At 43.8% G+C, this 72,089-nt stretch overlaps 1 non-coding gene across 1 annotated transcript; it reads left to right on the top strand.

The window, feature by feature from the left end:
- Nucleotides 1–15,055: 15,055 nt before the first annotated feature.
- LOC114815825 lies at nt 15,056–15,193 on the top strand. Its single transcript, XR_003763627.1, has one exon. It is a non-coding gene; the product is annotated as a small nucleolar RNA SNORA7 (small nucleolar RNA).
- Nucleotides 15,194–72,089: the final 56,896 nt, after the last annotated feature.

The raw sequence follows: 72,089 nt of genomic DNA on the forward strand, positions 1-72,089 counted from the left end.
CTCCTTTACCCTTTCCACTCTGTTTCCCACAAAAAGCATTTATGAAATACTTCAATCATTCAATCAAGAAATAATATTTATTGAGTGCTTTCTGGGAGCAGAACATTGTACTAAGTGGTCAGAGCTTGGATATGCTCCGCAAGGGAGTCTCAAAACATTGAACTTGGCAAAGCCAACCTAGACCAGTCAGATTGGTGTGCTCCAGGCCTAACAGTATTGAGGATGCCTTGGGGTTATAACAACAAGGAGCTTTGTCCTTACCTTCAGAGGACTCACTGTCTACCAGTATACGTCTTTGCCCTTTCTCACACTCCCTTTAGGTCTAGAATCTTCACTTCTTGTCTTGTCATATGCTGTCGGGTCATCTCCAACCCATAATGACATCATGGGCACATCTCTCCCAGAACGCCCCATCTCATCTGCAACTGTTCTGGAAGTGTATCTATAGAGTTTTCTTGGTAAAAATGAGGAAGTGGTTTACCGTTGTGTCCTTCCACAGGGTAAACTTGAGTCTCCGCCCTCGACTCTCTCCTGTACCGCTGCTGTCCAGCATAGGGGAGTCTTGACTTGTAGCAGATTGCCTTCACTCGCTAGCCACTGGCCAAGCTAGGAATGGGCATGCCTCTGCTTGACTCTCCCTCTCGTAATCGAGACTAGTAGAGTATTGAAAATTCTCCAGTTGTGACCCTGAGAGGGTTCTTCACTTCTACGAGGTCACCTTTCCCTCCTCCTGCTCTGAACTCATTTTTTATCCCAATCTTTTTGATAATAGGAATGGGAGAATTCCATTTCTGTCTCAATCAACTACTTCTCTCTGGGATCCCAAAGACAAACCAAACACACACACATACACAAACACACACACACATCCTCCAAACCAAAAACTTCAACTCGACCTGCCCTCCAGTTAAGACTTCAAACCACCACTAGAGCACAAGTATTTGGCTTGGAATATTCTGTGGTACCCAGTGAGAGCTTTACAAAGAGACAGAAAATCAAATTTGCACCAGTATATCTCTGTGAGTTAAATGGTGATGCTATTCAATGGACTGATTTAATTCTCTTAAAATAAGATGACTCCCAAGGCTCAAGTAAAGGGATTTGGGGGAGACAGAGAGGCAGTCATTTTGGGCGATTGTGGAGGTGGACGGTTTCCAAAGTGGTGTTTAGTTCCTCTTAGGAGGCTCTCTAATTTTAAGCTTTTCTGTTGATTTAACAAAACTATGGATAGGGAAGGGGAGAGGTTCCAGTTTGCTCTCAGTTCTTGTCTCCTTAATAAAAATAATGTCAGTAATTGTGGTATTTGTCAAACACTTACCATGTGCCAAACACTCTACTAAACACTGACCCACATGGGGCTCATCGTCTTAGTGCAGTGATCTGCACACATTAAGGGCTTAATAAATACGATTGATGAATGAATGAGGGAGAACAAGTATGGAACCCCCATTTCACAGATGAGGAAAATGAGGCAGAGAGACATTAAATGACTTGCCCAAGGTCACCTAGCAGCCAAGTGGAAAACCTGGGACTCCCACCCCCGTGATCTTTCCAATCAATCATGCAATCAGTGATATTTATTGAAGACTTACTATGTGCCAAGCACTGTACTAAATGCTTGGGAGAGAACAATACAACAAAATTGGTAGGCATGTTCCCTGCCCACACTGAGCTTGCAGTCTACTGAGGAGCTTTCAGTCTACAGTTTCCACCAACCATGATGCTCCTTGGGACCAGAATTGGATGTGGGTTCTAATCCCAGCTCCACCACTTACCTGCTGTGTGACTTTGGGCAAGCTGCTTAACTTCTCTGTGCCTCAGTTCCATCATCTGGAAAATGGGGATTAAGACTGTGAGCTCCATGTGGGGCAACCTGATTGCCTTGTATCTACCCCAGCGCTTAGAACAGTGCTTGGCACATAGTAAGCACTTAACACATACCATTATTATTATTATTAGACTTGACTGTTCTCCCATCATCTCTAATTTAACATGTCTAAAACAGAACTTCTCATCTTCCCACCCAAACCCTGTCCTTCCCATGAATTTCACATCACTGTAGGCGGCACCATCCTTCCTGTCTCACAAGCCTGTAACCTTGACTCCTCTCTCATTCAACCCACATATTAAATCCATCACTAAATCCTGTGGGTCTCACCTTCACAACATCGCTAAAATTCACCTTTCTCTCACCATCCAAACTGCTATATCACTTATCCCATCCCACCTTGATTACTGTCTCAGCTTCTCTGCTGACTTTCCAGCCTCCTGTCTCTCCCCAGTCCAGTCCATACTTCATTCTGCTGCCTGGATCGTTTTCTACAAAATTGTTCAGGCCGCGATTCCCCATTCCTCAAGAAACTCCTGTGGTTGTCCATCCACCTCTGCAAAAATCAGAAACTCCTCACAATTGGCTTTAAAGCACTCAATCACCTTTCCACCTCCTACCTCCCCTCACTATTCCCCTACTACAACCTAGCTTGCACACTTCATTCCTCTTCTATCTTACTGCCGACCTCCTGTCTCTGGCCTGGAATGCCCTTCCTCCTCATATCTGAAAGACAATTAATTTCCCCCTTTTAAAGTCTTATTGAAGGCACATCTCCTCCGAGTCCTTCCCTGACTAAGCGCCCTTTCCTCTTCTCCCTCTTCCTTCTGTGTTGCCCTGATTTGCTCTCTTTATTCAATCCCTCTCCCAGCCCCACAGCACTTATGTACATAACTGTAATTTATTTTTTCATATTAATGTCTGTCTCCTCCTCAAGACTGCAAGCTTGTTGTGGAGAGGGAATGTGTCTGTTTATTGTTGTATTGTGCTCTCCCAAGTGCTTAGTACTGTGTTCTGCACACAGTAAGCACTCAATAAATATGATTGATTTACTGACTCACAATTATTATTATATATAATATTATATTATTATTATTATTAATAATTGTGGTATTTGTTAAATGCTTACTACTTGCCAAGCACTGTTATAAGTCCTGGTGTAGATACAAAGTAATCAGGTTGTCCCACGTGAGGCTCACAGTCTTAATGCCCATTTTACAGATGAGATAACTGAGGCACAGAGAAGTGAAGTGACTTGCCCAAGGTCACACAGCAGACAAGTGGTGGAGCCTTCCAAACCCATGCTCTTGCCTCTAGTCAATGTTTCTTCCCTAATTGCTAATTACTAATAATAGTATTCATTAAGTGCTTACTGGTCTAAATGCTGAATTAACTACGACACATCATATTGGACACATTACTGTCCCACGTGGGGCTCGGAGTCTTAAAGGGGCAGGAAGGCAAGTATTTAATCCCCATTTTACAGGTGAGAAGACTGAGGCACAGAGCATCAAATGACTCATCCAGGGTTACAGATTAAGCAAGTAGCAGAGCCCAAATAAGAACTGAGGTATCCTGACTCCCAGTCCTACACTCTTTCCACTAGACCACACTGTTTCTCAAGTTGGAAAGATTGCCTCCACTACATCCTCACAGACCTTCAAGTTGCTGATGCTCTGCTGCCTCCTCACTCTGTGTTGTCTTTGTCATAAGCTGAACTCATTTGTTCTTTTATTTAGATTTCCTTATCCACATCATTGGATAGTGTTCTGCCTAGGTAGCAGAATTCAGTGACTTTGAGTTATGGGTTACAATAATGTTGGTATTTGTTAAGCGCTTACTATGTGCCGAGCACTGTTCTAAGCGCTGGGGTAGACACAGGAGAATCAGGTTGTCCCATGTGGGGCTCACAGTCTTAATCCCCATTTTACAGATGAGGTAACTGAGGCACCGAGAAGTTAAGTGACTTGCCCACAGTCACACAGCTGACAAGTGGCCGAGCTGGGATTTGAACCCATGACCTCTGACTCCAAAGCCCGTGCTCTTTCCACTGAGCCACGCTGGGCATTTGGCTGTTTCTCCAGACTAGGCTAACTATCGACCACAGTTTTGTGCTGCATTTGCAAGGACATTCATAATCATTTGTATAGTCTGTGTATGTGCCCCTCGGGCATAGTCACTGACATCTAGCAGTTTCTGGACCACCATCTCAGACTTTGGATGATACTCTGAATCTGTTGAGCTCAATGAGTTTCTCAATAGATCAGAAGTGTATTCTGATGCCAGCTTGTAGATCGGGGGATGCATTTTCAAATATGACAGCTTCCATGGAACAATGGCTGGGAGGGAATGAAATTGGGATGGTGGGGTGAGTCTGAAGATTTTGCAGAATCAGAAGGGCAAATGTGCTTTCTACCACCTGCTTTCTACTGGTGTGTCTGCTTCATACTCCTACCTCCTACTTCTTCCTTCTGGTTTCACTCTCTGTAAAGAATTTATGTGTAGACTGCAAGCTCATTTGGGGCAGGAATGTTTCTACCAGGTCTTTTAATAATAATAATAACAGTGATAATAATAATAATAATAGTGGTATTTGTTAAGCACTTACTATGTGCCAGGCATTATACTAAGAACTGGGTGGAAACAGGCAAATCAGGTTGGATCCAGTCTCATGTCTCATCTGGGGCTCATGGTTTTAATCCCCATTTTACAGATGAGGCATAGAGAAGTGAAGTGACTGGTTCAAGGTCCCACAGCAGGCAAGTTGTGGAGCTGGGATTAGAACCCATGTCCTCCTGACTTTCAGGCCTGTATTCTACCCACTAGAACACACTGCTTCTCTTCATTGTACTCTCCCCATTGTGCTTTGCACAGTGTAAGTGCTCAATAATTTCCATTAATTAACTGATTGATTGATTGACAGTGTAAAATAGCTAGACCAACCTGCTTTGCTCCGACAGTGATGAGGAAGAGGTCAATCAATCAATCAATCGCTCAATCGATCATATTTATTGAATTCTTCATTCATTCATTCAATAGTATTTATTGAGCGCTTACTATGTGCAGAGCACTGTACTAAGCGCTTGGGATGAACAAGTCGGCAACAGATAGAGACAGTCCCTGCCGTTTGACGGGCTTACAGTTTAATCGGGGGAGACGGACAGACAAGAACAATGGCACTAAACAGCGTCAAGGGGAAGAACATCTCGTAAAAACAATGGCAACTAAATAGAATCGAGGCGATGTACAATTCATTAACAAAATAAATAGGGTAACGAAAATATATACAGTTGAGCGGACGAGTACAGTGCTGTGGGGATGGGAAGGGAGAGGTGGAGGAGCAGAGGGAAAAGGGGAAAATGAGGCTTTAGCTGCGGAGAGGTAAAGGGGGGATGGCAGAGGGAGTAGAGGGGGAAGAGGAGCTCAGTCTGGGAACGCCTCTTGGAGGAGGTGATTTTTAAGTAAGGTTTTGAAGAGGGAAAGAGAATCAGTTTGGTGGAGGTGAGGAGGGAGGGCGTTCCGGGACCGCGGGAGGACGTGACCCAGGGGTCGACGGCGGGATAGGCGAGACCGAGGGACGGCGAGGAGGTGGGCGGCAGAGGAGCGGAGCGTGCGGGGTGGGCGGTAGAAAGAGAGAAGGGAGGAGAGGTAGGAAGGGGCAAGGTGATGGAGAGCCTTGAAGCCTAGAGTGAGGAGTTTTTGTTTGGAGGGGAGGTCGATAGGCAACCACTGGAGTTGTTTAAGAAGGGGAGTGACATGCCCAGATCGTTTCTGCAGGAAGATGAGCCGGGCAGCGGAGTGAAGAATAGACCAGAGCGGGGCGGAGGAAGGGAGGAAGGGAGGTCAGAGAGAAGGCTGACACAGTAGTCTAGCCGGGATATAACGAGATTTATAATTTATTGAGCGCTTACTGTGTGCAGAGTTCTGTACTAGGTGGTTGGGAGAGAATGGAATAGCAGAGCTGGTAGACACATTCCTTACCCACAGTGAGCTTACAGTCTGAAACAATAATATTTATAGAACATTTGCTCTGTGCAGAACACTAAACTAAGCACTTGGGAGAGTACAATACACATAGCTGATAGACGTGTTCCCCTTTCCCTAGCTACAATGAGCTTAGAGTCTAGAGGGAGCTTGCAGGCTAGAGTCCGAGGTCCCTTTCTTTTCTCCACTTACACCCACTCCCTTAGAGAACTCATTCACTCCCAAGGCTTCAACTGCTATTTCTATGCAGGTGATTCCCAAATCAACCTGACCTCTCTCTTCCCCTACAATCCCACCTTTCTTCTTGCCCTATAGAACATCTCTACCTGGATGTCCAACTGAAACCTCAAAGTAAACACGTCCAATAAAGAACTCCTCATCTTCCCACCCAAACCCTGTCTTTCCCATCACTATAGAGGTCGATAGGCAACCACTGGAGTTGTTTAAGAAGGGGAGTGACATGCCCAGATCGTTTCTGCAGGAAGATGAGCCGGGCAGCGGAGTGTAGAATAGACCGGAGCGGGGCGAGAGAGGAGGAAGGGAGGTCAGAGAGAAGGCTGACACAGTAGTCTAGCCGGGATATAACGAGAGCCCGTAACAGTAAGGTAGCCGTTTGGGTGGAGAGGAAAGGGCGGATCTTGGCGATATTGTAGAGGTGAAACCGGCAGGTCTTGGTAACGGATAGGATGTGTGGGGTGAATGAGAGGGACGAGTCAAGGACGACACCGAGATCGCGGGCCTGAGAGACGGGAAGGATGGTCGTGCCATCCACGGTGATAGAGAAGTCTGGGAGAGGACCGGGTTTGGGAGGGAAGATGAGGAGCTCAGTCTTGCTCATGTTGAGTTTTAGGTGGCGGGCCGACATCCAGGTGGAGACGTCCCGGAGGCAGGAGGAGATGCGAGCCTGAAGGGAGGGGGAGAGGACAGGGGCGGAGATGTAGATCTGCGTGTCATTGGCGTAGAGATGGTAGTCAAAGCCGTGAGAGCGAATGAGTTCACCGAGGGAGTGAGTGTAAATGGAGAACAGAAGAGGGCCGAGAACTGACCCTTGAGGAACTCCAACAGTTAAAGGATGGGAGGGGGAGGAGGCTCCAGCGAAGGAGACCGAGAATGATCGGCCAGAGAGGTAAGAGGAGAACCAGGAGAGGACAGAGTCCATGAAGGCAAGGTGAGATAAGGTATGGAGGAGGAGGGGATGGTCGACAGTGTCAAAGGCAGCAGAGAGGTCAAGGAGGATTAGAATGGAGTAGGAGCCATTGGATTTGGCAAGAAGGAGGTCATGGGTGACCTTAGAGAGAGCAGTCTCGGTAGAGTGGAGGGGACGGAAGCCAGATTGGAGGGGGTCTAGGAGAGAATGGGAGTTAAGGAATTCTAGGCATCGATTGTAGACGACTCGTTCTAGGATTTTGGAAAGGAAGGGTAGTAGGGAGATAGGACGATAACTGGAGGGGGAAGTGGGGTCAAGAGCGGGTTTTTTTAGGATGGGGGAGACGTGGGCATGTTTGAAGGCAGAGGGGAAGGAGCCCTTGGAGATTGAGTGGTTAAAAATAGAAGTTAAGGAAGGGAGGAGGGCAGGGGCGATGGTTTTAAGAAGGTGAGAGGGAATGGGGTCCGAGGCGCAGGTGGAGGGGGTGGCACTTGCGAGGAGGGAGATCTCCTCTGAGGATACTGCAGGGAAGGATGGGAAAGTAGGGGAGGGGGTTGGTGGGGGGGAGGGGAGAGGCGGAGGGGTGACTTTGGGGAGCTCAGACCTGATCGTGTTGATTTTCGTGAGGAAATAGGTGGCCAGATCATTGGGGGTGAGAGATGGGGGAGGGGGAGGAACAGAGGGCCTAAGGAGAGAGTTAAAGGTCCGGAACAATCGGCGGGGGTGACGGGCATGGGTGTCGATGAGGAAGGAGAAGAAGCTTTGCCTGGCGGAGGAGAGGGCGGAGTTAAGGCAGGAAAGGATAAATTTGAAGTGTGTGAGGTCGGCTCGGTGCTTGGACTTTCGCCAGCGGCACTCAGCAGCTCGAGCATAGGAGCGCAGGAGGCGGACGGAGGAGGTGATCCGGGGCTGTGGGTTAGTAGAGCGAGAGCGGCGGAGGGAAAGGGGGGCAAGAGAGTCGAGATGAGTAGAGAGGGTGGAGTCGAGAGCGGAGACCCGATCGTCGAGAGTGGGAAGAGAGGACAGGGCGGCAAGGTGAGGAGAGATGCTATTGGAAAGACGGATGGGATCGAGAGAGCGGAGGTCTCTGTGGGGCAGTAGCGAAGATTTGCAGGGGGAGGGAGTGTGAGAGATGAGGCAGGTGAGAAGGTTATGGTCAGAGAGAGGGATTTCAGAGTCGGTGAGGGAGGAGATAGTGCAGCGGTAGGAGATGACGAGATCGAGGGTGTGACCGAGTCGGTGAGTGGGCGCGGTATGGTGGAGGAGGAGGTCGGCAGAGTCGAGGAGGGATAGCAGGCGGGCGGCAGAGGAGTCGTTGGGTACATCCTTCTTACAGAATTCTTACAGAGTAAGTACTGTACTAAGTGCTTGGGAGAGTACAGTGCAATAGAGTTAATAATGATGGCATTTGTTAAGCGCTTACTATGTGAAAAGCACTGTTCTAAGCCCTGGGCGGATACAAGGTGATCAGGTTGTCCCACGTGGGGCTCACAGTCTTAATCCCCATTTTACAGATGAGGTAACTGAGGCCCAGAGAAGTCAAGTGACTTGTCCAAAGTCACACAGCTGACAAGTGGCAGAGCTGGGATTAGAACTCATGACCTCTGACTCCCAAGCCCAGGGTCAGCGGAAAGAGTTCTAGAGTTGGTAGAACCATCTCTGCTCCTAAGAATTTCGCAGATTAGAGGGGAGACAGACATTAAAATGAGTAAATACATTATGGATATATACATAAATACTGTGGGGCTGAGGGTGGGGTGACTATCAAGTGCATAAAGCATATAGATCCAAGTTCCTAGGTGACACAGAAGGGAGAGGGTATAGGGGAAGAGATGGCTTAACCATGAAAGGGCTCTTAGAGGAGATAAAATTTTAATAAGCCTTTTGAAATTGGGCAGAGTGGTGATATGCCATGTAAGAAGGGAGAGAGTTCCAAGCCAGAGGGAGGTTGTAAGTAAGCGGTCAGTGGGGAGATAGACGAGATCAAGATCCAGTGAGTAGGTTGGTACTGGAGGAACAAAAAGTGCAGATTGGGTCATAGTGGGAAATCAGCAAAGAAAGGGTGGAGTTCATTGACTCTCTCCCTCCAAATTCACCTTGCTGATTTCCTACTATGACCCAGGCTAGACACTTCATGGGTAGTGGGGACCAGGGTCAGTCAGTGTTACTCCAGATACAACTCAACAAACCATCCCAAAATCTTGTTACATTCCTCAGGACTGCCAAATATATTTAGGAATTTCCAGAAGCCTGGTCTGTTGATGGTATCAAATGCTTTTGTGACATTTTTCTGTGTATTTTTCAAACTTAAAGGATCATATCAATTACACCATCTTTTAGTTTAAAGTTGGGGTCCAATGCAGTGCAGTTGACTCAGTTCTTCAGTAGCCTTTTCTAAAGGATTCCATCTAGTGTCTTGCTTGTTTGGGAACATACAACAGAAGCAAGATATAAGTTCCCTACCTCCTGGAGTCTACTATCTAATAGAGAAGACAGGAGCGGCAGGAGTGATTTATGAATAATGGGAGTAAGATGACTAACAGGGAATCAATTCATTGCCCACAACGAAATAGGTGAATAACTAACTGACTGTACCAAAAATAACACTAATATATAAGTAAAGATACATACAAGCCCCTAAAAATATGGAATTTGTATCAAAAATATCAGTTGTGATATTTTCCAGTTCCATCCATCTGCCACTACAATTTATTCTGACCGAATTAATAGTTTAACTCAATTTTTCCATATACCGAAGTTCTCCAAGATCCAAATTTCCATGTTAGAGCAGAAATCTCCAAAGTCCCGACTCACCTTCCCAACTCGTAGAAACTTCTGTCCCGTTCTGTCCTGTACCACTCTGGTGGGACAGAGAAAAGCAGCTCCAGGTTGACACAGAAAATCTGCTCCTGTAGCATTTTACTGAGCTTTACTTTTGTCTTCATAATGTTCTAGTATTTCTATTTCATTTCATCTTTCCTTATGTTTCTGTCATCAGTCCCTTCTCCCTTTTTTTATTTTTACACTGGGAGCCATTCAAAGGACAGAGACCATGTCCAATTACCAACTAGTTATTAATTTACCCATTCAGTCGTATTCACTGAGCACTTACCAAGTCCAGAACGCTGTACTAAGTGCTTGGGAGAGTATGATACAACAATGAACAGACACAGTCCCTGTCCACAACAAGCTTGCAGTCTACAAAAGGGACACTCTTTCCCACAGTCCTTAATACGGTGCTCTTCACACAGTATGTGCTTAATAAATATTATTACTATTACATCATCACACTGATGCAAGCAAACACTTGTCATGACTCAACTTGACTTCTGCATAGACTTTTTCACAGACTTCTCTGTCTTCAGCCTCTCCCTCTCCAGTCCATACTGTTCACAGACTGGCTTCATATGGTCATATACCTGTAATTTATTTATTTTCATTAATATCTGTCTCCTCCTCTATGCTGTAAGCTTATTGTGGGCAGAGAAGGTGTCTGTTTATTGTTATTTTGTATTCTCCCAAGTGTTCAGTAAAGTGCTTGGTCCACAATAAGTGCTCAATAAATTTCATTCATTCATATTTATTGAACACTTACTGGGTGCAGAGCACTGTAATAAGCACTTGGGAAAGTGCAATACAACAATAAACAGACACATTCCCTGCCCACAGTGAGCTTACAGTCTAGAGAGTCTTATCCACTCTTCTCCCACTACATCCCGGCCCCCAATTTTTCTTCCTCTCTAGCCAAGCTCCTCACTGTACCTCACTCACATCTCTCATATTTTCAGCCCTTTGCTCCCCCTCTAGACTGTAAGCTCTCATGGTCAGGAAACATATCCACCAAATCTGTCAAATTGTACTGTCCCTAGTGTTTAGCACAGTGCTCTGCATGCAGTAAGTGCTCAATAAATATGATAAAATTGATTGTCACCAATTGCACTGTTTTGTATTTATCATATTAAGTACTCACCTAAATATAAACTTTCATTTTTTTCCAACGTAACTAATTCATCCTTACGGCATTTGCTAAGTGCTTACTATGATCCAAGCACTCTACTAAGCACTGGGTAGATATAAGCTAATCAGGTTGGACACAGTCGCCGTCCCATGTGGGGCTCACAGTCTAAAAATTAACCTGGTGAGTAGTGTCAGTATTTCTTGAACTCCCAGTGGGTGCAACCCACTATACTAAAAGCTTGGAAAGTACAAAAGAGAGAAGTGACATGCTTCCTCACCAAAGAGACTTTATCCTTTACTGAGGGGTAAATTATTTGTAAATTATTTTTGTACCTATGTCCCCACTAACTTTTCAAGTTCTGGAGGTTAGGTATATTGTCCTCTCCCAAGTGCTTAGTCCTTACCACTTAGGGTCACACCTGGAGAGTTTCCAGTACTCTACCAGTCTCGACTATGGAAGGGAAAATTAAGCAGAGGTATATCCATTCCATTCCTAGCTTGGACACTGACTAGCGAGTGGAGAGTCATCTGCTACAAGTCAAAACTTTCCCTTGTTAGGCAGCAGCAGCATGGGAGAGAGTCTAGGGCGGAGACTCAGGTTTACTGCACGGAAGGGCGCAGTGGTAAACCGCTTCCATGTTTTTCCCAAGAAAACTCTATGGATCCACTACCAGAACAATCGCACAAGGAGGTGGGGCATACTGGGAGAGATGTGTCCATGGCGTCGCCATGGGTCAGACACAACTCGACAGTATAAGACAACAACAATAAAATGCTTAGTCCTGTACTCTTCCCACAGTAGACAGTCAATATAAACCTTTGATTGATCAAAATGACTGTAATTAATTATTGCACTTAAATGTCATTTGATGACGATGATGATATGTAATAATAATAATACTGATATTTGTTAAGCACTTACTATGTGCCACGCACTGTTCTAAGGGCTGAGGTAGATATAAGGTAATCGGGTTGTCCCACATGGGGCTCACAGTCTTATTTGTTGAGCACATACTATGTGGGGGGCACTGTTCTAAGCACTGGGGTGAGTACAAGCAAATAGAGTTGGACACAATCTCTGTCTGACATGGGGGTCACAGTCTTAATCGCCATTTTATAGAGAGAATGGGGATTATACTTTATAGTTTATGCTTCCTTAAAATGAGAAGTGAAGTGCCTCACTGTAGGCAGGGAAGGTGTCTGTGATACGGTTGTGTTGTACTCTCCCAAGTGTTTAGTACTGCTTTCTGCACAGTAAACAATAAATATGATTGATTTATTGATTGATTCAAAACAAATCTGGGAGTCTGTTGGGTAGGGGCCTGCTGATGCATGAAGTGTGAAACTAATGAGCCCTAAACCTGACAGCCCTCTGTCCTGTCTAGGCAGGAGGAACCTGGTGAACCAGTTCCTGCTGCATTTATTTGTTTTAATATGTGTTTATTTGCATATAGCTTCCTCACCTGTAAAATGGAGATGAAATAGCTGTTCTCTCTCCCCCTTAGACTGGGAGCCCCAAGTGGAACAGGGACTCTGTGGACATAGCCCTGATTATCTTGTATTTGCCCAGCAACTTAATGTGGTGCTTGACAGAGAATAAACACAAAACACATACTATGATTAGTATTACTATTGTTATGAGCAGGAGGCTGGGAGTCAGGAAACCTGGATTCTAGTTCCAGCTCTGCCACTGTCCACTGGGTGACCTTGGACGAGTCACTTTTCCTCTCTGGCCTCAATTTCTTATTGCCTACAATGAAGATAATAGGCCTGCTTTTCCTACCTCTTAGCTTATGAACCTCTGTAGGATGGGGGCTGTGTCCGATTGTCTTTGGTCTACCCCTGTGCTTAGCCTAGAGCTTTGTACACAGTAAATGCTAGTGGATAGAACATGGGCCTGGGAGTCAGAAGATCCTGGGTTCTAATCCCAGCTCTGCAACTTGACGGCTGTGTGACTTTAGGCAAGTCATTTAACTCCTCAGTGCCTCACTTTTCTAATCTGCTAAATGGGGATGAAATAACTGTTCTCCTTCCCCAGTAGACTTTAAGGCCCTTGTAGAGCAGGACTGTGTCCCACTTGATTATCTTTTATCTTCTCCAGTGCTTAGTATGGTGTTTGGAACATAAGAAGCACAAGATATACCACAATTTATATTACTATTATTATTTAAATCCTTGGCCTTCCTTTGTGTGCCTGACCCCCTCCTCCTCTTTCCCTGCCTTTAGACTGTGAGCACTTTGTGGGCCAGGAACTATATCTAAGCATCCATGTATTTTCTCCAAAGCTTAGCACAGTGCTTCACACATTAACAGATGTCTGACTATTGGACAGAAGAACACAAATGGCAGAAACCCAAGAAGCAACATAGACAAATGGATAGAACACGATACTGGGAATCAGAAGGACTTGGGTTCTGGTCCTGGCTCTAACATTTGTCAGCTGACTGCTGTGTGACCTTGGGCAAGTCACTTACTTGGGCAAGTAACTGCTCCATGCCTCAGTTACCTCACCTGTAAAATGGGGATTAATACCGTGAGCACCATGTGGAATGTGGACTGTGTCCAACTTGATTAGCTTGTATCTATCCTGCACAAATACCACAAAAATTAAGAAATAATAGCATAAACATCCCCAACCGTGGTAAATGTTCTGTCTTCTTCTTCCCACACTTTAGGGCTCCCAAGGGCTGAATGGCCATTCCTTATCCTAATCAATCAATAAGTAGTATTTACTGTTTGCTGTTGCAGAGCACTTATACTAAGCACAATAAGTAGTATTTACTGTTTGCTGTTGCAGAGCACTTATACTAAGCACTTGGGAGCACCTTCACAGAGTAAGTAGACATGATCCTTGCCTGCAAAGAGCATACGATCTAACAAGGGAGACAGATATTAAAACAAATTACAGGTAGATGAAGCAACTGAATTTCACAATATGTAATAATAATTACGGTATTTGTTAAGCACTTACTGATTGCCAAGGACTGACATAAGTGTTCTCGAAGGGGAAGGGTGGGGTGAGTTCCTAAGTGTTTAGTGGGTGAAGTCTTAAATCCCTAGGTGATGCAACAGTTGGGAAATAGGGTGGGGAGATGAGAGATTAGCCAGGCAAAGCAACCAAGAGATACAATTTTAGTAGGACTTTGTGGATAGTGGGAATCTCCTGGATGAGAAGCACCATCCCCCAATGGATAGAGCATGGGCCTGGGAATCAGAAGGACTTGGGTTCTAATCCCAGCTCTGCCACATGTCTGGCAAGTCACTTCATTTCTCTGTGCCTCAGTTTCCTCAGTGGAGATTAAGATTGTGAGCCCCATATGGGACAGGGACTGTGTCCAACCCAATTAGCTTGCATCCACCCCAGTGCTCAGTATAGTGCCTGGCACATAGTAAGCACTTAACAAATACAGTTGTTATTATAGTTATCACATGAAGGGAAAGGGAATTTCAGGAAGGAAGAAGGGTGTGGAGAGGTTGAAGGAGAGAGGGAAGAAAGCAAGCGAGCAAGTTGGCATTAGACTAGCCAAGTATGGAGAATTGGTTGAAGTGGGAGATAGCTCATTGTGGGAAAGGAACGTCACTGTCTATTGTTATTTTGTACTTTCCTGAGTGCTTAGTACAGTGCTCTGCACACAGGAAACACTTAATAAATATGACTAAATGACTGTCAAAGGGCAGGGACTGTCTCTATCTGTTGCCGATTTGTACATTCCAAGTGCTTAGTACAGTGCTCTGCACGTAGTAAGCACTGAATAAATACTATTGAATGAATGAATGAAAGAATGAAGTAGTGGAGAGAGAGCGGAAGGAGTGCCTTAAAGCTAATAGTCCCATGGCCAACCTGCTTTTTAGGAGTGCTGAAGGGGGTTGGGTAGGTGAAGGAGAAGTGAGGGTCTGATGAGTTTGGAAATTCTGGAGGTGGACAAGTGTTCGTGATCATCAACCTCAGGCCCGCAGCATGGATGCCAGAGATGCAGGGCTCATGGCCATCAATGGGGTGGCCAAAGTAACTTGCAGTTAGTGACTGCCCAGGGAGCATAAAAGAGAGTCAGACAATACCCTCTCAGTTGACTTGGGCTGGCAGAGGTGAGTTGGGATTCGGTGCTTTTTATTTATTTATTTAGGTATATTACTGTCTACCCCTCTCAAGGTCACACCTGGGGAGTTTCCAGTACTCTACCAGTCTCAGCTGTGGGAGGGAGAATCAAGCAGAGGCCTACCCATTCCATTCCTAGTTTGGCCAGTGGCTAGCGAGTGGAAGGCCATCGGCTACAAGTCAAAACTCACCCATGATGGGCAGCAGTGACGGGGAGAGAGTCGAGGGTGGGAACTTGAGGTTACTGCGCAGAAGGTGACATTGGTAAACTGCTCTGTATTTTTACCAAGAAAACTCTATGGATCCACTATGAGAACAATTGCAGATGGAGGCGGGGCGTTCTGGGAGAGATGAGTCCGTGGTGTCGCTATGGGTTGGAAACAACTCGATGGCCTGAGGCAAGACAATATCTGATTCCCCCTTTAGACTGTGAGCTCTGCAGGGAATGTGTCTGTTGTTGTAGTATATGCTTCCAAGTGTTTAGTACAGTGCTCTGCACACAGTAAGTGCTCAATAAATATGACTGAATGAACGAATGAATGAATGTTCAAACTCTAGGGGGAAAGTGCCTACAATGTGTAAAAAGAGGCCTCAGGGGGAGGAAAGATTCAGTTGTGGGTCCCCTTCTTTTCTCCATCTACACCCACTCCCTTGAAGAACTCATTCCCTCCCGTGGTTTCAACTACAACCCATATGCAGATGATACCTAAATCTACTTCTGCAGCCCTGATCCCTCTCCCTCTCTGTAGTCTCACATTTCCCCTTGCCTTCAAGACATCTCTACTTGGATGACCTCCCGTCACCTGAAGCTTAACATGTCCAAAATAGAACTCCTGATCTTCCCACCCAAACCCTGTCCTCCCCATGACTTTCCCATCACTGTAGACGGCACCACCATCCTTCCTGTATCACAAGCCTGTAATCTCGACGTTTTTCTTGACACCTCTCATTCAACCCAAATATTCAATCCATCACTAAATCCTGGGGGTTCCACTTTCAGAACATCACTAAACTCTGCCCTTTCCTCTCCATGCAACTGCTACCACGTTAATTCAGTCATTTATCCTATCCCCCCGGATTACTGCATCACCCTCCTTGCTGACCTCCCAGCCTCCTGTCTCTCCCTATTCCAATCCTTCACTCTGCTGTCTGGGTCATTTTTCTACAAAAAACATTCAGGTCATGATTCCCCACTTGTCAAGAAACTCCACTGGCTGCCCATCTAACTCCACATCAAACAAAAACTCCTCACCATTGGCTCTGAAGCACTCAACAACCTTGCCTCCCTCCTCCCTAATAATAATAGTGGCTTTTATTAAGTGCTATGTGCCAGGCACTGTACAAAGTGCAGGGGTGGATTCAAGCAAGCCAATTGGGTTGAACACAGTCCCTGTCCCATATGGGGCTCACAGTCTCAATCCCCATTTTAGAGATGAGGTAACTGAGGCCCAGAGGTGAAGTGATTTGCCCAGGGATACACAGCAGATAAGTAGCGGAGCCGAGACTGGAACCCATGACCTCCTGACTCCAAGGACCCTGCTCAATTCACTTTGCAATGCTGCTACTTTCCTCCTACAACCCAGCCCACACAGTTCATTACTCTAATGCCAAACTTCTCACTACACCTCGATCTCATTTATCTTGCCACTGATCCCTTGCCCACATCCTAACTCTGTTCTGGAATGCCTTCACTCCACATATCTGACAGGCAATTACTCTTCTCCCCCTTCAAAGCCCTGACTAAGCCCTCATTTCTTCTTCTCCCACACCCTTCTGTGTCACCCTTACTTGCTCCCTTTATTCATTCCCTGTCCCAGTCCCCAGCATATGCACATAGCTGTAATTTATTAATTTACATTAGTGTCTGTCTCCTCCTCAAGACTGTGAGCTTGCTGTGGGCAGGGAACGTCTCCATTTACTTTTACTGTCCCAAGCGCTTAGCACAATGCTCTGCACTCGCTCAGTAAATGCAACTGAATGAATGAATGAAAGGAAAAGGGAAATGAAGTGGCCCAGACTTCCTACTCTAATCTCATCCTCCCCTTTCATCCACACCAGAGATGATGAGCCACATCTGAGTGGCATGAGCAGACCCAGGTAAGGGAGACTTGGAAATGAAATGAAATTTATTCTTTAAAAATATAATGAAATAATCTATTGACTTTAGGGAAAAAAATGTCATATTTCCTGATCACCATTCATTGAAGTGGTGATTTTTTTTCCCCTGGGTGGCGTTTTCTTCTTAATTAACCAGGACAGTAAATAGAGCAGCTGCCTGGCTAACACCCAGGTATCTTCTGATCAGTGGGTCAGGGAGCCCCTATTTAATGTTCACGCAGTCACTCCCTCAGGCCTCTGAGAACCAACCCCTTCTGAACCCGAAGGAATCCAGATGTAAAACTCATTCTGGAGTCTTTTTCTGGCAATCCCCTGGATGGCTTGGGGAATTCTCTTATCCACCTGCCTGGAAGAATTTAAAATGAACCGGAACTCCTTAATTCTCACAAGCAGGACCTCTTTCCAGGAGGAAGGCAGGGAAGACCAGGCTGGTAGCCCTGGTACTGGGGCAGGGGATAGACACACAGGGAGACCTTATGTACAGTCCAGAACAGAGGGAGGGGCTCAGAAGGGCAGACACATACACTAGGAAAAGCAAAGGGGAGGAAACGCCTTTTTAAAATTTTTTTGTTTTACAAATGAGATCTCCCTCCTCCTGCTTCCTTAATTTAATTGTGGTATTTCTTTAGCGTTAAGCAGGGGCCAGGGAATCCTAGGAGCTGGGTTCTAATCCCAGTTCTGCCTTTTGACTATGGTGTGATCTTTGACAAGTTACTTAACATTTCTGGGCCCCACTTTCCTCCATTGCAAAATGGGGGTCCAATACCGGTTCTCCCTCCTATTTGGACTGTGAGCCCCTTGTGCAACGGCGTCTGTGTCTTACCTGATTATCTTGAATCAACTTCATGCTTAGTATAGTATTTATGAAATACTAAAGTTATTATTATCATTATTACTACTATGTGCCAGGTAATAGTAATAATAATGATTATGGTATTTGTTAAGCACTTACTATGTGCCAGGCACTGCTCTAAGCACTGGGGTAGATACTGGATAATTAGGTTGGATACAGTCCCTGTCCCACATGGAGCTCACAGTCTTAACCCCCATTTTACAGATGAAGGAACTAAGGCCCAGAGAAGTTAAGTGACTTGCCCAAGGTCATGCAGCAGACAAGTTGTGGAGTGGGGACTAGAACCCATTACTTTCTGACTCCTAGGCCAGTGCTCTATCCTCTAGGCCATGAGGTACAGTAGTGAGTACTGGTGGAAATATAAGATGATCAGGTTGGAAACAGTTTCTGGCTCACATGGAGCTCACATGAGGGAAGGAGAACCGGTATAGACTTTCCATTTGGAAGCAGTGTGGCTCAGTGGAAAGAGCACGGGCTTGGGAGAGGTCATGGGTTCTAGTCCCAGCTCCACCACTTGTCAGCTGTGTGACTTTGGGCACATCACTTCACTTCTCTGTGCCTCAGTTACCTCATCTGGAAAATGTCGATTAAGATTGTCTCCACGTGGGACAACCAGATTACCTTGTATCCCCCCAGTGCTTAGAACAGTGCTTGGCACATAGTAAGCGATTAACAAATGCCATCGTTGTTATTATTACTATTTAACAGATGAGAAAACTCAGTACCAGAGAAGTTAAGTTGACTTGTCCAAAGTCACACAGAGGAGAGGGCGGAGCAAGGATTAGTACCCAGGTCTCCCATAGTTGCAATAATAATGATGGCATTTGTTAAGCGCTTACTATGTGCAAAGCACTGTTCTAAGCACTGAGCACTGTTCCAAATGTTATTGTACTCTCCCAGGTGCTTAGTACAGTGCTCTGCACACAATAAGCACTCAATAAAACCAATTGACTGATATAAAGAGGCAGAGTCAAAAATAGAGACCAGTTCAGTGTAGGACTCATCCGTTAACACAACAAAACTCAATCCTTCCTCATTCATTCATTCATTCATTCATTCATTCATTCATTCATTCATATTTATCAAGTGCAGAGCACTGTACTAAGCCCTTGGGAAGTACAATTCAGCAACAAAGAGAGACAATCCCTGCCCACAACGGGCTCACAATCTAGAAGAGGGAGACAGACATCAAAACAAGTAAACAGGCATCAGTAGCATCATTATAAATAAATAGGATTATAGATATATACTCATCATTAATAAAAATAAATAGAATTATAATTATAAATATGTACATATATACACCAGTGCTGTGGGGTGGGGCGGGGTAGAGTAAAGGGAACAGGTTGGGCAGTGGGGAGGGGAGGGGGAACAGAGGAAAAGGGGGACCAAGTTTGGGAGTCTGAAGAACCTGGGTTCTAGCCCAGATTTTCCACTCTCAGTCATTCAGTTGTACTTACTATGTGCTTACTGTGTGCAGAGTACTCTACTTAGCTCATAACTGGGAGGGTGGGTGAGAGCCTGCTTGGGTCTTTTCAGAAACGGCACATGCCTAAGTAGTCTGTAAACTCGTTGTGTGTAGGGAATGGCCTAACAACTCTCTTCTATTGTACTGTCCTAAGAGCTTAATTACAATGCCCCTTTTTCCTCTTTTCTCTCCTCCCCATTGCCCTGACTCGCTCCCTTTGCTCTATCCCCCTCCCCGCCCCACAGCACTTGTCTATATATTTACCTATATTCATAATTCTATTCATCACTATTAAGGATGTGCAAAAATCTGTAATTATATTTACTTATATTGATGCTATTGATGCCTGTTTACCTATTTTGATGCTTGCCTCCCCTCTTCTAGACTGTGAGTCCGTTGAGTGCAGGGATTGTCTCTATTTGTTGCTGAATTGTGCTTTCCAAGTGCTTAGTACAGTGCTCTGCACCCAGTAAGTGCTCCATAAATACGATTGAATGCATGAATGAATGAATAAATAACTTGGTAGGCTCTCAATAAATACCACTGATTGATAGATCAGTAGACCCTGACCATTATCAGTGTTATCTTCCTCAAGGAAAGGCAGTTACTCTACTTACAACTTCGTGGCCAGTGTGGCCAGGACTGGGTATCCCACATTGGCCTATTTGGCCACACACTTACTTCTCTGGTGAAGCTCACCATCGATGGTGTCTTTGTATACGAAGGACTGCCATACATATATATGTACATATTCATTTGCCCACACCTGTACCATACTAAAACCCCAAGAGAATAAAGCTATCAACACTAGGACATTGACCACACTTTGAGAATTTTAAAAAGAGAAAAGTAAACTAATGAGAAAACTAAAAAGATAGGCATGGCGATGAACAATAGTTTCCCTGTCCCCTCCAGAGACGTAAAGATGAAACAAGAAGCTGCTCTTGAAAGCTTTTCAAATAGCCCTCTTAGGTTTCTTCAGTTTTAATCTAAAAGAGTTAATCTGTAACCACTTTTAACCTTTTTAAAGTGGTAAATATTGAGAGGGCCCAAAATCCTGAAAAGTAAGAGGGCATCTATTAAGTGCTCACTATGAATTAAGTGCTGGGGTAAATCGATAATGATGAGATCAGACACAGTGTCTGTCCCATAAGGGGCTCACAGTCTAAGAATGACAGAGGTATCCTAATTAATTAAGGAAACTCACAACTTGTTAAAATTAGACTTGAACACTACTCAAAATAGTGTAAGGAAAACAACAGAAGTACAAATAGTGTTTTGGGGAAAAAAACCCTCAACTATAACCTACAGCATTATTTCTGCCTAATCCATAAAAATTCACAAAGAAAATAAATAGAACCATGTGGGCATTAATGCATTTGTTTTTCAAACTAATTATGAGACTATTAAAAGCCTGTTAAATGGTATCTTTTGTTGTATGTGCTGGATAGGAGGATGCAATGTTTTACTGTTTATACCACTAATTTCTTGTGGAAAGGGCAAATTGCTGGCCAAACCATTATATTCAAAAGCTTGTGACTCTTTCCTTGCCCTTTCAATAATAATAATAATAATAATAATGATGATGTTGGTATTTGTTAAGCGCTTACTATGTGCAGAGCACTGTTCTAAGCGCTGGGGGGGATACAGGGTAATCAGGTTGTCCCACGTGAGGCTCACAGTCTTAATCCCCATTTTACAGATGAGGGAACTGAGGCACAGAGAAGTTAAGTGACTTACCCACCGTCACACAGCTGACAAGTGGCAGAGTCAGGATTCAAACCCATGACCTCCGACTCCTAAACCCGTGCTCTTTCCACTGAGCAACGCTGCTTCTCTAAGTAGAGTCAAGTAGGGTAGATTGAAGGCAAACGGAGATGATACACCTAACCACCGTCCTTTAATTTCTCATTTTTAAGTCACTGGGATAATGAGTTCAGTATTTTGAGTTTTATTTTGATCTGCTTAATTCTTGCCACCCCAGCTTCAGGGCCTGGGATCCTTCTCTTGAAATCCTAGCCCCACTGGTAGCCTTCTTAGGGGCCCTGCAATACTCAGGGCCACAGGGGACCCCAGAAATGTAAATCTAAACAAAGGCTTGAGTTCCACTTCCTGAATCCCAGAGATAAGAAGTCTACAGTGACCAGGAAGTCTGGTGGCTTGCCTACTAGTTTTCACCAGACACTCTAGTTCTGATGGTTTAGATCACCCATTTTAACATTTTTGGCAGTGTCTCCCTCTGTCTGGCTCTTGCCACCCAGTTTCACAGTTTCTTCTCTGACCTGGGAGAAGAATGGTAGCGTAACGGCACCAGAAGACTTTCTTTCAGGTATTTTAATTTTTGGCAAACAGTCTTCGTCCCTCTTGACTCCCGGTTCTAAGTTCTATGGCTCAGAAGCAGCGCCAGTGTTTGTACTGAACTGGGAAGAAAACGCAAAGTTTCTGGACTGTGGGAGGTTTCCCTTCAAAGCCTTATTGAAGGAATGTTTCCATCCAGATGCCTTCCCTGACTAAGCCATCCTTTCCTCTTCTCCCACTTCCTTCTGCATCGCCTTGATTTGCTCCCTTTATTCATCAATACAAAGGAGCAGCATGGCTTAATGGAAATAGCCCGGGTTTGGGAGTCAGAAGTTGTGGGTTCTAATCACAGCTCCTCCGCTTATCAGCTGTGTGACTTCGGGCAAGTCACTTAACTTTACTCTGTGCCTCATTTACCTCATCTGTAAAATGGGGATTAAGACTGCGAGCCCCATGTGGGACAACCTGATTACCTTGAATCTACCTCAGCACTTAGAAGAGTGCTTGGCACATAATAAGTACCTAACACATACCATCATCATCATCCCCCCTCCCAGCCCCACAGCACTTATGTACATACCTGTAATTTATTTATTTTTATTAATGTCTCCCCCTCTAGACTGTAAGCTCATTGTGGGCAGGGAATGTGTCTGTTTACTGTTATACTGTACTCTCCCAAGTGCTTAGTACACTGCTCTGCAGGTAGTAAGCACTCAGTAAAGATGACTGACTGACTGAATGAAAGGGCCTCATGCAAAATCTGTAGACATCTAAGAAATGGCTACCATGAGATCACAGCGGATGTGATGTCACCTGCAATTCCTTGTTGGTGGACAGGATGGTCTACTAGCCCTTTAATGATATTTATTAACCACTCACTGCGTGCTTTAAACACCACTAAGAGCTTAAGAGTATACAGTACAGTTAGTAGACTTGATCTCAGTCCTAGAGAAGCTTATTATCTAGAGGGAACCAGGGCCTGTTTGAGGGCAAAAGGGCCCCTGATGACACCAGAGAATATTGGGCATTAATAATAATAATGATATTTGTTAAGCACTTAATGTGTGCCAAGCACTGGGGTAGATACAAGGTAATCAGTCTCTCCCACGTGGGGCTCCAAGTCTTAATCCTCATTTTACAGATGAGGTAACAGGCCCAGAGAAGTGAAGTGACTTGCCCAAAGTCACACAGCTGACAAGTGCCAGAGCCAGGATTAGAACCCACACCCTCTGACTCCCAAGCCCCTGTTCTTTCCACTAAGCCACGCTGCTTCTCTAAGATCTCTAAGACCTCCATGACTTTACGGGGCTATGCTGGGCACACACTGTCCTGTGAAGACATCTTTCGTGTCACTTGTTGAAAGTATTTTTATTCACAGAGTGTTTTTCTGTGGGAAACACTCACTCTAACTGCTTCCCTTCCTGGGACTGTGTGAATACAGGTGCTGCAGTGGAATTCAGCTGCAGGAGGAAGGCTGCCTGCCAAAATTAAAAATACCTGACAGAAAGTCTTCTAGCTCATTCAATTGTATTTATCAAGGGCTTACTGTGTGCAGAGCACTGTATCATTACCACACCAGTCAGAAGACTGGCCAGCTAAAACCTGGATTGTCCAGTATTAAACCAGATGACTGATCAGCTCACTCAAGAGTGCTGGGAGACTTATAAGAAACAGAAGGCAAACAGGAAGATAGTCTAAATATTCAGATTTCTTAAAGCACTGAAAAATGTACCGGCTTTATCCAAACTAACCCAAAACACAGAAGTTTGAGGTATTCTGTAAATCACTTCAAAAGGGTGATTTGCTTGTATCCACCCCAGGGCTTAGTAAAGTGCTTGGCACATAGTAAGTGTTTAACTAATGTCATCAGTATTATTATTATTATAAAAGGACTCTGATGTTTTGGAGAACCTGAATTGAGAGTGAGCTTTTCGCTCTTCTGTTTTGTGAAAGGGAACAGTTAATGACCAGATTCCTGAAGTTGCTTGCTTGAGGGGTTTATACTTTAATACTGGTGATTTGATGCCTATTCTACCTGGTACTTAGAGTGTGATCCCCATGTGAGACAGGAATTGTGTCCAACCTGATTAACTTGTACCTACCCCTGTGCTTAGAACAGTGTTTGACATATAGTAAGTGCTTAACAAATACCATAACAATAATATTAATAATAGTATGACCATGAACATAGGTGGAATGCTTTCCTGAGCACTGAATTTGACCCATGCACATCTGGAGTAACGTTCCACATGGCCCAATCGATCAATCAATCAATCAATGGTATTTATTATTTACTGCCTGCAGAGCACTGTACTAAAGGCCTGGGGAAGAGTACAATACAATAAAGCTGGTAAACTGATGATGATGATGTTGATGATGATGATGGCATTTGTTAAGTGCTTACTTTGTGCCAGACACTGTACTAAGCACTGGGAAGGATATAAGCAAATCTAGTTGGACATGGTCCCTGTCCCATGTGGGGCTCACAGTCTAATCCTCATTTTACAGATGAGGTAACTGAGGCACAGAGAAGTGAAGTGCCTTGCCCAAGGCCACACAGCAGACCAATAGTGGAGGCGGAATTAGAACCCATGACCTTCTGATTCCCAGGCCCCTGCTCATCCACTACACCATGCTGCTTCTCGTGACTGGATCCCTGCCCTCAAGGATTTGACCATCTTGTGTTCCCACCCAAGGTTACCTTTTTCTCTTGACACTCACTGAACTTCTCTGGTCTCTCGGCATGCTGTTCCCCCAATTACCTCAGTCACATGAAAGAAGATTGGAAACATCAGTATCCATTGAGGGACCTTCATCTCCCCACAATGAAGTGAGTTCAGGAGAGGTCATTTAATGCTGACTGGCTACATAGGAAAAGATGTCTAACAAGTGTTAGATACAGTTTATTAATGGTTCTAGCAGATTAGCTTTCATGACATGAGCTGATTCCCTTGATCACATACCAGCATATCCAGTTGATAAAATGGTAGTATTAAGTATATCTGACAATGCATTAAATACAACCTAGAATTTTTTCTTTAAATGGGAGCAACAGCCAACCACTGTCCAGTCATAAAAACTTGCCCATTTTGAAGTGAATTATAAGCAATTGGTTGGAGGCTAAGGTTAGTTGGAAGAGGATGCTTATTTTTCAATTAACCTCTGAAGTACTTCCAGCTGAGTTTATCATCATCATTAATGCTATTTAATGAGCTCTTACTGTGGGCAGAACATTGTACTAAGTATTTGGAGGAGCACAGTACACATAACAGAGTCAGTTTATGAGTGTCTTTCACATCTCAGTCTGTGTAGAAATGCCAAACTTTATTGTGGAGCTGGAGTCACCACAGTGCCTCTTTGGGAAAGAAGAATTTAGAGAGAAGGAAGGGCTTTTAAAGGAGGAATCTAAGAGCCACGTGGGCATGACTAAACTCAAATATGGTGTCCCACACTGGCAGCTGAAATCTAGGCATGATCTCATTGTTTCTCCAGCCAGTTACCATGTTGGTAACTTGGTAACCATCTTGGAGAAGCAACATAGCCTAAAGGATAGAGCGTGGGCCTGGGAGTCAGAAGGTCATGGGTTCTAATCCCTGCTCCCTGCTCCTCCACTTGCCTGCTGGGTGACCTTGAGCAAGTCACTTCATTTCTCTGGGCCTCAGCTACCTCATCTATAAAATGGGGATCAAGACTGTGAGCCCCACATGGGACAAGGACTGTGTCAAACTAGATTTGCTTGTGTCCACCCCAGAACTCAGTACAGTGTCTGGAACATAGTAAGTGCTTAACAAATACCATTATTATTATCTTGTCCTATGACTCTGCACAGATTCTCCCAAGTGGGAGAAATTTCCTCTATAATCTCAGTGTTTTTCAGGTAATTGCGTGGGCCTTCTTCTGGAGCCTTATCTCCAGATACGCTGGCTCATCTCGTTAGTTTTTCAGACACCTCAGAGGTTCCACTGTAATATACTCTTTTTGGCCGAGTTTGACTCTGATTATTCTTTCACCAGCAGAAATATCCAATCTCAACCAACCAACGTTGGCCACTGGCCTTGCCTCGAATCTTACTCCTGTCCCGGAGGGTAGTCCAGTTTCATAGCATTCCTTATCCTTTCTTTTCTCCTGCTCATCCTTCTTCCGCAGCCAGACCCTCTCCCCACCAGGGTTGATTATGCCGCTCTGCTCTCCCTTACCTGTCCCGATAGCACTGGACTTTTCAGCCCTGATTCTCTTTCCTGTTGCTCTTCTGCTCCTTTCCATTTCCCATACTCTCTGTTCCTGCCACTGCCCCCTTCCCGTCTGAAGTCCAGCCCCTCTAGACTACTGTCTCAGAACCAGTGAGCTGGACCACTGGACCAGAGAGAGACAGCTGTTGCAGTTACAGAAGGGCAAAGTGGATTCTGTGCTCCTCTTTGGAGGGTAGAAGGATATTCCATCTGGTGGCAGCGGGGAGATTCCACCACCAACATTCTGTCTCTTTCCACCAGGCAGTTCAGGGCTGCTTTATCCAATGATTAAATCATTAGCTTAGGGCTACCAGAGATGGGGCCTGCCCTGAGTTCTTTCAGGTGGTCCACCATGTTCTCAACCCTTCCTATAGAAAAACACTCTCAATGTACATGGAACTGTGAAGTGTTGAATATCTCTCCGTGCCTCTTCCAAAGGTTGCCCACTTCTCTCTGCATCCTCCATCAGCTCTTTCCCTTCCTGCTCCAGCCCCTGTTTAGCTTTACTCCCTTCCCACTACAGCCCAGCCCATACGTTATGCTCCTCTAGTACCAACCTACTCATTGTACCTCAGTGTCTTGCCACCGACCCCTCACTCACACCCTCACTACTGCCTGGAATTCCCTACCCTCTTCATAGCTAATGAACAGAGCACCACTCACCCCATCTTCAAACATCATACCTCCTCTAGGAGGCCTTCCCTGACTTACCTCTAATCTCCCCAACTTATAGTTGTAATGACACTCGTAGTGGAAATTGTATTTATAAAGTGCTCTATGTGTGCAGAGCATTGTACTAAGTGCTGGGAGAGAACACACAGGTGGGAATTAGACATACCTTCCACGACTGCTACTTCAGCTTTTTGGCGACACCTAAACACTCAGGTACTAACCCCATCCCCTCACTCCCCACCAGGATTTGTATACTTATCTTTAAATCCTGTTGTTTCTTCCTGCCTGTAATTCATTTTAATGTGCTAGAGTGCAACACTGGGGCAGACCCAGGGTTTAGATGGTTATATGGTAGCCATTTGCTCTATGTATTTTGGAGGCAATTTAACTCCCGGCATGAAGCCTTCCTCAAGAAAATCTGCCCCCCGATTATAGGTGGAACAGCATCTGGATTATTGCTTCATGTGCACATTCATTATCATCCACAATAACATTAGCTAAGCACCTATAGAGGGTCAGAGACCTGTCTTAAGGATTTGGGAAACATAGAGAAGGATTAGATATTAACTCTACCTTCCAGGAGCTTATAATCATTTGGCAGAAGAGCAGACTTAGTGGTTAAAAGAGAGAGAGTGGTTAAAAGAAAGAGTTGGTATAAATAAGATCATCCCTATTTCCTATTTCTCAGATCTTTAGCAAAGCAGTGTGACCTATTAGAAAGACCAGCGGTCTAGAAGTCAGAAGATCCGTGTTCTAATTCTGGCTCCACCACATATCTGCTGAGTGATCTTGGGCACATCACTTAACTTTTCTGTGCCTCGGTTCCCTCAACTGCAAAATGGAAATTCAATTCCTGTTCTCCTTACTACCATGATCCTCATGAGGAATCTGACTAATTTCTCTGTACCCCAGCATTTAGTACAGTGCTTGGAACATAGTAAACAGAAAAATACCATGGCTATTATTATTATTATTATTATTATTATCTCTACTGAGTTCTTCTGGAATGTGTCTCTATCTATGTTTATGTTATTGATGCCTGTTTACTTGTTTTGATGTCTGCCTCCCCACTTCTAGATGTGAGCCCAATGTGGGCAGGGATTGTCTCTCTTTGTTGCTGAATAGACCTTTCCAAGTGCTTAGTACAGTGCTCTGCACATAGTAAGTGCTCAATAAATGCGATTGAATGAATGAATGAATAATGCTCCATCAGCGGCCAGACAGATGAAGATTGCACTTTCCAAAACCCATCTAGTAGTGAGAATTTTCCATTCCATTTTACAGAAGGGCACACTGAGTCATGTGCAGGTAGGGGATTATGAAGGGCAGCTATCAAAGCTACATTAAACCTTTCTCCCATGGCTGGAGCTTTTATGGGTAGAGCACGGTGGTCTTGTGAATTGGTGCATAGGGACCGCCCCATGTGCAAAAATGCCCCACTGAGGTATAAGGCAGCTTTGAACCTTCAGGCAGAGAAGGAAGCTTGGCAGAAGATTATAGAAATCTAAGGGATATTTTTTGGATAGACATATTTGAGTGGGAGAGGACTTTGTTTGAGCCTGACATCTGGAGTGTTTGAGAAGTAGCATGGCCTAGTGGAAAGATCACAGGCCTGAACAAAAACAATGAATTTAAGTGTCCTCACTCCTCAAGATCCTCCAGGGTAGCTACCTATCCACCTCTGGATCAGAAAGAAACTCCTTACCATCGGCTTTAAAGCACTCAGTCGGCTTGCCACAGCCTACCTCACCTCACTGATAGCCTTCTACTGCCCAGCCCGCACACTCTGTTCCTCTAGAGCCAGCTTACTCACTGTGCCCCGATCTCATCTATTTCTTCACCGACACCTTTCCCATATCCTCCCCCTAGCTTGGAACTCCCTCCCCCTCCATATATACCAGACCATCACTCTCTCCACCTTTAAAGTGTTATTAAGGTCACAATTCCTCCCAGAGGCCTTCCCCAATTCAGCCCTCTTTTCTCCAGCTCACTTTATCTTTTGTGTCATCTATGCATTGGGATCTGTGACCTTTGGACATTTTTTATTAGCCCCACCCCCACAACTCTTATGTGCATATCTTTAAATTATATATTATAAATTACTTATTTATTCATATTAATGTCTGTCTCCCCCTCTTGACTGTAAGATCGTTATGAGCAGGGAATGTGTCTGCTAATTCTGTTGTATTTAACTCTCCCAAGTGTTTGTTACAGTGTTCTGCACCTAGTAAGTGCTCAAAAATTACCACTGATTAAGCGATTGATTGGCAGTCCGAGGACCTGTGTTCTAAATCTGGCTTTCCCACTCACCTACTGTGTGAGCAAGTCACTTAACTTCTCTATGCCTTAGTTTCCTCGCCTGTAAAAAGGGATTTAGATCCCTGCACTCCTTCCCTCTCAGATTGTGAGCCCCATATCTACCCCAGCATTTAGTACAATGTTTGGCACATAGTAAGCGTTGAACCACTATTATAATCTGACTGGGGGATCTGCATTTAGGCTATGGGAGGAGGACCTCACCTCGTTTTAAACAACTTATTTGAACTAAAAAGAAGGAGCAGTGCTTTTTGAGCAGAAATTTAATCAGGAATCATCCACAAAGAGGTAAAGGCATCAGGTGCCGCAAATATCAAACCTCAAATGCAGCGGGCACAGAAAGAGGTGGTTTTTCTAGGGCACAATGAGATTGGAACTGTGGGTCCCATCTTGCTCTGTTCAGTCCTACCCTCTCCCAAATGTGAATATCAACATCAGTGGTTATGTCAAGTACAGAAGAGTCTCCACGTTCAGGGAGCTTGGGAACATACAATAATAATAATAATAATAATAATGGCATTTGTAAAGCACTTACTATGTGCCTAGCACTGGGGTGGATACAGGTAAATCAGATTGCACACAGCCCTGGTCCCATGGGAGGCTCACAATCTCAACCCCCTGTTTTACAGATGAAGTAACCAAGCCACAGATTAATGAAGTGACTTGCCCAAGTCACACAGCAAACTAGTGGCAGAGTTAGGATTAGAACCCATGACCTCCTGACTCTCAGGCCCATGCTCTAGAAGTAAAAGATAAAGTATTTGACCTCAAGCTTTCAAGCTATCCGTGGAGATAAGTAGATTAAAAACTGGCTAATACACATAGAAAAAAATAAGGGAATAGGGGGAAATGATAAAAGCCATAAGTGAGCAGTGAGGGATAGGTGTTTGATAGGATGACGTGACCAAGAAGCAGATGACATGGAGAAGTAGCGTGGCCTAGTGAGCCTCAGAGTTAGAACACTTTGGGTTCTGACTCTGTCTCCTGACTGCTGTGCCTTGATTTCCTCATCTGTAAAATGGGGATTCAAATCTTGTTCTTCTATCCCCTTAGGTTGTGAGTCCCATGTGGGACAGGGACTTAGTCCATCTGATTATCTTGTATCTACCCCAGCACTTAGTACAGTGGTTGGCACGTAGTAATCTCTTAACAAATACCAGCATAATAAGAAGATGAGGGAGAATAGTAAGGCAAGCCTTTTGTGGGGAGGAGGAGGCTTCTTAGGAGAGTTTGGAAGATGGGAAGGTATGCGCTTTGGTGGATTTGATAGAGGAAGAAATTATATGTGGGGGCAGGCAGGGGAGAAATGAGTCAGGGGGCAGAGATAGAACAGTGGTGAATGAGGTACAGTTAGAAGGGTTGCAAAGAGAAAGATTTGGGGTAGAGTAGGTGAAGAGACTTTCCCATGAATTGACACCTTACCATAGCAGGAGAGTTTGCGTACGCTAATATAGCTTAAAGTTATGCCATATAGGACTACCCATTATAGAAAGGTCTAAGCCCAAATGTCAGATGAAGTTGATTCACCTGCTCTGGGCAGCAGCAGCATGTGAAAATGTTGAAAGTGGGACCGAGTGAACAAAATGTTTATCGAAGATAACAGCAGGGACTCAAGTTTTTACAGCGTGGAAGAAGGCAGTAGTAAACCACTTCCATATCTTTACCAAGAAAACTCTATGGATACATGTACCAGAATGGCTTTATGACAGAAGATGGGACGTTCTGAAGAGGGTGTGTCCATGGAGTCGCTATGGGTCCAAAACGACTCTATGGCATTTGAAGAAAGGGGGTGAAGAGAAGTGATAGGTAAGCAGGAGATCCTGATAGGAGAGACTTGACACCAAAGTTCATCCTTGAGGCAGTACATTTTCCCATCCTGAGGGAGTAACGTGAGTTTAAAAACTCTCTCTGATGGAACCCAGTAGATGTCCTGGGGGAGGGAAGGTGGGTGGAAGAATGGGGCTTCCAAACCTCCCCAACCATGGCTTGCGGCATCATCTCTCCCTTCCTTACTGCCAGCCTGAGCCTAGCTCTCCATGGTTGCCTTCTGGCTAGGGTTGCCTTGGGCCCTGGGCCAGCCCATCCCCACCCCCATCTTTTCATTGAGTATGTAGTTACACAACCCAATCCGATTCCTAAGCACACATTGCCCCTACACACTCCCAACTGCTTATTCTTCCCTTTCTTTGTTCTTCAATTGGGTCGAAATGGAATTCAGATGAAATTGCAGACTCAGGCAGCAGAGGAATGATGTGTTTGACCAACCCCATGCTTCCAGACCCCCTTGAAGTTGAGTGGTTGAGAGCAGCAGCAGAATGACAACACGTGGCTCTGGAACAGGATCTGACTTGTTCCATCTCTTCACTCCTTCCCAGGAGATTCCACTCCTCCTGGGGCCTTTTATCCCAGATTTTGGGCTCTGAAAAATTCTGCTGCAAGGACCCAGGGGCAAGGTTGGAAACCAACCAGGCTCCAGTTCATTTTAATCTTTCCTGCAGAAGGTTTGTGGTCTGGTTGAAGGAACAGCTTCCCCCCACATTGAGAAAGCAGTTGCTTTACCAGTTTGACCTGCTCTCTGGTTTTGCAAGCAGCAGTCTAATTACAGTCCCTGAGGAGGCTGAGCTGGAGAGAAGGGCTTCCTCTCCAGGGAAGGGCTGAATGCTCATTTCCAAAGCAGGCTAAGTCAAACCTCAGCTTTAAAAGAGGGTAGAGATCATTCCACAGAATGTAAAAATCACTGCGTTTTTAAACCCTGCAATTGCCAATAACTACTTGGACTTTTCTCCCTAACTGAGATTTGGTAGATCTGAATCTCCAGAAGATTCTCACTTTGGTTTCAGGGCCACTCAGACTCCATGTCCTCAAAGATGGGAAACTCTGAAAAGGGGGCCCACTGGTCTTCCCAAATGACAGCCCACAGTGCCTGACTCTGTGTAAGGTGTGCTCTCCTGAGTGCGTAACACAGTGTTCTGCAAAGAGTAAGCATTTACTAAATAAGCTAAAGACTGACACTGTGCCTGACTTATATGGAACTAAGCAGGAGGGAGATTCTGATAGGAGAGACAGTCTAAGCAGGAGGGAGAATAGGCATTTTATTCCCATTTTACAGTTGAGGAAACCATGACAGATTGAAGCTAAATGACTTGCCCAAGGTCATACAGCAGACAGGTGAAGAAGCTGGGCCTAGATCCACTCAGCCAAACTGTCAAGTTTGTTTATCAAAACTAATGGCCCGCCTCATGAATTGAAACCTTGGGACGCTCCTGTGGGTTTTTAAAAGCCATCATATATGGTCAGTACCATTTACGAATAAGTTATTGGGGAACAAATCATGAGACCTCACACCATTTTGCAGCACCCTGCTGCATAGCCCAGTCTCTTCTAGCCTAGCAGTCATGTCTGAAGTACAGATTTTCTTCTGCCTCTTTCTCACAATTACAAAGAGAAAAACCCATCTAAAAAAAAAATTCCTGAGACAAATCATGTTATATCACAGGTGCATTATGCTATTTATCTGTTCTCTCTAGTGTGTATCATTCCTACAGATGATAACACCTGTGAATTCCATAAATATGCTGATGTTATGCTCACACTTGCCAGGAAGTGGAAATGTGGTACTTCTCAGCATTTGCTCTGCATTTTGCATTTTCATAAGGATTTGCCATGACTCTCTTATTGGTGTGCAAATTTATTGGTTATTATTTCTATTTACATTTTTAAAGCAAATACCACACAATACCATTAAAAAAACCTGCTTTCAGTCTACCTTCCTAAAAGCTTAAAGCAGCATACATAAATCCTGAAAATGAGGGGAAATTTCCCCTCTGAGCTCACAATCTCCCTCATGGCTTTTCAAATTCCAAAAAATGAGTTGTATTAGAAGCCACGTAGTAGACATTGCTTTTTCTAGTTGCATGACCAAGTTTATAAACTTGCTCCCGGACCACATGGGAACAATTTTATCCAGCCTGGGGTAAAAACTTTAATCAACATTCACTCCCAACTTTACTTTTCTGGCTTCAGGTGGATATTTTCCATGTTGATTAGCCAGCAGGAATAATTTGTCATGGAAAAGCAGGGGAAAGTGTTTCCTATGACCAGATATTTTACAAGTCGGGAGAGAGACTCTCCCTGCCGCTCATGAGAATCAGAGCAGCGCTGACCCTTAGAGTGGTAATATCGGGCCTGTCTGTTGCAAAGGGGGCCGATCAGGGGACGGAATAGGAGGAATCAGGCTGCAGACAGTTACTTGCTTTTCAACAGTCACATTGTGACTTTGCAGGATGGGCTCCAGGCTCCACATTAGTACATCTTTTTTTTTTAAAATGGTAGTTTTAAGCTCATACTATGTGCCAGGTACTGTACTAAGGCAGATAGAAGATAATTGGGTTGGACACACGTCCTATAGAATGTAGGACTCACAGTCTTAATCCCCATATTACAGGCGAGGTACCTGAGGCACAGAGAAGTTAAATGTCTCACCCAAGGTCATACACTGGACAAGTGGTGGAGCCAGAATTAGAACTCAGTTCCTTCTGTCCTTCTGACACCCAGGCCTGTGATATATCCACTAGTCCACATTGCTCTTAGAGCTAATGAAGGTAAAACAAAGTCCCTGGAGCTGTTCAGTTTTCCCCGTGTTTTCAATCCCCTTCCCACACCTTTAGTACTTATCCTGACAGTGATGAATGGAGCTCTCTACACAAAAGGGCAGCGTGGTTTAGTACAAAAGAGGTCGTGGATTCTAATCACGGCTCCGCCACTTGCCAGCTGTGTGACTTTGGGCAAGTCACTTAACCTCTCTGGGCCTCAGTTACTTCATCTGTAAAATGGGGATTAAAACAGTGAGCCCCAAGTAGGACAACCTGATTATCTTGTATCTACCTCAGTGCTTAGAAAAGTGCTTGACACATAGGAAGCCCTTAACAAATACCATTATTATTATTATTATTTAAAGGGGGAACGGGCTTGATTCTTCTCTTGGAGCCCTACGTGAAGCAGTGTGGTCTAGTGAAAAGACTACAGACCTGAGAGTCAGCGGACCTGAGTTCCCATTTTTTGGATGAAGTAACTGAGGCACAGAGAAGTTGTTCTAATCCTGTCTCTGCTGCTTGTCCCTCTAGAATGTAAACTCCCTCTAGACTGTAAACTTGTTGTGAGCAGGGAATGTTTCTTGTTATATTGCTGTGTCGTACTCTCCCAAGTGCTTAAGACAGTGCTCTTCACACTTCACATGGTAAGTGCTCAATAAATACGATTGGTTGACTGATTGATTAAAATAAGGATTAAATACCTGTCTCCCCTCCTACTTAGACTGTGAGCCCCATGTGGGACAGGTACTGTGTCCATTCTAATTATCTTGAATCTACCACAGTGCTTTGCACACAGTAAGCTTTTAATGAATACCACATGTATTATTCTTATTACTGTTTCCCCCTCCCTGCCCTCCTTTTGGCTTTAGTGGTTGTTTGTCCTACCTAGGCTTTGACTATCCATAATGGAGTCATTTTCACTGAAGTCTGCCTGAAATTTTTTTTTTCACTTGTTTCCTGGGGCTGAGACCCCCTCACACCCCATACCAGCACAAGGAAGGGGAAAAGCAGGGTGCATTAAGACAGAACCACCTAGCATCACCCCAAATCTCTGGTTTTAGAAGCAAACTGGAACATGTTGTTCCTCTTGAAAGTCTGAAATGTTTGGTAAGTTGCTCTGGTTTTCACTTCCAGTTCCTGGCTGGAGTTGGAACCAGAAATGCCTAAATCATTTGAAAACTGATGAGCTGTTCCAGAGCGAGGAGCTGCTTCTGCCTTCTGTAATTCCCCTCTCTCATTCAGGACAGGGCTGGAGGCGGTCACCAGCGCCAGTTCCAGGAAAAGTACTACTTGAGGCACTGAGAACATTTAAAGTGGTAGTAAAAAACTCACCATCCGCCTGCGAGCACCTTATAGTCCAATGGGGACATTAACAAACCTTAGAAGTTGAACAAGAGTCCAAGAGTCCTGATAAAAGCAATGGGCAGAAATGAATCAGCAAAAAATGAATGCACATATGACAACCTACAGACTGTGGTTCGGTTTCACTTGGCACAAATTAAGTACTTAAGAAACACCACTATTATTATTAAAAGCCCTGAAAAAATCATGCCTCCTCCAGAAAACCTTCCCTGATTAAACTCTGGTCTTCCCACCCTATCTCGTCTACTTCTGAGTCCCCTAAGCATCTGAGTCTATACCCTCTAACCATTTAAGTAGTCACCTCAGCATGCCCCCCTCCAATAGCACATATGACCCCATCTTTACATTTTGTTGCCCACATCTGTAACTTATTTTAGTGTCTATCTCCTCCATTAGACTGCAAACTCCCTGAAGGCAGGGAAAGTGTCTGCTAACCCTACTGAATTCTCCCAAGTGCTTAGTACAGTATAGAATGAGTACTCAGTGCATACTATTGATAAAATTGATTGATTGATGAGGTAAACATAGTCAAGGATAATAAATATAGCAGGCTACAGGCTGATTCCCAAGGGTTTTGTTAAAGTTGCCAGATTCTGGCTCCTAAGTCAAAGAAGTTGGAAGGGATTTGGAAGTTGGCCTCAGACTTTTTTAATGAGCAGACAGGTCCATTAGTGGTCCTGAGGAAGATTTTGAAGGGAAGGAGATGGAATAGATGTCTGTCACTCACAGATGGCAGAGGTAGAATCATTATCTCTGGAATTTCCTTTCCACTGATGGAAAAGATTGGATGTGCCAACTGAGGAAGGAAAAATGAGACAAGGAAGGAGCAAGAGTTAGGGTAAATGCTGTGGAGAAATAAATCAATCAATGATATTTACTGAGCACTTACTGTGTACAGAACTCTGTGTTAAACACTTGGATGAGTACAGTACAACTGAGTTGATAGACATGTTCTTTGCCCACATCGAGCTTACAGTCTAAGGGGGGAGACAGACAATATAAATGCATAATTCTTAATGTATAATTTATGGATATGTATGTAAGTGCTATGGGGTTGAAGGAGGGGAGAATATCAAATGCCCCAAAGGAGAGAAGGGGAGCTCTGGGAATATGACAGTGTCATTCCTTTTCACCTTGGCCTTGCTTTGAAAGAAAGGAAGCAGGGCTTCTGGGTGTGTGGTTAGTGGCCAGTGCCTGAACTATGTTTCTGCTGGCCCCAGGCTGCTCTCACCACTTCCAAGGCAGGCCAGGAGTCGAGGTGATAGGAATCGTTTAGTTCACCACCTCCATGTTGGTCTTACGTGTCAGATGATGAAAGAATCAGGATCCCCCACCTTGGAGAAATATCTTTAGAAATGGGTTGACATCTTGAAATTTGCAGGGGTTTGTAGTAGCAGTTGTAATTATAACATGTATTGAGCGTCCATTTGAGAATGATCCATTTTCGGCGCACAAGGATCTTACACTCTAATGGTAAAGATGGACCTAAAAATATTTATAACTAGCTGGGATAGTGTCTGATCTTCTTCTAAGGTATCTACTCCAGCACTTCTTAACATTACTGTTTTCACGAGGCAACTCACAGAATCTACTATTGTTACTCAGAACACCAAATTGATAAATTTCTAATACAGTAAAGTAGATTATAATGATGTGACTCAAAAGGGATAATTGCAAAATGAAACAATAAAAGCAGCCAATAATAGCATCGTTTCATCCATTTCCCTAAGTCCTATAGAAATATACTTCAGCAATGACAGAGAGCACCAAGGTGAAATTAAGGAGACAAGTTTCAATTTCATCACTAACTTGCCGAGCTCTTACTGTACATCAAGCACTGTACTAGATGCTGGGGTAGATACAAGTTAATCAGGTTGGACACAGTCCCTCTCCCACATGGGGCTCACGGTCGAAGAATGAAGACTAGGATTTAGTTCCCGTTTTACAGATGAGGTAACTGAGGCACATTTAAATTAAGTGAATTGCCCAAGGTCACACAGCAGGTACATGGCAGAGTCAGGATTAGAACCCAGGTTCTCTGTCTCCCAGGCTGTGCTTTTTCTATTAGGCAATGCTGCTTCCACGAGTTATCCTCCCCAAATCATTTAACCTTCTTGTCCTTCCATTTTGTGTATTCCAAAGATGGATAATTATTCCTATGGCCAAACTCAGAGGCATTGAGATGGAACTCCGGGCCACTGGTTGTTAGCCAAAAACATCTGAGTGCTGATTTTTCTGTGATCAAAAACTGTATCAGAAGAAATTTCATCTTACACAGGAAAAGACACGGTTGTTTGTTTTGCTGACTTTTCAATCTGGAGAGGGTAAGTGAGGACAGGCTAACATGTTTGAAGCCAATACAAAAGGAAGAGAAGAAAAGGACGAATTCTAAGCCAAAGCCCAAACAAAGAGTCTCAGGAACAAAGAGAAGAGAAATTACATCCTATCCAAACTAACTGCACATGGCCACCCAGAGATCCAGGAGAGGAAAGGCCAGGGTGGCCAATGAAATGCTTGCCACAGTGTCTGAAATGAATCTAGGTGGTAACGTTTCGTGGTGAAATGTGGAGTGAGAGGGAGGCAGGCCTATACCACAGGCCTGGTTTGCTCCTCAGCTTCTCAGCTGAGGAGCAGTAGCTGGGAGTTAGGGGAGGGTCTGTACTGATGGAAGAAGAGGCCCAGAACTTTCAAGATGCCATTCAAGGCTATATCTTCTCCCAGTGACCCAAACTGAGGAGATGGCAACAGCCCATCTGGGGAACACGAGGCTAAAAACTTCCCGAGTGCCCTCTTGAATGGGGTCTGCCTCAGGAATTCCTGTCTCTTCTCCTCTTCATGGGATTTTGAGAGTGAGGCGTGGATGGAAGGGATCTAATGATTGCATCCTCACTTTTTCTAGGCTTGACAATGTGCTGCAAATACAAAGAATGACTGATAACAGTAGGGCATTTTGATTTTGCCAGAGGTCTCTTACATTACTTATTTTGCCTCACAGAGTTTCTGTGAGGTAAGAAGAGACAGGTGTTATCATCCAAAGAGTATGGATGAGGAAACCGACCCAGAGGTCCAGTCTCCCAAGTGCTTACTTAGTACAGTGTTCTGTACACAGTAAACAATCAATAAATACCACTGACTGATTGCTTGATTGTGGACAGAGACTATGTCTTACATTCCAAGAGCTTAGTTATAGTGAATGATATCCAGTGGCTGCTCACTAAATACCTTTAATGCTACTTAAAAACTGTGGGGCCAGCAGCCCGGGGGCCACCCTCAGATGGCCAGTGAGTGAGGTAGCCACTCAGTGTGTTCAAAGAGAGGGGATGGCATGGGGTAGCTACAGTTGAAAACTCAAAAGCATTCAGGCTCTCTCCGACTGAGTTGAAAGTGGCCCCCTCCCATGTTAGCAGAAGTGATGGTGGAAAATTCTTTCCCATCTGGGATGAACAGACATCTGGAATCCCCCTCATCACTTCCACCAACCTCTACTTATCTCTTTATTTGTGAAGATTTCCTGCCAGCCGCCTTTTCCTGCAGCTAACCAAATGGGTAACAATCTGGATTCCCCAAAGGGCTCTATTCGGCATAAATTTTATCTCTGTTATCTCAGCTCTACCCCAGGGTTGTGCATCTTTTGCAACTCTCAGGATCAGTAGTCTCATGGAAACAATCAAATTTCTCTCCAGCTTGAGCCTCAAGGGATTGAGAAACCACCAGTGAAATTTGAGGTGCATGTGGGAAGACCAGGCTTAACAAGAAGGTCCCTCAGGCCACAGAAGGAGTAATTTCCAAGGAACATTAGAGAAACAGCGTGGCTCAGTGGAAAGAGCATGGGCTTGGGAGTCAGAGGTCATGGGTTCGAATCCTGGCTCTGCCACCTGTCAGCTGTGTGACTGTGGGCAAGTCACTTAACTTCTCTGTGCCTCAGTTACCTCATCTGTAAAATGGGGATTAAGACTGTGAGCTTCATGAGGGACAACCTGATTACCCTGTATCTATCCCAGTGCTTAGAACTGTGCTCTTCACATATTAAGTGCTTAACAAATACCAACAATATTATTATTACTATTTTCCATCACTTGACCCTGTGGGACGCTATTCTGAGCAGAATGCTCACAACAATGCAGTTCATCAAATAATCGAACTGTATTTGCATGAAAACAGAAGTCAAATGAACTAGGGGTTTCTCCTCAGTGAAATTAGTGATGAAATAACACCAAGAAGCCCGCTGCACTTGAAGTGGATTTTAGATGACAGAATGATCAGCTTTAGAAAGACTCCATGTTCTGGCCTCCGTTAGAATTCTGGGGCATCTGTAGATCAGTTTGCTAAACTGATGTGTGACAGAAGGCCTTGAGGGAATGTGAAGGGGACAATGAGAATTCAAGGGGCACTGCCAGGACTGGATTTAGGTTTTGGGGTTCCCTGACCCTAACTAATTACCTGTAGTTATTTACCTTTCATATTTCTGGAGAACAATCATTCCCTTGGAAGAAATGGGACCCTTTTCTTCCAGAGGAGCAACAGTGAGTCTCTGCCCTGCTCTTGGAGTCTTCTTCCAACCAGGCTTAAGGTTCCTAGGAGTGGCCCACCCCACACTTTCCCATCTGGGCCAGGGAGTCACCTTTCACCCATCAACTGGACAGGAGGGAGGCCTCCATGCCTGAGAGTGCTATTTCCCTTCCCCACCAGGTCCCCTCACCCACCTAATGTCTCCAGGGCATTTTGGAGCACCTGGAAGGCAGGCTGTTTCTTCCCAGGTTCATCAAGTTCAGGAACAAAGGGAAGAGAAATTACATCCTATCCAAACTAACTGCACACGGCCACCCAGAGATCCAGGAGAGGAAAGGCCAGGGTGGCTAACGAAATGCTTGCCACTTCAGGACATGGTGCAAAGCCTGACCTTCCATAACAAATTCCCCCAAAACCTCTGCATCCATTCTAGAGCTCAGTATTCAATTTGCCTTTTGTTTCCAGGGAGCCAGCAGTCTGAGGTTTCTGAAGGTTGTCGCCGGCAACTTTAGGAAATTATTTCAGTTCTCAGAACTGGGGCAGTGCTGGATAACTGATCAGAATATGTTGTATCTACCTCCAGTGGCTTTTGCTCATTTTATGAGTTTGCACTGCTCCACACAGAAAGCAGCATGCCCAATACATGCTCAGCTTAGTCCCCTCAATCGGTGGCATTTATTACCTACTGTGTGTAGACCATCAGCGATAAAGACCTGGGACAGGACACCAGAAGCCAAAGGCCTGCTCTCTGTCCTTAGAGGGTTTGTCATCTGCTGGGGGAAACAGGCAGATATAAATGATTTACAGATAGCAGGAACAGGAGGAAAGACGAGAGCCTAGCAAGCAGTAGTTGCAAGAAGGGCAGGATGAAATCACAGAATAAATAATTGAATGTCCAACTGAGGATCTGTTATATATCAAAATAATAGTGGAAGTAGCATGGTCGAGTGGATAAACCATGGACCTGGGAGTCAGAGCACCGGAATTCTAATTCTGCCTCCACCACATGTCTGCTTTGGGCAAGTCACTTAACTTCTCTGTAAGTTGCCTCATCTGTAAAATGGGGAGTGAGACTGTGAGCCCCTTGTGTGACATGGATGCTGCCCAACTTGATTATCTAATGTGTAAACACTCCTTGCTTAATGCAGTGCCAGGTACAATAATAATAATAATAATGTTGGTGTTTGTTAAGCGCTTACTATGTGTCGAGCACTGTTCTAAGCGCTAGGGTAGATACAGGGTAATCAGATTGTCCCATGCGGGGCTCACAGTCTTAATCCCCATTTTACAGATTAGGTAACTGAGGCACTGAGAAGTTAAGTGACTTGCCCAAAATCAAACAGCTGACAGGTGGCAGAGCGGGGATTAGAACCCATGACCGCTGACTCCTAAACCCCTGCTCTTTCCACTGAGCCACGCTGCTTTCATTAGTAAGAGCTTAACAAATACCTTAAAATAATTCAATTAATAAGGGCTTCTTGAGTGGTGAGGACTGGAGGACTAACAAGGTTATCAGACTGGAAACATTACCTGTTTCACAAGAGCTCACAATCTAGTGAAGCAGCATGAACTAGTGGATAGAGCATGGGCCAAGGAGTTGGAAGGAACTGGATTCTAATCCCAGCTCTGCCAATGCTGTGTGACCTTGGGCAAATCACTTCACTTCTCTGTGCCTCATTTATCTCATCTGAAAAATGGGGATAATGGCTATGAGCCCCATGTGGGACAGGGACTGTGTTGAACCTAGTTAACTTGTATCTACCCCACCACTTACAGCAGAGCTTGACACATAGTAAGCGTTTAACAAACACTATTATTATTATTATCTTTTTTGTCTTTCAGGAAACTGAGGTAGAGAGGGGTGAAGAGACTTGCCCACAGTCACAGAGCAGACCAGTGGTAGACCTATAAACAGAATCCAGGTCTCCTGCTTCTCAGTCCCAAATTCTTTCTACCAGATCTCATTGTTTCTCTGTTCTGAGGTTAGGGGAGAATGCACAAGTACTCAGCTAAGGGTGGGTTCTAGTTTGATGTCAATTGGTGTGTTTTGAATTAATTGGGTAAGCCTTCTTCGAAAGAGGGAGAATTTGGGGTGGGCTCTGAAGAAGGAGGGAACTGTGGCTTTGTGGAGTTGAAGGAAGAGGGAGTTCCAGGCAAAGGGGAATGTCCTGAGAAATCTAAAGTGGGAGTCAAGAGAGAGGAGAAAGTAAGAAGGTGAGTGTGGGAGGACCAGATAGGGGAGGCTGGTGAGTGGTGAGAGAAGACAGGCTAGGTCTTACTGAGGAGGAGTGCACAGAGGCTAGGGATAGTGATCTGGTGCCCTGATTTTCAACCAAATTAATATGGTCAGATATTGCACAAGCACATCATTTCTCTGCAAAGACCACAAATACAGGTATAATAAATGCCCATATATTTGCATTAGCTATGAACCCATCTCTTTAAATAACACTGAGTGAAATTTAATTTGACCCCTCTTTAGTATTTCTAGCTCCTATGCTTTCATATTAAGTTAATTAAATGTTCCAATTTTAATTTCCAATAAAACTCTCCATTGCTCTGGAATGTGTGACAAACGTCTGTCGAAGCATAAAACTGGTAAATCTTCTTCTATTTTGTTATTATTTATTGTTGAGACACACTTCATTAAACAGCCCCTATCTCATTACTGAGATACCTTGATATGGTTCTGCACAAATAATGGTGGGAATCGAAATTCATCGTTTGGATTTTCCCAGCAGGAGAAATGGAATCAGTCCTCCAAATATTGCCTCCTCGGCTCTGAGTAGAAATAATTTTCTCAGGACAAGCAAGCAGTGAGTTTCAGACAGAAAATTAATGAAATCAATAAACAAAATGTAGTCATCGTGTAACAATTACAAATAACTGTCCAGCCATGTCACTAGTCCACCATTTATCACTGCTTCCCCGACCCAGTTGGTTTAAGTTTCATATTGAAATACATTTTTTATATTAAAAGAACTACCCTCCATCCCCAGAAGGATTTTTTTAAATTTTTAATGTGATTGTCTCTAAATTCTAAGAAAAAGATACCTTCTTAACTCAATCTGGATGCAATTCTTATCCACTTTCCTGCTATCCATCACAGAGAATCCAGGTGAGAGAACCAACTCCTCTAAGAAATGAAAACCCAAGAGAGCCGACCGTGTAAGCTAGAAATTTTGGGCAATAAATTTCACGGTAAAGTAAACATCCCTTATAGTGAGCTGAAAAAGTTTGAGACTTTCAAAAGTTTGGGTCCCAAGACTTGCCCATACTCGCGTGGTGGGGGCTTTTGACCACAAGGAGAATCCTTCAATCCCTTAAAGCGGTCTCATGTCTTTCACAGCTACAACTTAAGCTCTGAGGTTTCTCATTTGTTTTGTTATTGTCCCTGTTGAGCAATGGACTACATGGCCAGGACTATGGGGCCCATATTAGCCACATGCATTCCTTGATGAATTTCAGAATCAGTGATGTCTTCTTTGAGTACAAAGGACATTTCTAAACACATGCACACACTCATTCATTAAAGCATAACAAAACAATTCCTTTAAAATGCTCAAAACCTAAACCTGAATCTCAAAAGGTGGTCACAGAGACACTCCTTACTTAATTGGGAGTGTTTTCACTCTCTAATTACAGGGACACTAATGTTGCTTTAATGAAACATTGAAATGGAGAATCTAAGCACTCAGTCACTGAAAGATTTCTTCCCACAAGGAGCATCTTAAGATGGTCCTTGGGACCCAATAAAGAAACAATTGCCAACCAATTTTAACCATTATAAAAGTCTGAAAGCATAACTATGATTGGATAGAAGAGCTTGAGAAATATACACTTGACAGTCAGTGTATTCAGTGCTATCTAATCCAATCTGGGAGCTGACACCAGCCAATTTCTATTTCACAAGCAGGAGTCTGTGAGGCTAGACTGGATCAAAAATAGAAGTTCCATGGGAACAATTGATGCAATCATAGCTTTTGCTAACAGAGGGCTCAGTCAACAAGGAAAATATTAATCATTAGCAAGTTTAAGTAATTGCATGGGGCATTATGCACTTTTTCTCAAATTCCTGCTTATTTTGGGAAATCCTAAATAAATCCCAAATGCCCTCCTTAAACGACATTTTGATCCCCTAAAAACTAATGAAATCTTTAAAAAACAAGAAAGGAAGAAACTTTCACTCTCCAACATCAAATATTAACGAACTATGAACCCAGTAGCATAGACACTAAATTTAAAAATTATTTTTTAATGGCATTTGCTAACTACTAACTATATGCCAGATAGCGTTCTAAACTCTGGGGTAGGTACAAGGTAAACAGGCTGGTGACAGTCCATATCCCACATGGGGCTCACAGTATTAATCTCCAATTTACAGATGAAGCAACCCAGGCCTGTGCTCTATTCACTAGACCACGCTAGTAATTTTGGTGATAAAACCAAGCATTAGCACCCTAACTAATGATATTAAGATACATATTTTAAAACTCTTTTGAGAGATTATCTAACTTGTGGAGTAAATTCAAAGTGTCCCAGATTGTTGCAGATGCTGTCCGATTTGAAAATATAAAGTTTTAAAAATCATAAATTTCATTTGGCTAATAGAGCATCAAACACGAACTACATCATGATGCAGAGAGGAATGGAATTCCCTCATTTATGAGTGGCATTAGTCATAGGTTTTGAATCCCTTAATAGTAAGTCTTCTGGGAGTGTCAAAAGTGGTTACTTCATTATGTGAACTTGTAAACCGCTGCCCTGTGCTTTTAAGAGAGACCCCAAAAGAATGAATATTTTTGATCAGTGACTATTGCAGACTTTCATTGGAAAAACAAATGCTGGCCCAACGAGGCAGCTTTGGGACAAGTATTTGATCTTTTTAAATAAAGAGTCATCTAATTCATTATTATGTTACTAATTTAAAAAAAAATCTCAAGAAAAATACATTCCAACATTATATGCATCTGAACACCAGAGTCCAATCCAAGACACTAAGAACAGCTACACTAGCAAATTATCTGGAGAGAGAGAGCAGAAACTGTGCTAAATCAGTGCTAAATTGAATTTTTGGCATGTTGTTCAGTCATCTAATGTAGAAGAGCATAGAAAACGAAAACCCATCTGCCGTTTTTCATCCAAATCCCCTTTTCCCTGGAACCAAAAAATGCTCCCCAGGATTTCATGAATGAAACTGAAATTCTATATTGTTTTAACAACAACCCATGAAATTCTGAGCTGTTTTTATGCAATAGAGTTGGGTCACAGATGATTAAAACAAAATTTTATTGACAGCCATCTTTTTCTCATACATTTTGGGACTTCAGATTAATTTTAGTTCCTCAAATCTAGTTTCTTTTTTAGTTTTTGTATCCTTAGTTCAAACTATCTTCTCCTTATGTACCTTACTAGATGTGGAGAGCACAACTGCATCTTAGTGATACATATTCTAATGAAATTGTTTTTCTGAATGAATTCTGACCCTAAATTTGCATTCTAAAAATCATATAAACATAAAATTAAAAAAATACACCTCTATTTAAATAGGCGTCCTTATCCTCAGTGGCAGCCTGTTCAAGAAGTCTGATGATGAATTGTCATGTGGATTATTACTCAGTCAACATGAAACATTTTTTTTATGGGACCACAGACACTTCAAAGGCAAAGTCCAACAACAATCAAGCTCCTCTCAAATCCCTCCTCCTCATCCACCCTCTTAGAATCTACCTATATTCCCTGCAGTAAACCAAGATGAAATCCCTTGCCTTCTCTCTAAATCTACCCCTTCCATCTATGCTTCTGACTCCAATCCTTCAATCCTTTCTTAAAACACTCACCCCCTCCCCTCTTCCCTCTTCCCTCTTTGACTACCATCTTCAACTCTTCACTTTTCAAAAGCTTCTTTCCTATCGCATTCAAATATGCTTATGTATCCTTTATTCTAAAAAAATCTTCTCCCTTGACCTCATGGCTCCCTCCAGCTATCACCCTATATCCCTCCTACCATTTCTCTCCAAATTTCTTGAGAGAGTTGTTTACACCCACCATGTCCACTTTCTCTCCTCCAATTGTCTCCTAAATCCCCACCCCACCCCCCAAAATTTGCCTTCTGGCCCTTTCACTCCACAGAAACTGCCCTCTCTAAAGTAATCAGGGACTTTCTTCTCACCAAATCTAATGACCTCTACTCTATTCTACTCCTCCTAAACCTCTCAGGAGTCTTTGACACTGTAGACCACCCTCTTGTCCTTGAAACTTTTTCCAACTTGGTTTCACTGACATCATCCTCTCTTTGTTCTGCTCCTATCTCTCTGACAACTCCTTTTCAGTCTCTCTTGCAGGCTCCTCTCTTCGTCCCACCCTCTGACAGTGGGGGTCCCTCAAGGCTCAGTTCTGGGTCCCCTTCTATTCTCCATCTACACCCACTCCCTTAGAGAACTCATTCGTTCACATGGCTTCAACTACCACCTCTATGCAGATGATATCTATGTGGATATTCATTCAATCATATTTATTGAGCGCTTACTATGTGCAGAACACTGTCTGGCTGACACCTTAAACTTAACATGTCCAAAACTGAACTCCTTATCTTCCCACCCAAAACCTGTCCTCCCCTTGTCTTTCTTGTCACTGTAGACAATGCCACTAGCCTTCCTATCTCATGAGCCCTTAACTTTGGTGTTGTCCTCGACTCGGGCCTCTCATTCCATCCACATATTCAATCTCTCACCAGATCTTTCCTCTCCAAACAAGCTGCTACTGTACTGATCCAATCATTTATCCTACCCTGCCTGGACTACCGTATCTGTCCTTTGCCTAACTCCCGGCTTCCTGTCTCTCCCCACTCCAGTCTGTATGTCACTCTGCTGCATGGATCATTTTCCTACAAAAATGTTCAGTCCACATCTCCCCACTCCTCAAGAACCTCCAATGACTGTCCATCCACCCTCACATCAAACGGAAACTCCTTACCATTGGCTTTAAAGTACTCAATTAGCTCACCCCAACAGCTCACCTCACTGATCTACTACAGTCCAACCTGAACACTCCACTCTCCTAGAGCTAGCTTACTCACAGTGTCCCAATCTTGCCTATCTCTCCACCAACCCCTTTCCCTTATCCTCCCTCTGGTCTGGAACTCCATCCCCCTCCATATATTCCAGACAATCACTCTCCCCACCTTTAAAGGATTACTGGGCTCACATCTCCTCCTAGAGACCTACCCTGATTAAGTCCTCTTTTCCCAGCTTGTTACCCTTTCTCATCATCTGTGCAGTTGGATCTGTGACCTTTGGGTATTTAATGTCTGCTCCACCCCCAATCTTACAGCACTTATGTACAAATCTTTAAATTTTACGTAGTAATTTACTTATTTATCTGTATTAGTGTCTCCCCCTCTAGACCGTAAGGTTGTTATGGGCTGGCAGTATATCTGCTAATTCTGTTGTATTGTACTCTCCTAAGCAATCAATCAATCAGTAGTATTTATTAAGCCCTCACTGTGTGCAAAGCCCTGTTCTAAGCACTGGGGAGAATATAGTAAAACAGAATTAGCAGTTATGTTCCCTGTCCATAACGAGCTTACGGTCGAGTGGGGGAAACAGACATTAATATGAATAAAAATACTTAGTACAGTGCTCTGCACATAGTGCTCTGCACATTGATCAGACACCCTATGAGACACGTATCATATCATCATTATTATCAGTGATGTCACTTAGAATTCAAAGGACACTTACAGAAGGTAAGCAGATTTCCTGATGTAGGTAGCATAGACACACTTTCACACTTGAAATTCTGACTGATATAGAATGATATAAGGTAGGGTGTTGTCTCCTCTTTTTGATTAGCAGCAGCACCCTGCACAGTTATAGCTGCCCACACTCCATTGGCTTTCTTTAACCTGTCCAAGAAGTCCAGCATGGTCAGAAAGGTGTCCGGCTGAATCAGGAAGGTCAATCTGGCAAGCTGGAAGGAGTGACTTAACTTGCCTCCACCAGCATCTGCTGGCTAGGGGTAATGAGTTCACTTCTCCTACATCAGACCTGATAGTTCTGGACCTTGCCTTGGATGTTCAGCCTGGGAATGGCCAATTCTTCCAAAGATGGTCTTGGATGAGGCAGCAGAGGATAGTGGCTTGGTAATTGCATCCTTCCCATCCTTATGTTCTCCTTACTTTCTTCTTCTGTCTTCTCTCTTCTGTGTCTTCCTTTCTTTCTCAGTTCCTTCTCTTTTGCCCCACCGTCATTTCCCCACATATACCTCTCCCTCCCCCTCTCTCTCTTTCTCTGTCTCCCTTCCCTCACCTCTCTCCCTTTACTCCTCCCAGAAGCCTGGAGCCTAAACTCCCTTTAGGCTCTGCTTCTTTCCCTTGGAATTTGCCCATATTTCAGTAATGTAACACTTGCTATCAGAAACACCAGGTAGCTACAGCATTTTGTCATCTGGACTGTTAGACAGTCACAATCAACTAATTATATGACCATTGTGTTTATGCAGATCAAGGCAAAAAAGATTAATATAGAGAATGGGCTATGGAGTTAAACCAAGGCCTGGGAGTAAGGAGACCCAGATTATGGTCTGTCCCTGCCACTTGTCTGCTGGGTGACAGTGGGCAAGTTATTTAACCTCTCTGTGCCTGTTTATCTGTTTAATGGGTATAATACCTGCTTTCCCTCCCTCTTGGGAGCAAGGCAAGATCTGTGTCCATTCTAGTGACCTCTTATCTACCCTATCACATAGCACAGTGCTTGAAACATAGTAAGCACTTAATTAGTTTCATCTTTATCATCAGGACAGCAGAATGGTCTGAAGGAAATAAAAACCATCTTGAAAGTCTACCAAAAGTCAAACAAAAAGTGTCTGGCAATGGAACAATTCATTGAAACCTAATAAACTCACCTCATGGAACACATCATTGATGGATATTTATTAAGTGCTCAGTGAATTTCTGATTTACAAAAATATATGAGTAATAATAATTGTTCAGTCTACAAAGAGTTATTATGAGAAGCACCCTGGTTCTCAAGCTTAATTTTTCAGTCAATCAGTGGTATTTATTGAGTGCTTATGATGGGCAGAGGTTTATACTAAGGACTTGGGAGAGTATAATATAATAATGTTGGTGGACACAATCCCTGCCCACAACAAGCTCACAGTTGAGCTCAGTAAGCTCACATACATTAATCAATCTACCAATCACAATTATTGAGTGCTTACTGTGTTGGTCGACATGTTCCCAGCCCACAATGAGCTTACAGTCTAGGGGAAAGACAGACATTAATATAAATAAATAAATTACAGATATGTACATAAGGTCTGTAGGGCTGAGGGAGTGGAGAATAAAGGGTACAAATCCAGTGCATGGGGGATGCAGAAGATGGGAGTAGAGGAAATGAGGGGTTAGTTGGGGAAGGCCTCTTGGAGATGTGCTTTGAATTAGGCTTTGAAGGTGGATAAAGTGATTGTCTGTTGGATATGAAGAGGGAGGGTGTTTCAGGCCAGAGGCAGGATGTGGGTTAGAAGTTGGTGGCGAGATAGAAACACTTACTGAATGTTTCTGAAGAAAAATGATCCAGGCAGCAGAGTGAAGTATGGACTGGAGTGGGGTGAGACAGGAGGCAAGGAGGTCAACAAGGAGGACGATAAAGAAATTCAGGTGGGATAGGATAACTGCTTGGATTAACGTGGTAGCAGTTTGGATGGAGAGGAAAGGGCATATTTAGCCATGTGATGAAGGTTGAACTGACAGGATTTGGTGACAGATTGAATACATGGATTGAATGAGAGAAATGAATAGAGGACAATTCCAAGGTTATGAGCTTGTGAGTCAGGGAGCATGGTGGTATGGTCTACAGTGACAGGAAGGTTAGCGGGAGGTAAGGATTTGGGTGCAAAGATGAGGAGTTCTGTTTTGGACGTGTTAAGTTTGAAGTGTCGCCGGGACATCCAAGTAGAGATGTACTGAAGAAGGAGAAAACGTGAGGCAGCAGAGCAGGAATGAGATCAGGGCATTAATATAAATACATAAATTACAGATATGTACGTCTGTGCTCTGTGGCTGAGGGTGGGGTGAATGCTAAGTGTTCAGAGGGTACAGATTGTCTCGACAGAACACAAAAATATTTTCCTAAAAGAATTACCAGCTCATGGAAGTCTTTATGATTTCTTATTCCTTCCTTTCTCCTCCCTCCCCTGCTTCCATCCCCCACCTCTTTTTTGAGTGTTTCAGTGTTTAATTATTGTGAGTTCCTTTACAAGTACGGACTGAGAGTCCGTCATTGGGCAGGGATTGTCTCTATCTGTTCCTGAACTGTGAATTGTACATTCCAAGCGCTTAGTACAGTGCTCTGCACATAGTAAGCACTCAATAAATGCTATTGAATAGATGAATGAATGAAAGTACTACACTTTACACCCCTTCTGTTCACATGATGATAGACCACAGGGTTGACATGCTTTCACTGCAGTGGGAGAGAGTGTGGTGGAACTAAAGGCGGAATTTTTAAGTGCTGAAATAAGATGCCAAAGGAGAAGTGGAATTACCCTTCCTTGGGATCTTTAGAAATTAGATAAAATAAAAATATCTAATCTGGTTGGTTTGGGCCTTATGTTTCCGGAGAGAGGGGCCTGGATCAGGACTCTGGAAATACCATTGTCTCTGATCACGGGATTCCTACAGACTCAGTTTGGATGGAACCAGAATGCAAAAATATTAAAATTAGGCCAAAGGAGATATTGCTGTTGCACTTGGTTGAGCGATGAGCAAGATGAAGAAAATTATCTGTGAGAGTGAAGCGATAACACATATGAGTCAATTTAGTATCATTGGCTCTCTAGGTTGTTAATCTTTGTCCATTTAATCTTCACTGTATCAGAAAATGTTAACAATCTTTTGAGGATAATTTTCTGCGGGGCCAGACTCTAGATGCATAAATGAAACAAGGCCTTGTTTTCCTATGAGAGTGTTACAGAATGATCACCAGCCATGGAGATCTCCCCACAGCTCTCATTTTAGGCTTTGGAATAGTAATCTGCTAACAGGACCCAATTTATGCAATTTAGCAAAGTAGAGCTTCTGTTGAATGCTTACTGCTGGTAGGTTTTATAGCACTTTTGAAGTTGAAGATCTCCCTGGGGTGGGCATAAGGCAACTCCTCACAATTGACTTCAGAGCGCTCAATTAGCTCTTCCCCTCCTATCTTACCTCACTCATCTTCCACTACAACACAGCTCACAAACTTCACTCTTCTAATGCCAACCTACTCACCGTTCCTTGATCTCATCTATCACACCAGTGACCCCTTGCCCACGTCTTATCTCTGGCCTTGAACTCCTTCCCCCTTCATGTCTGACAGACCACTACTCTCTCCATATTTTTTTTAACGGTACTTGTTCAGCACTTACTATGTGCCCAGAACTGTGGTAGATACAAAGCGAGGTTGGACATATTCTCTGTCCCACTTGGAGCTCACAGTTTGTTGGACATCTTCAGAGCTCTACTAAAGTCACATCTTCTGTAAGAAGAAACTTGGCTCCCAGTCCTGTGCTCTTTCTATTAGTTCTGGGTTCTAATCGTGGCTCCCCCACTTGCCTGCTGTGTGACCTTGGGCAAGTCACTTAACTTCTCTGGGCCACATCTGTAAAATGAGAATTGGGACATAGGGATATGGATTATGACCAACAACATAGGAGGCTTGTGTCTACTCCAGAGCTTAGTACAATACGTGGCACATAGTAAATGCTAACCAAGTACCATAAAGACTGAAGGCTTCTCTGACAATCCTCTCATCACCCTATTCACCTTTCCTTCTGTGTCACCTATGCTCTTGGGTCTGGTGCCCTTAGCCACTTTTATATTCACACTCCTGCCTCCCAACCCTCACAGCACTAAATATCCATATACTTATACTATGCTGCTTCCCCTATCTATAATTAATTTTAATGTCAATATACCCCCACTAGATTATAAACTTTTTTTCATTGGTATTAGTTAATTGCATACTATGTGCAAGGCACTGTACTGAACACTGGGGAGCCCGGGCTTGGGAGTCAGAGGTCATGGATTCTAATCCCATCTCTGCCACTTGTCAGCTTTGTGACTTTGGGCAAGTCACTTAATTTCTCTGAGCCTCAGTTACCTCATCTGTAAAATGGGGATTAAGACTGTGAGCCCCACATGGGACAACCTGATTACTTTGTATCTACCCCAGCGCTTAGAACAGTGCTTGGCACATAGTAAGCGCTTGACAAATACCATCATCATCATCATATAACATAATCAAGTTGGACTCAGTCCATTCCCTATATGGGGCCCACAGTCTTAATCCCCATTTTATAGATGAGGTATCTGAGGCACAGAGAAGTTAAGTGAACTTATTGAAGATCACATAGCAGAAAAGTGGCAGATTTGGAATTAGAACCCAAATCCTCTGACTCCCAGGCCCAGGATGTTTCCACTATGCCATTCTGCTTCTTGAAGGCAGGGATAATGTCTGTCAACTCTAATGTGTTGTAATACTAATAATAATTATAATTATAATGATATAATGATAGTAGAAGCAGCATGGCTCAGTGGAAAGAGGACGGGCTTGGGAGTCAGAGGTCATGGGTTCTATTCCCAGCTCTGCCGCTTGTCAGCTGTATGACCTTGGGCAAGTCTACTTAACTTCTCTGGGCCTCAGCTACCTCATCTGTAAAATGGGGATGAAGATTGTGAGCCCCACGTGGGACAACCTGATCATCTTGCATTCCCCCTAGCACCTAGAACAGTGCTTTGCACATAGTAAGTGCTTAACAAATGCCATCATTATTACTATTATTAATGATGGTATTTGTTAAGCATTACTATGAGTCAAGCACTGTACTAAGCCCTGGGGTGGATACAAGAAAATCAGGTTGGATACAGTCCCTGCCCCACGTGGGGATTACAGTCTCAATCCTTGTTTTGCAGATAAGTGTAACCGAGACACAGAGTAGTGAAGTGATCTACCCAACGTTACACAAGAAGAATGCAGCGGAGCTGGGATTAGAACCCATGACCTTCTGATTCCCAGGCCACTATGCCAGAAAGTGCTTACTACAGTGCTCTGCACAGAGTAGGCATCAATAAATACCATTAATTGATTGACTGGTTTGACCAAGAGAATATCCCCAAGTCCATGGTGCAGCTCCCAAATTGAGCCTTGAGTAAAGGATTGGAGTATCGCGGCCTTCAATTTCTTTGTTCTGTATTCTCTGGGTTCTTTTGCTGCCAAGTCACAAATCCAGGGAAGGACGTTTCTTTCTAGGGTGAGCATTTGCTTTCCTTTAATAGACTCCCTGGAACAAATTTCCCTTCTTTGACTTCAAAAAGTAAATGCTAGAATGGTCTCACAAAAACCCTATAGAAACGAATCAAGACAAATTTAAAAGTAACTCCAAAGACAAAATATCCTGAAAGCTGGGGCCGCATCTATAATATTTTCTGAGAGGGACCTGTCTGTAGGTATATTCATTAATTCATGACCAAACTGGTGATGAGCATCTACTCTAATGATGATTATGGAAACTGAACTGAATCTCTGACCCTTCGGAGATTTGTTCATTCTTAGTTGTCAGTTTGATCTGCTTTGGTAATAGGCTTTAAATCTGGGATGTGAAAGCCACACCCCTCTAAAACTAAATTACTCTTTAAAATCTTCTCTCTTTTTTTAATGATTTAAGCTATTTTGAAACAAGGTGAGAAGACGCAGAACAACTAGAGATTGAGTTAAAGGAGAAGGAGCGAATCAGCATTCTCCCTGTCACAAGGTGTTTTCTACCTTGGTGAAAGGGTGAAAGTGCCATGATTCATTAAGACATATTAATCAGAAAGTAGCATCCCTGTGGTCATTTCATATCTAGGAGCAAAATTGTATAAGGTTACTGAGGCAGATTTAATCAACAGGAACCCAAGCTGGAGGCAGTGACAGATAAAAGGAGAAAATCAGTCCTGGAGACGTTGTAATGAAAAACATCTGGGCAACTTCAGCTTACCTCAGGGACCATCTTGCAGCATTCCATAGGGTCTCCTGTCGGAGCCACACAGGTAATGAGTTGTGCGTTCGTTGTATGCTGTTTCTGTTGCCTTTTTAGAGGTGAAAAAGAGCTTTTCCATCACTTCCACTGGACTTTTTATGATTAAAAACCATCAATACTAAACTATGAAGTCCAACTTGTCCCCATGGGTCCAGAGAACTGTCAGGTCAGCAACCAGCTCTATGGGGCATACACAACCATCTATCTGAAGGGTTAATTTACAGGCAGAATGGCTTAATGGAAAGAGCACTTAGTATAGTGCTCTGCACACAGTAAGCACTCAATAAATATGATTGAATGAATGACTGGGAGCCAAGAAACTCTGGATCTAGACACAGCTCTGTCATTAGCCTGCTGGATGACCTTGAGTGACTATCCTAACTTCTCTGTGTCTTAGCTCCCTCATATGTGGAAGGCTCTGTACTAAGCACTGAGGTAGATACAAGTTAATCAGCTGGGACACAGTCCCTGTCCCATACAGGACTCACAATTTTAATCCCCATTTTACAGATGAGGTAATTGAGGCAAAGAGAAGTAAAGTGACATGCTTAAGGTCACACACTAGACAAGCAGTGGAGTCAGGACTAGAACTCAAATCCTCTGTGCTCTTTCCACTAGGCCATACTGCTCCTCTAAACGTTGAGGGGGTTTTGTGAAATGGTCCCAAAATAGAACTGCCAATGATGGACTCTCCTAGTGGAAAGAATGGACAAGTCTTGCCCAATGACGGTGACTTTAGGACTGAGAACCTGGTTTGCTCAGGGGTATTGACACTTCCTCATTTCTGCCAGGCTTGTCCTCGCTGGGCATGGATTGCAAAGAGAGATGGAGAGGTTGGCAGCACACTGCCAAAGAGCATGCGAAGGTTTGCTGTACAAAATGCGTTTATAACCCATGTGACAGCAGCAGATCGGCAGCGCTGAGCTGTAACATTCTGTTGTAGCAGGTGATCGCCCACTGAGTCGGCTTGTTAGCCACTTCGATCTTCATTATTTGCATTCGCGGGCTAGTTCCAAGGTTCCTGTTGAGATTTTCCACCACCCACAATGCCCTAGGGGGCTCGTTGGTCAGAAAACTTCTCCCTTAATGGCATAGCCCCCAAGCAGGCATTTCCTGGCTCATTCACTTCTCCCTCACCAACCTCATTATGAACAGAGCACCTTCAGAAGCTCCCTGTACCCTCTCTGGCCTAATCAGTTAATGTCATTTATTGAATGCTTAAGGTGTGCAGAACACTGTACTAAGTGCTTGAGAGAGTACAAGACCACAGAGATGTACCACAAGGAGCTTGCAGTCCAGAGGGGGAGGCAGACATTCAAATAAATTATGGATATGTACATAAGTGCTGGGGGCTGAAGGTGAGGTGAATATCAAATGCTTAAAGGGTTTAGATCCAAGTGCATAGGAGATGCAGAAGGAAAAGGGAGTACTGGAAATGAGAGATTAATTAGGGAAGGCCTCTTGGAGGAGGTATGATTTTAGTAAGACTTTGAAGGTGGGGAGAGTGATCCCTGTCACTCTCCTGTCCTGTCGACTTTCAAGCCAGAGGGAAGATGTGGGAAGGGGTCAGTGGTGAGATAGACGAGATGGAGGTATGGAGAATAGGCTGTCATTAGAGGAGATAATGAGTGGGTTGGGCTATAAGACAGAAGGTTGGATAGCAGGGGATGAGCCAGTTAAGTGCTTTATGAAAGGTTGGCCTAAGAGAGTTTAAAACATAGCTCCATTTGTTCATTGGAAGGGAGGCCTGATGGCAGTTCAAGTTTATCTATGTCTGTAAATGTGGCTGAAAAGATCAATGTATAATTCCTGTCACACCGTGCAAATGTAAAGATCTCCCTCTGTTGTCGGGCCCTGATTTCTATTTTGCATTTTTCCTGTTTATGATCTTTTCAAAGTCTGAGCACTCAAAGGGAAGCAGTATGGCTTAGTGGAAGGACTAGAGGCTGGGAATCAGTGGATCTGGCTTCTGATCCTGGCTCTACCATTTTCCTGCTGAGAAAACTTGAGCAAGTCACTCAACATCTTTGTGCCTCAGTTCCCTCAACTGTAAAATGGGGACCAAATACCTGTTCTCCCTCCTACTCAGAGTATGAGTCGCATGTGGGACAAGGAAGTGAGCTGCACCTGATTATCTTCAATCTAACAAAATGCTTGGTATTTAGTAAGCATTTAACAAATTCCATAATTATTATTACTAAAGCCATCCCCATTCTGAAGGCCACACACAGGAATGGTCTGCTGGTCCCCACTGATTCCCACTCAGAGGACAGCAGTTTGCAGATACAAATCATCTGCCTCTACCATCCACTCCAGTTATTAGTCCTGGTCATCTACCAACACCCAGACCCCTCCACCAAAATTCTGAACCATTTCGATTCCTTTCTGACGTTCCTTCTCTCTTGGCATGTGTCTACAAATTCATTATGTTATACTCTCCCTAGCACTCTGCATGCAATAAATATCACTGATTGTTGGATTCTCCACCCCTACATTGATCGATGAGGATTTCAGTATTCATGTGGATGTTCCCGACAACCGTTTCTCTGCCTGTTTCCTCTCACTCCTCAATTCCATTGACCTCCTGCTCCACCTCACTCAACTTGGACAAACGCTCAATCTCACCATCTCTAGTCACCATTCAATCTCTATCTTCACCAACTCTGAAATTCCTCTACCTGACCACAACCTCCTCATTTGCCTTCTTTCCCAAACACCCACTCCCCACAAATCAGCCCTGTTCCCCCTCAGAGACCTCCAATCTTTTGACCCTCTACAATTTTCTAAAATCATCATTCCTCTTTTGGTCTTCATACCCTAACTACCTTCTCTTGGTGTACAAATTGACACTCTCAACAACACTCTCTGCATTAAACTCAATTCCCTTGCTCCCCTGTCCTTCCACTAATCTCATATAACTAACACACACAGCCTTGGAACACTTCCACTGTACTTTTCTTTCTATACTGTGCATGAGGTGCAGACTCCCCCGATTAGACTGTAAGCCTGTCAAATGGCAGGGACTGTCTCTATCTGTTGCCGACTTGTTCATTCCAAGCGCTTAGTACAGTGCTCTGCACATAGTAAGCACTCAATAAATACTATTGAATGAATGAATGAATGAACTCCTGGCTGAGCTTGTCCTCAAGAATTTCATCTTCACCTGCTTTAACATTGCCCTCTCCTTCACCTGCTACCATTATTTCTCCAGTTGCCCGCGACAACCGTCTTTGACTTTTAACTCCCTCCCCAAACCCTCGGTCACCTTTCCACCCCCAACTTTTGCCCATATTGACCTGGCCACATACTTTATTGCTAAAACTTAATCTACCAGGCATGAACTCCCTAAAATTTCCCTTTCTCCTCTCCAGTCACTCCGTCCATCTAAGCCCTCCTGAACTCTCCCATTTTTCCCAACAGTATCTCAAGGTACTGTAAGCAATATTTTCTGCCTCTTCTCTAAATCAGCACCCCCACATCTGCACTTCCAGCCCAATCATTTCACACCTTCTCCAAACACTTGACACCCCCCCACCCTTTTTCACTCTCTGGCCATCATCTTCAACTATTCACTTTTCAATGACTTCTTCACCACCGCTTTCAAACATCCTCATGTATCCCCTATCCTAACCTCCCTTGATTCCATAGCTCCCTCTAGTTATCGCTCTACCTCCCTCCTTTCATTCCTCCCCAAATTCTTTGAGCGAGTTGTCTACACCCACTGTCTCCACTTCCTTCCTTCGAGATCCCTCCAACCTGGCTTTCACCCCCTTCACTCCATGGAAGCTGTCCTCTCAAAAATCACTGATGACCTCTTTTTTGCCAAATCCAACAACCTCTAGTCCATCCTAATCCTCTTCCATCTCTCAGTTTCCTTAGATACTGTCCACCACCCCTTTCTCCTAGAAACATTATCTAACCTTGGCTTTACTGATGCTGTCTTCCCTGCTTCTCCTCCTATCCCTCTGGCCATTCATTCTCAGGTTCTTTCATGGGCTCCTACTCTGCTTTCCACTCCCTAACTATGGAATTCCCTTAAATCTCAATTCTGGGGCCACTTCTATTCTCCATCCTCACCCACTACCTCAGAGAATTCATTTGCTCCCACAGCTTCAACTACAGTCTCTGCATGGATGATTTGCAGTTTTGCATTTCCTCCTTCCTTCAGGACATATCTACCTCTGCTGGGTGACCTGCACAAACTAAACCTGTCCAAAACAGAACTCCTCATCTTCTCAGCCAGACTGTGTGGTCTCCCTGTCTTTCTCATCCCTGCAATCATAGACAACCCACCATCCTCCCCGTCTCACTTAACTTGGCATTAGCCTCAACTCATATTTCTCATTCAATCCACATATTGAATCTGTTGGTTATATCTTCACAACATCACCATCCTTTCCTCTCCATCCAACTACTACTATCCTGATTCAAGCACTAATATTCCACACAGACTATTGCATCAATCAATCAATCAATCAATCAAATTTATTGATCTCTTACTGTGTGCACAACACTTTACCAGAGAGTACAATATTACAGAGTTGGTAGACATGTTCTCTGCCCACAGCGAGTAGCCCCCTGTTGACCTCCCTGCCTCCTGTCTCTCCCCATTCCAGTTCATTTTTCATCCTTCAGCCCTGATCATTTTTCTCAAAAAAAGTTCAATTTATGTCTCCTTTCTCCTCACAAACCTCCAATGGTTGCCCACCCACTGGCTTTAAACCACTCAACCGGCTTGCCCCCGCATCTTAATTTCTATTACAACCCAGCCCACATGCATTATTCCTCCATTGCCAACCTACTCACTATATCTTGATTCATCTATCTCTCTGCCGACCCTCTGCTTGCATCCTCATTCTGGCCTGGGACTCCCTTCCCCTTCAAATATAACAAACCATCACTCTCCTCACCTTCAAAGTCTTTTACTTATCTGCTATATGACCCCAGGCAAGTCACCGAACTTCTCTGTGCCTCAATAACCTTAACTGTAAAACGTGATTAAGACTGTGAACCATGGGGTGGGACAGGGACAGCATCTAAACTGATTTCCTTGTATCCACTTAGTACAGTGCCAGGCCCAGCTCCCTCAAGTTATTGCCCATCTCCCTCCTACCATTTCACTCCAAACTCCTTGAGTGAGTTGTCTACATCTGCTGTCTCAAGTTCCTCTCCAGTAATTCTCTCCTTGAGCCCATCCAGTCTGGCTTCCATTCCCTTCACTCCAGAGAAGTCACCCTCTTAAAGGTCACCAATGATAATAATAATAATGTTGGTATTTGTTAAGCGCTTACTATGGGCCAAGCACTGTTCTAAGCGCTGGGGTAGACACAGGGGAATCAGGTTGTCCCACGTGGGGCTCACAGGCTTAATCCCCATTTTACAGATGAGGTAACTGAGGCACAGAGAAGTTAAGTGACTTGCCCAAAGTCACACAGCTGACAAGTGGCCGAGCCGGGATTCGAACCCATGAACTCTGACTCCAAAGGCCGGGCTCTTTCCACTGAGCCACGCTGCTTCTCTAGAATGATCCTCTTCTGGCCACATCCAATGGCCTTTACTCCATCCTAATCCTCCTCGACCTCTCAGCCACCTTCGACTGTCGACCATCCCCTCCTTCTGGAAACATTATCCAATCTTGGCTTCACTGACACTATCTTCTCCTGATTCTCCTTCTAGTTCTCATCCTGACCACTCCATCTCAGTCTTTTCTGTGGGCTCCTACTCTGTCTCCCACCCTCTAAATGTGGATGTCTCTCAAGGTTCAGTTCTGGGCCCACTTTTATTCTCCGTCTACACCGACTCCCTTGGGGAACTCATTTGTTCACATGGTCTTAATTGTCACCTCTACGCAGACGATTTCCAAATCTACATCTCCAGCCCTGATCTCTCTCCCTCTCTGTAGTCTCGCACTTCCTCCAGCTTTCAGGACATCTCTACTTAGATGTTCTGCCATCACCTCAAACTTGACATGTCCAAACTTGACATGTTTTATCTTCCCACCCAAACTCTGTCCTTCCCTTGATTTTCCCATCACTGTAGACAGCACCACCATCTTTCCTGTCTCACAAGCCAGTAACCTTAGTATTAGCTTTGATTCCTCTCTCTCATTCAAGCCACATATTCAATCCATCTCTAGATCCTGTTGGTTTGGCCTTCAAGCAGTGTGGCTCAGAGGAAAGAGCACGGGCTTTGGAGTCAGAGGTCATGGGTTCAAATCCCGGCTCTGCCACTTGTCAGCTGTGTGACTGTGGGCAAGTCACTTAACTTCTCTGTGCCTCAGTTACCTCATCTGTAAAATGGGGATTAAGACTGTGAGCCCCACGTGGGACAACCTGATTCCCCTGTGTCTACCCCAGCGCTTAGAACAGTGCTCTGCACATAGTAAGCGCTTAACAAATACCAATATTATTAAAATCCCCATTTCCAAACTACTACCATGTTAATCCAAGCACTTATTCTAACCCATAACTACCACCCAGCCCACACACTTCACTCCTCTAATGCTAGCCGTCTCACTGTACCTCAATCTCATCTATGTCGCTGCTGATCTCTTGCCCACTCCCTGCCTCTAGCCTGGAACACCTTCTGTCTTCAAATCCTAAAGACAATTACTCTCCCACCTTCAAAGCTTTATTGAAGGCATATCTCCTTCAAGAGACCTTCCCTGACTAAGCCCTCCTTTCCTCTTCTCCTACTCCAGTCTGCATCACCTTGACTTGCTCCCTCTATTCACCCCACTCTCAGCGCTATAGGACTTATATACAAATATGTAATTCTATTTCTTTATATTAATGTCTATCTCCCCCTCTAGACTGTAAGCTTGTTGTGGGCAGGGAATGTGTCCATTATATTGTTAAATTCTACTCTCCCAAGAATTTAGTACAGTGCACTACACACAGAAAGTACTCAATAAACACAGTTGACTGATTGGCACATAGTAAGTGCTTAAAAATATTATTATAATTAGTATTTTGATTGCCTTTCTGCTCCTGCCCCATAAACTTTCTCTCATTCTCTGTCCTCTTTCCCATCCAACGGCTTTAAAATTTTGGCTAGGGAGAACTCCTGTCCCCATTTTGACCATAACCCAACAGCCCACGTCCTATGGTTCAGCAATCTTCCTGCATCTATTTGTCATATGTCATCTCTCAGCTGGCCAACACTCTGTTGAACTGCTTGAGGTTGCTCATCACTGAATCATTATACTATCTCTTTCCCCCAGACTTGCTCATGTTTCCTGAAGTATTTGCTTATGCATCCTGTCAACATTCATTCTCCACAAATGTATCATCCAGCAGAACTGGAAGCAATGAACATCTCCGATATGGGTAATTATAGCTCTAGCTTTTATTAAGTGCTTACTACAGAGAAGCAACGTGGCTTAGTGGCAAGAGCGCGGGCATGGGAGTCAGAGGTCGTGGGTTCTAATCCCTGCTCCACCAGTAGTCAGCTGTGTGACTTTGGGCAAGTCACTTAACTTCTCTGGGCCTCAGTTATCTCATCTATAAAATGGGGATTAAGAATGTGAGCCCCATGTGGGATAACTTGAGTACCCTGTATCTACCCCAGTGCTTAGAACAGTGCTTGGCACATAGTAAGTGCTTAACAAATACCACAATTATTATTATTATTATGTTCCAAGCACTGTAATAGGTGCTGGGGTAGATACAAGATAATCAAGTCCCACATGAGGCTCACAGCCTAAGAAGGAGGGAGAATAGACATTAAATCCCCATTCTTTAGATGAGGGACCTGAGGCACAGAGAAGTTAAGTGACTTACCCATGGTCACACAGCACGTAAATGGTGGAGTCAGGATTATAACCCAGGTTCTCTGACTTCCAGAATCATGCTCTTTCCACTAAGCCACACTGCTCCTCTTAGGTTGATTGTACTCCAAGAACAAAAATTTTGCACGGTGTGCAAAGTCACAGTCTAACAGCATGTTGCGATTCTGGGAGCTCTTGGTAAACAATAATCTTCAGGAATCACTCCCGAAGGACTTGGCTATGATTCTGCCTTCAGTGGACAGTACTGGAGTTAGACAGTTCCTGCAGTTAAAAATGGATCCCAGAAAGGATTCGGGGAGCAGGAATTATCACACCTTTCTACAGACTATCTCAGGAAAGTAGATTGTTTTGAGCTGTATAAGGACACTGTATTAGCATGGCATAAGTGAGATATCAGAAGTCGTTAACTCTGAAACAGAACCCATCACTGTGAACTGTAGGTGCGGTAAGTAAATACTCTCATTTTAAGGGACGCTCTCATTTACAGGGCATGTTTGAACTTGTAGTTTCAACATGTCCTCAATAACTGAGCCAAATGTAAAGAATGAGTCCATTTGTTTGAGGAGATTTGCTGTGGGACTATCTGCCAATTCCACCACCCCCATCGTCATTAAATAGGTCTAAAACCAGTCCCTATTTGGACAGATTTAACATTTTGCAACCAAGCCATTTATCTAGACAGAGACCTGAGCTCTCTGAGCAGAGAGAGCACTCTCATATCTCTCAAGAGCAGGGCATGATTTACAATCGCAGCCAGATGTCAAGAAAGAAAACAAATTCTGGAGACTGGCTCCCTCTAGATCATTATCTGGGAGCGATGCTGTGTTTGAAGAAACGACTGTTGGAAAGGTTAAGAAAGAGGAGCATTTTGGCTGTCACAGATGTCTCCCGTTTCCCTGGGCTCATGGAGTCTTCTTACACAAATCAACTAGGTCCTGTTTGCTGAGTTTCTCTAAAACCTTTTTGTCGACTCCACCCCAGATGCATTAGCTATTATTCTCCTGTGCGCAGACATGCCCATCTAGGCAGCTTTCCCCGACTCTGGGGAGAGCCATCTGCTTTCAAATAGAATCCAACCCCCAGAGGCATTTCTTTGCTGTTTATATGGGTAATTACAGGCATTCCTGCTGTAATTTATAAAATTATAGGAAATTTAATTTTTCTCAGTTGTGGGTTTCAATCACAAAGTTGCCCAGGCTGAGATGAGAACCCATCCTTGCAAATCGGTGGTGATGTTTCATTTCTCTGACATGGAGTTGATGTTCTATCATCTTCCTGCTCACTCAGCTTAGGGAATGAATATAGCAATAAAGCCAAACCTGGGCAAGCAAGGGCCCTCTCCAGAACCATGGTTTTTCTCTAATTTGGGCAGCAGGATTAAAGGTATTTTCTCCCAAAATGCCTTTGGATTTTACATCTGCACAGAGAAGGGAACCAGGCTTTGTGGAAAAGTCTGCCTAGTTAAGGAAGGCCCCTCCCCCAGCCTTCCCATTCTGGTCCCCACCGATAAGAGATTAATGCCAGAAAGCAGGGTAAAGCATGGTCCTGGGAGTCAGAAGGACCTGGGTTCTCATTCTCATTCTGCCACTTGTCTACTGTGTGACTTTAGGCCTGTCACTTCTCTGGCCCTCAGTTACCTCATCGTAAAGTAGGGATGAACCCTATGTGGGACATGGGCTGTTTCCAATCTAATTAACTTGTATCTACCCCCAGCGTTTAGTACAGTGCCTAGCACATAGTAAGCAGAGAAGCAGCCTGTACTAGTGGAAAGAGACTCAGAGTCAGAGGACCTGGATTCTACCTTCTGCATTGCCATTTGCTTGCTGTGTGACAGTGGGCAAGTCACTTAACTTCTCCATGCCTCCATTTCTTCAACTGTAAAATGGGACAGGGGACAGGGACAGGGACTGTGTCTGACCTAATTAACTTAGACCTACCCCAGGACTTAGGACAGTGTTTAACACATAGTAAACACTTAACAAATACCATTGAAAAAAGGGTAGTAGGCCAAATGGTAACTACCATTTTGGCTATGATTTCCTCTAGAGGTAAGATGTTTTGCAGAGAGACTACAATTGATATGCATTCAATTGTATTTATTGAGCACTTACTGTGTGATCTGAAAGGTGACTCAGAACCACTCACTGGCGTGAATAAGTGATGCTATGCACTCCAGGGTTCTAATCACCCAATAAAGGACTAGTTTTTAGGAGGAGAAGCAGGAATTTCAGTTTGCAACACATTCCCCAGAGGATCCATCAAGTCCTAAACAGAATCACAGAGTTCAGTGGTTGGGGACTTCTCCACCAGAGCAAAATAAAGCAGCATGGCCTAATGGAAAGAGCATGGGCTTGGGAGTCAGGGGATCTGGGTTCTAATTGTGGTCCCACCATTTGCCTACTGTGTGGTCTTGGACAAGTCATTTAACTTCTCTGTGCTTCAGCTTCCTCATCTGTATAATGGGGAGTCAACATCTGTTTTTCCCTCCTCCAGAGCCCATGAGCCTTCGTGTGGGAGGGGGACTGTTTCTGACCTGGTGATCTTGCATCTAGTACAGTACCTTGGTACCTAGTAAGTGCTTAACAAGTGACACAATTACTATTATTATTATTATTGTTAGAGATTGAAATGTCCCTAGTTTTGCAAAGAGCCCCTCTTGATCAATTTGATGGAGTCTCTTATTCCTAATAGATTGTGAATCCTCTGAGAGACAGGGACCCTCTAATTCCTACCTCTGTGTTCTTTCCCAGAACTAAACACAGTGCTCTACATACAGTAAGCACTTAATAAATACTAGAGCATGAACCTGTGACAGGTTTGCTGGTTTGAGTCCATTCTTTCCACATTTTCTAAACTCAGTTTAGTCCCAAGTGAAAATAAATCATGACTCTAGGTTGGCTTAAAGAAAGAAACAGGTTCTTCCTGCGGATTCTTCAAGGGAAAGTGCCAGAAAATACTTTGAACTTCATCAGAACCGAGAAAAAAAGTGAAAAGGTGCCGCTCTCCTCAAGTGTTTTCTGAAGAAAGCAGAATAGTGCTTAGTACAGGACTATGCACACAGTAAGCATTCAATAAATACGGTTAAATAAATTAATAGGATGAGTGCTATGTAAGCACCAACTCTAGATCAAAAGCTCATTGTGAGCAGGAAAAATGCTTACCAATTCTGTTATACTGTACTCTCCCACTCACCTAGTATAGTGCTGTGAATAAAGTAAGCACTCACTAAATATAATTGATTGATTGATTGGATGATTTTGCCTCTCTTTCATCCTAATCCCCTCTGCTTTTAATATTAATGGCAGAAGTAAAATTAATGCACAAGTCCCAAACATCACTTCCAACAACTAGGGTTTTCATCGTGACAAAGTCAAGAAGACAAACCTGGAGAGCAATAGCCTATTATTTAGGAAAGTAGGGGCATAGTGGAAGATGTCAGTAACATCTGGCCTTCGGGACAGAGCATGGGTCTGGGAGTCAGAAGGTCACGAGTTCTCATCCTGGCTTTGCCACTTGTCTGCTGTATGACCTTGGGCAATTCACTTCATTTCTCTTTGCCTCAGTTTTCTCATCTGTAAAATGGGTATTAAGACTGTGAGCCCAATATAGAACAGGGACTGTGCCCAATTTGATTTCTTATATCAACCCCAGTGCCTGGCACATAGTAAGTACTTAACAAATACCATAATTATTACTATTATTATCTTATGTCTCAGAAAAACAATTTTCCAAATGATGCCCTAGTTACTGGCAAGAAGGGGCTTTAGTACCTTCAAGAACTCAGCTATTCATCTAGTGGAATGTGTTCCAAAAGGGATCACTTCAGAAAATTAGCCTGGCAGATATATCTCTCACCCTACATGGGCAAAATCATCATTTACTCTGACCTTTGCAGTGTTTTAATTTAGACTTACTAGCTTTGATGTTGCAGCTAATGGACGACAGTGTAATTAATGTACATTTTTTTAAAAAAAGGTTTTTCTTCCCTCCTCAGAAAAAGGAAGTCCAAAGCAAAATTGGTGCAGAAAGGAACTCTTCCTGAAGTGCGAAGGAGCTTGTTTCATAATATTGGATTTGCCATATTGCACCATTTTTCAAAAGCTCCCCATTATCAGAGAAAATCCTCCATCTCCTACAGCCTGGATTAACCACCCCCAGAAGCAATTCACAATTTCATAATTAAAAGTTTGCAAGAACATCAACAATTAATTTTTTATTAATTGAAATGTCTTCCCTAATTACTTTTCAGGAAGTCACTTGACTCATGCTCTTCTTAAGGCAAAAGGCAAAGCGAAGTATTGAATAGGCTAAATTAGGCAAAACCCCCATTTCTAACAGAAGTCAAAGATCTCAGCTCACAGATAGACTTGTCTTTGACTTTTCTCACATTTTTTCTACATGTATTTTGAAGCAGGCTAAATTTGTCTACCATTTGCCTCAATGGCACTGGATTAGGTTTCCCTACTGAAAAATTCAACACTTTTCTTCTCTTTTGGCTCTGGGACCTTGGCTTACAAGAGAGTCCACAAGCAAAGCAAACACGGGGAGTTTCAATCACTACTCAATCAAGTGGTCTTAAATTCTTCCCGGCAACTAAAATCAGTTGAATGAGCAGGCTTCAACATTCCTGAAATGCCCATTTTGGAACTGAGGCCCAGAAGGAGATTTCTTCACCTGAATCTTTTACAGAATGAAAGCTCCAGAGAATTATAGTTGACCTTTAATTGCTACATTATATGTCTTCTCTTTATGCTAAACTTCCTAGTTATAGGAAGTATAGTATACAATTAAAAGATTCATCAACATAAACTGCTCTTATCTAAGGAGCTCTAATGCTTAACTGCAAGGAGATAAGAGTAAATGCTATTAACACCCAGGCAGAGCCACTGAGACCTCAGAAAAGTTGAGAGGCTTCATCCAGGAATGGAGCTGAGAATGAAACGGAGATCTTCCTCACGGGCCCCTGTTTTATTTATTCACTTAGGCTTGCTTCTTCACAGAGAAGGCCAAGGCAGATTCCCCCTGGTTGTCTTGCTAGCTTACTACCATCTTGCCCTGTCTTCTTTCTGACACTGTTAATGCCTTGGTAGAAGTTAGGCAAGTTTGATACATAGTTATGTTCTCAGGATAATGTTTACAACTCCAGATGTGCCATCCTTAGCACCACTTGATTCTAATCCATCAATCTAACAATCAATCAACCAGTGGTAAGGAGCACTTACTAGATGCAGAGTACTTTGCTAACCATTTCATAGAGTATAACAGAGTTGCTGAACATGATCCCCGACCTCAGGTAACTTACAAACTAGAGGAAGAGATGGACCCTGGAATGAATATTGGTAAGGGAAGTAGCTGAGTATCAGGAGATGTACATGAGTACTGGGGGGTGATTATTTCTTAAGTGGTAAGTGGGTATGGTCTTGTAGATGCAGAGGATGGGGAGATGAGAGGTTATTCTGAAAAGGCTCCCTGGAGGAGATTTGATTCTCTTCAGAGTTAATAGTTGAAGTAACACAGCTGAAAGTGGGATAAAAAAAATCTCATGAATAAAGACAAGGTGACTTCAAACATTAACTTCTTCACACATCTTGACCTAGGAAAACTCCAGCCCAAATACTTAAGGATTTGTTAAGAATGTTCAGGAAAGAATGGCCTGATATTAGGAATGCCACTCTCAGACAAGCCAAGATCCGATTAGAAGATTCTACTTTGACCCATTCAGAAACTCTCTTGTCTCAAGCTGATAGTTAGCTTTAAAGGTTGCTCAAAATGTGTCTTGGTCAGATTTGAGTTTGGAGAATGACCTTCTTCAGGCTCCTAGAGCTTACCAAACTGGATAGAAAATAGTCAGTAAATCTGGGCCTTTAGGGCTGAGAGTACATTTCTTTCTGCCTTATTCAGTCTGCTGTTTCCTCTTTACCTGGAAGTAGTTGGTGGCTTGGATTTCAGAAAGTTGGGCAAAAAGAAACCCCATTAAACTTCTCAGCCAAGAGCAGCAAGGAGAGGCAAAAGAACATTTCTATGGTCCATTTCCATTTCTAAAGGCTGTCTCCAGCTGTAAATCTAATTGCTGAGTAACTGTGATAGGACCGATTGTAATTTCAGGAGCTTTATTACCATTGTGGTTGTCTCAGCTTCACAGGCATTCGAAAGTTTTAATGATCTTTACCTAGGAGTTGAAAAGAACCTCATTCCCCTGTGCACGTAATTCCCTGGTTGCTCTACGGGTTGTGGTGTGAAAAGGTTGGACACCATGGAAGAGAATCAATACCCATAGGGGGGTGAGGTTTGAAAGGCAATTGCGAATTATTAGTAAGGATTAGTATACAGGAAAACCCATGTTAGCAGGATCTCATGGGACCAGTAGAAATATAAACCTAGTGGCTGGGGTTTTTAACTAAGGTCAAAACCAAAGCCCTGGAGAATGCTTGAAAATTATTATTGACCATCAGGCATTATCTGTTCATAGTCAGTGTATTAGGAGGCTTAGTGTTACCCCAAACTGATCAATTTTCAATCCCCTCAGATGGGCAACTGTAAAAATCCAAACAGGAGCAGCTCTAGAAAACTGTCATGAGATTAAAGAAGTTTATTCTTTATAAATCTTACCAAAACCTCCCAACACAAAGAAAAGAGCATTTTCCCATCCATCAATCAATTAATATCATGTATCGAAAACTGACCGTGTGTAGAGCATTATATTGAGCAGATAGATATAATCCCTTCCCTTGAGGAGCTTACAAGCTAGGAGAGGAGATGGAAACTAAAATAATTGACAGGAAGTCACCAATGTGAACTCAGTAGAGTATTACCAGTGACCAGACCACTGTGGGGACCATTTGGATGAAGACAAAGGGGAAAATTCTGTAAATATTCGGGAGGAAGAACAGACAGGAATTGGTGACAGACTGAATACTGGAGTTGAAAGAGACAGCAGAGTCAAGGAAAATGCCACTGTCCTCATCAGTTGTTCTAGACATTTAACTCCCACCTCAAAACCCTGTTGCCCTGCCTCCACCACCTGGTTACCTAGTTCATTGAGAAAATTAAAACTATCAGGCATGATCCCCCTAAAATCTCCCCTGCTCCACTCCAGTTCCTTCCTCCTCTGGTCCCTTCTTCAACTCTCCCATCTTTCCTAGCAGTATCTCAAGAGGAAATCTGCCTTCTCTCAGAATCAATCCTCTCCACCTGTATGAGCAACTGGCCCCACCTCTTCACACCTTATCAAAAGTCTTGACTCCCCCTTTTTTCCCTCCCTGACCACCATCTTCAACTGTTCTTCAATGGCCTCTTCTCCACTGCTTTCAAATATACTCCTGTCTCCCCTATTCTAAAAAAAAAATCCTTGCCTTGACCCCACAGCTCCCTCCAACTATCATCCTGTCTCTCTCCTACCATTCTTCTTCAAAATCCTGGAGTGAATTGTCTATACCTACTGTCTCAAGTTCTTTTCCTCCAATTCTCTCCTTGACCCCTTCCAATCTGGCTTCTGTCCCCTTAACTCCACAGAAACTGTCCCTCAAAAGTTGCAAATGATCTCCTTCTTGTCAAATCCAATGACCTTTACTCCATCCTAATTCTCTTCAACCTCTCAGCTGCCTTCAGCACTATTGACCAAGCTCTTCTCCTGGAAGCATTATCCATTCTCAGCTTCACTGACAATGTCCTCTCCTGGTTCTTCTCCTAGTTCTCTGGCCCCTCATTCTTAGTCTCTTTCTTGGGGTCTTCCTCTGCCTCTCACCCCCTAACTGTGGGCATCCCTCAAGGTTGCGTTCTGGGGCCCCTTCTACTGTCCATCTACACTCCCTCCCTTGAAGAACTCATTTGTTCCCATGGCTGCAACTACCACTTCTATGCAGGTGACTTCCAAATCTACATCTCCAGGCCTGATCTCTCTCCTTCTCTGCAGTTTCACATTTCTTCCTGCCTTCAAGACATCTCTACATGGATGTCCTGCCATCACCCCAAACCTAACATGTCTAAAACAGAACACCTTATCTTCCCACCCAAACCCTGTCTCCCCCAGCCTCTGATTCTCCTATCACTATAGGCAGCATCATCATCTTTCCTGTATCACAAGCCAATAACCTTGGTGTTATCTTTGACTCCTCTCTCTCATTCAACCCACATACTCAATCCATCCTTAAATCCAGTCAGTTCAACTTTCACAACATCACTAAAATCCATCCTATCCTCTTTATACAAGCCATTACCACATGAATCCAAGCACTTATCATATGCCTCCTGCCTTGATTACCATTATCAGCCTCCTTGCTGACATCCCTGACTATTGTCTCTCCTCACTTCAGTCCATACTTCAATCAGCAGCTCGGATCATTTTTCTACAGAAAAAATCAGTCCACATTTCTCCACTCTTCAAGAACCTCCTACGGTTGTCCATCCATCTCCACATCAAACAGAAACTCCTTCCTTTGGCTTTAAAACATTCAATCACCTTGCCCCCTCCTACCTCACCTCACTATTCTCCTATTACAACCCAGTCCACACACTTTGCTCTTCTAATGACACCCTACTCACTGTACCTCAGTCTCCTTTATCTTGCTGCTGACCTCTTGCCCACAACTTGCCTCTGGCCTGGACCGCCCTCCCTTTTCATATCTTAGAGACAATTACTCTCCTCTCATTCCAGTCTTTCCCTGACTAAGCCCTCATTTCCTCTTTTCCCATTCCCTTCTTCGCAGTGACTTGCTCCCTTTACTTACAACCCCCACCCTCATTCTGCCCAGCACTTATGTAGATATCTATAATTTATTCATTTTTATTAATGTTGGTCTCCCCCCAGACTGTAACCTCATTATGTTGTGTTTTACTCTCCCAAACACTTAATACAGTGCTCTGCACACAGTATATGCTCAAAAAATATGATTGAAAAAGTGGGTTTAATCTGGGAAAGCCTCATGGAGAAGATGTGATCTTAATAATGCTTTGAAGCTGGAGAGAGTGGTGCTCTGGTGTGTAAAGAAGGGGAGGGAATTCTAGGTTATGGGAAGGATGTGGGAAAGGGTTCGTGATAGACGAGATCAGGGTACAGTGAGTAAACTGGTGATTACAGGAGTGGAGAGTATGGCTGGCCTTTAGTAGGAGGTCAGTATGGTGCGGTACGATGGGTGAGCTGATTGAATGCTTTAAAGCCAGTGGTAAGGAGTTTCTGTTTGATGTGGAGGCGGATGGGTGGATGGTTTTTAAGGAGTGGGGAGAAGTAGACTGAACGTCCTTTTTGAAAAAATGATCCATGCAACAGAGTGAAATTTAAACTGGAGTGGGGAGAGATAGGAGGCCTGGTGGTCAGAGAGGAGATGGGGTAGGATAAGTACTTGGATGAGCATGGTAGCAGTTTGGATGGACAGGAAAGGGTGGATTTCAGCACTGTTAATATTTTGTACCTTTACAGAGATATAGTGGGTCTTTCAAGTGTTGTGCCCATTCCTCCTTACTCTCTGGGGCAGGAGAGGTTTTAAATATTTGCCTATCTTTGACTCCTCTCTCTCATGCAACCGGTTTATTCAATCTGTAACAAATTCTGTTGGTTCAAACTTCACGACATTACTAAAATCTGTCCTTTCCTTCCCCTTCAAATGGCTACCACATGAATCCAAGCACTTATTGTATCCCTCCTGCCTTAATTATTGTATTAGTCTCCTTACTGACCTCCTTACCTCCTGTCTCTCCCCACTCCAACCCATACTTCACTCTGCTGCCTGGGTCATTTTTCTACAAAACTATTCAGTCCATGTTTCCCCATGCCTCAGGAACCTCCAGTGGTTGCTCATCCACCTCTGCTTCAAATAGAAACTCCTTACCATTGGCTTTAAAACATTCAATCACCTTGTCCCCACCTGCCTCACCTCACTATTCTCCTACTACCACACAACCCACTTAGCTCCTATAACACTAACCTACTCATTGTACCTCAATCTCATTTATTTCACAGCCAACTTCTCTTGCCCATGTCCTGCCTCTGGCTTGGAACATCCTCTCTCTTCACATCTGACCGGCCAATTCTCTCCCATTCATCAAAGCCTATTTGAAGACACATCTCCAAGAGGCCTTCCCTAATTAAACCCTTATTTCCTTTTCTCCCACTCCCTTCTGTGTCTCTCTGATTTGCTCCTTTTATTCACCCCACCTTCAGCCCCACAGCACATATGTATATATCCATAATTCACTTATTTATATTAATGTCTGTCTCCCTCTCTAGACTGTAAGCTTGTTGTGGGCAGGGGATGAGCATGTAATATTGTTATATTCTACCAAGCATTTAGAGGAGCAGCGTGGCTTAGTGGAAAGAGCATGGACTTGGGAATCAGAGGTCATGGGTTCTAATCCCCGCTTCGCTGCCTGTCAGCTGTGTGACCTTGGGCAAGTCACTTAACCTCTCATTGCTTCAGTTACCTCATCTGTAAAATGGGGATTAAGACTGTGAGCCCCACGTGGGACAACCTGATTACCTTATATCTACCCCAGCGCTTAGAACAGTGCTTGGCACATAGTAAGCACTTAACAAATACCAACATTACTATTATTGTTATTAGTACTTAGTACAGTGCTGCCTACAGTAAGTGCTCAATAAATGTGATGGATTAATATTTGGTTGTCCTCAAGGGTCAAAAATACCTGCCCCTTACATTCCACATGACACATTCTTGTCAGAGCTGTTGTGCTCATGCAACTGAGCATCACACCATGCCTTGTGGCCCGCTGCCAGAAGACCCTTTCCCAGCCTTGGCCACAACAGCCACAATGCCACCATGCTCATTTCCACCCCGGTAATCATTGATTTAATCGT

The sequence above is a fragment of the Ornithorhynchus anatinus genome, chromosome 12 (genome assembly GCF_004115215.2).
Source record: "Ornithorhynchus anatinus isolate Pmale09 chromosome 12, mOrnAna1.pri.v4, whole genome shotgun sequence".
NCBI classification, from domain to species: Eukaryota; Metazoa; Chordata; class Mammalia; order Monotremata; family Ornithorhynchidae; genus Ornithorhynchus; species Ornithorhynchus anatinus.